General features: G+C 44.7%; 3 protein-coding genes and 1 pseudogene across 4 annotated transcripts; 3 read left to right on the top strand and 1 right to left on the bottom strand.

Annotated features, from left to right (window-relative positions):
• The first annotated feature begins 32,878 nt into the window (after nucleotides 1-32,878).
• On the top strand, nucleotides 32,879-34,722 carry LOC310856018 (chemerin-like receptor 1; annotated as a pseudogene). Its single transcript has 2 exons — nucleotides 32,879-33,532; nucleotides 34,520-34,722. The product of its transcript is annotated as a chemerin-like receptor 1 (transcript).
• Nucleotides 34,723-37,526: 2,804 nt separating this feature from the next.
• Nucleotides 37,527-44,857, top strand: LOC310875660 (uncharacterized protein). Its single transcript, XM_083788953.1, has 4 exons — nucleotides 37,527-37,683; nucleotides 39,574-39,702; nucleotides 41,323-41,523; nucleotides 43,612-44,857. Exons 2-4 carry the CDS (start codon nucleotides 39,606-39,608, stop codon nucleotides 44,682-44,684), a joined length of 1,371 nt encoding a protein of 456 aa, XP_083645079.1. The 5' UTR covers nucleotides 37,527-37,683; nucleotides 39,574-39,605; the 3' UTR covers nucleotides 44,685-44,857.
• Nucleotides 44,858-51,691: 6,834 nt separating this feature from the next.
• On the top strand, nucleotides 51,692-57,001 carry LOC310872574 (uncharacterized protein). Its single transcript, XM_083784559.1, has 4 exons — nucleotides 51,692-51,810; nucleotides 52,566-52,856; nucleotides 53,652-54,205; nucleotides 56,674-57,001. The coding sequence occupies exons 1-4, from the start codon at nucleotides 51,714-51,716 to the stop codon at nucleotides 56,989-56,991; spliced, it is 1,260 nt and encodes a 419-aa protein (XP_083640685.1). The 5' UTR covers nucleotides 51,692-51,713; the 3' UTR covers nucleotides 56,992-57,001.
• Nucleotides 57,002-63,160: 6,159 nt separating this feature from the next.
• On the bottom strand, nucleotides 63,161-68,539 carry LOC310856007 (brefeldin A-inhibited guanine nucleotide-exchange protein 2-like; the record flags this gene model as incomplete). The annotated part of the gene is made up of 1 exon (XM_083761222.1): nucleotides 63,161-68,539. One exon carries the CDS (start codon nucleotides 68,537-68,539, stop codon nucleotides 63,161-63,163), a length of 5,379 nt encoding a protein of 1,792 aa, XP_083617348.1.
• Nucleotides 68,540-72,089: the final 3,550 nt, after the last annotated feature.

Raw genomic sequence — 72,089 nt, 5'->3', positions numbered from 1 at the left:
AAACTATATTGGGTGATGTGTTTGTAATGGGGGGTAAGATTGTTGTGTAGTGGTAAAATTCAGTTTGAACTTGTGATGTAGTGGTTGGAGTGTATGTGGAAATGTGGTTATGAATGGGAGTAGTGTTGTAGTGGTAGAGGAGCCGATGGCCTGGATGGTAGGAGAAGAAGAGTTGGAGGAGAGAAGACATAGAGGAGGGGGTAATGTGTGGGCCCCGTCCAGGTCCGTCCCTGTCCCTGCGCTAGAGAGAGGCTGAGAAGGCTAGGATTGAGGTTAGGGTTAGAATTAGGGGTGAGAGGGGTAGGGGTGGGAGGCCGAGTGTTTGTGGAGAGTGACTGGGTGGGGGAGAGAGAGGCCAGGGCATTGCTCCTGATGGTACGCAAAAATCTCTTGCTGTAACCTCTCCTTCTGAGGACTGTGAAGAGTGTGTGTATATATGTGCAGGCCTGATTAAAATGTTCCCTATTGGATGAAATCCTGAAAAAACGAATGATTTGTGATTTGATGCCACAGTGTGCTTTGGGTGGTAACTGTGTTTATGGAGTAGTGCGTGTGTGTCTGTGTCCTTAAAATATATTTTTGTCAGTAGTCGTTTATGTGTATGATCTATTGTATGAAAAAATACGGTGGTGTCCAGGAAGTTAATCTCTGTTGGATGAATTATGTGTTTGATGGTTATGGAAGCATGGTGTGTGTTCAAAATCTGTAAAAATGCATCAAACTGTTGTAATGTGTGTGGCCAGAGCCCTATGATGTCATCTAAAAATCTGAAATACATGGTGGTAGGTTGTAGTGGACACTTTGCCAAGGCCTCTCTCTCCCACTCACTCATGTATATGTTGGCATAAGTGGGTGCAAATTTCTTGCCCATAGCCGTGCCCTCCATCTGTAAATAGTGTCATGTCGAACTGTTGGAGTAAAAAGACGGTATTTCGGACAATGGACCAATTATGGTCCGACACTGTCGGACCATAATTGCCCCGTCGGCTATTTTGGTGTCGGAAAAAAGGCCGCCTCCCCATTAAAAGCAGTGAGGCAGCCACAGTGGGCACATGTTTTAAGTTAAAGCACTTTATTCCCGAATCCCCATATTGTTCCTGATGAACAAAGTAAACATGCTCTCATACTTTATCTAAAGCTTCTGTGTTGCTTTAAATAATTATATTGTCAGTATTACATGCATGTTGTTGGAGCCAAAATGCTCTTTGTTTATTTTGTTTTGTTTATTTAAACTAATTAATGATGAAGTTAACGTTACAACATCGTTAACATTACGATGACGTCATGGCAATCAGTCAGTCAGAATGGTGGGTGGTTGTCATGGAAACCGTCATTACCTGTCACTGTGATGGCACTCGGGCGCGACAGGGGAAGACGACACAGTTTTCGACCGTGCGTGGTCGACAGGTTCAGTTGTTTGTTTGTTTAAAAGTTTACACAGTTTATTTACGTTTGAATACTATTGCTGAAAGAAAGTGGATATCAAATAAATGGATTGACATATCCGAAATTAACACAACTCTCTGGACATTGAATGAATCACTGCACGCGTCAAACTCGGTGTCAATGTATTTGTTTTGCACTGGCATAGTAATGGCATCTTCTTAATTAGCCTACCGTATTTGTTTTCTATGATCTCATCAGGGAATTTATGTTATTAATATATCTTGCTCAATAACATAGCTTTGTACTGATTGATAAGATCATAGACAAAATCTGACAGATTTTATTTATAATTTACTCAATGTTCATATCTTGCTCAGTACTGAGTGTTGCGACTGTAGGCTGTTCAAAAGCCGTGAGCCGAGGAGCTAAGCACGAGAGTATAAGAGACACTTGTATGACGCGCACGCAAAGGAATTCAGATCCACTCCAAGCTGTCAGTTTGACCATTTATTCTTCTCCGCAGCACAGGTAAGATACAACAGTTCCCAGCTAACTATTATATACTACCGGCATGGATGTTAAGATGCGTTGTTGCGGTCAACAGAAAATGTCGACTCCCAGCTCACCCCCTCTCCGTCCAAGTTCCTCAACTCTAGTGCCAGGTATTAAACGCTGTGTAGTTATTAGCGTGGCAGTGCCCAGCCCCAGTGTTCACGCCCACAACCACTACCAGTGCAGTGCCCAATCTGTCCATTAACGTGACATACTCAAAACGCATATAAATCACATTATGGCTCCTATACACTGAGTATAGATTTGTACTGATTGACTCAAGTATAGTTAGTATATCCTTGTATCCCCACCCCCCGCGAAATTTGTCTAGCACCCCTAAACAAAACCCATATTTTGCGCTCACACCGGAAGTGCCCTTTTCAAATGTCGGGCCCCTGCCCCTCCAAATCCCTGTGCACGTCCCTGCGATTGAGCTAATTAATGGCACAGTTCTTTCAGTATATGCATTGTACCACCCTGGGCAAGACCTAAGCTGAAAAGACTATCAGCGGAAGTTGTGGGATTTTAGCGGAAGTGAAATCGTTGATGCTTTACAAAACATTTGCTTTACATTCTCCGCGAATGAAACAAGTGTTGTGATTGGTCGGGAAAATATCGTATCCGGGGGAAATACATTTGACGGATGTTCCGGAGGATACAACCGCCGATAGCTTCTCTGCCTTAGGTCGCATTCATACCAGAGAGCTTTGCTGTGATTAAAACGAATCCTGCTGCGCATTGTCAGAAAGTGCGCTTCGTTTGGCAGGTGTGAAGGCTCATTCGAATCCTAATGCGCAGCAAATAACCGCATTTTACTCCGCCCAAAAACGTGGGTTTCGCTTCGCTTCGAATCGCACTTGACTACGATTCGGTGCAGGTGTGAATGCAATCCGCAGTAAATAAAGGAAATGAAGCAAACATAATGTGGCGGGTGAGGAGCTGAACACAGTTGGAGACGGTTAAGGCATATTTTACGCAGCGCAAAGATGTCCCGTTACTGTGGATAGACGTGGTCGAATAAGGAGACTGAAGCCCTGATCGAAATGAGGACGTGTAGGCTACATTAATCAATTGCTTAAGAAAACACATAAAAACACTGCAGTGTATTATAGCCTACATAATATTCTGTCTGTCTGTCTGTGCGTGCCGTAAACATGGAGTGCTGTCACTGTGTGGGACTGGGGAGTTATATCAGTGCGCTCATGCAGCGCTGTGCCTCCATGCCCAAAAGAACAGTGTGTGGCGGCTGCGTGCGTAGAGAGAGAGAGAGAGAGGGGGGGGGGGGTCCCAGGCGGCACGACACAGTGGACACACGCACGTTATGAGTGTAATTTTATCACCATAGATTTCACTGTGTAGGCTATAGTTTATGAACGGAACACATTGATAAAGGTCCCCCCTGCTGCGTTTCCAATTGCTGCGAATGACAGTGTTAAGGCAAGCCGCAGCCAATTAAATATGCAAGCATCCCCTTTCCCCGCCCATACGGTTCTGAGTCTACCGAAGTATTAGGTGAGAATGTGACCTTAGGTTGTGACCAGGCTTTTATTTTCGCAGATAAGTAAGCCTGGGCCTGAGGCTAGCAATGTACAGTCGGGGTGTGGGGGAGTACATTGTACAGTTGAGGTGTGGGGGCGCTCACACTGTACTTTGTCTGCTATGCCGTTTTGCCTGGTAGTCTGCTATGCCGTTTTGCGCGCAAAGCACACACGGCCGATCTTTCGCGTGCAGCAAGGGTCCCCTGACAATCCTTTGCTTAGAGCCCCCTGATTGCTAAATCCGGCCCTGAATGGACAGGTGGGCCTGTTGAGAACTCTAGTTTTCGCCGGCTGCCGGGTGCGGCTGCACTAATAACTTTGGGGCAGGCCCGTCTAGAGTTTGAATGGGTCAAAAGGGAGACATCCAAGAGGTGGATGGGGACGATCAACATTGACCTGTGGTCGCAAAAAGAAACATTTAAACAGTTGCTTGAAAGTGTCAATTCTGAATGTGCCGTGAAGTCAGCAGAAGGCCTGTTATAAAAGTGTCAATACTGCAATGTAGACATACTCTGTGACAAGTTAAAGTCTAGAATTGTACATTTATTTCAGTTAAAGTACAAAAGTAGTAGTATTAAAATGCACGTTAAGTACAAAAGTAGAAAGTAATCTATAGCCCCCTTTTTATCAAAATAACCAGTGGTTTGTTTGATTGATTGATTGAAATATTTATTAACACTTTGCAGAATTACAGTACATTTCAAGCACAACTCAATACAAAGACTGTTAACTGTGAGTGGACGACCCAATAAAGCATTACACTTGTTTACAAGAGGGTCCACCTTGTTCAATTCACTAAAACATTTAGAGATGTACTGTACAAATGTACACTTCTAAAAGGAATGGATCATACAGGATGTAAAAAGGGAAAAGAAACATACAGTGAGGGGAAAGGGGGGTGGGTTGGGGGGTGTAAAGTAGCTAAGTGCATATACTCAAGTACTGTACTGTACTATGACATGCAATCACAACTGATTGCATGTCACATGACAGTCAAATGACAGTATGATGATTGATTGGGTCAGATAAAGAGCTGACAGAAAGTGGCTATTGTCTTAGAACAATGCTAGACACTCAGCTGCTCAAATTCATTGATTGAACACGGCATTGAGCCACAGACCACCATTTGATGACATTTAGCCTCTCAGACGCAGCTAGCTGGGGACCTGCAGCCTGCTTAATTATGGTTAATTTTGTGTTTTTTATTTGTATTTATTTATTGACCTTTGTTTTATCAGGGAAACCATTGAGAGCATGCTCTCTTTTGCGAGCACGCCCTCACAGTACAATCACATATATGAAAAAGAAACGACAACAAATAACACGATTTTACATACGGTAAAATATAGTTGAGCATCATAATGCTAATCCATTGGGGCTGTTGCATCCTTGAGTAATGCCTTAAAATGACTATAGAGACTATACGGGTAGAGTTCAAGAGAGCCCTGGATTTCCTTCTATTTGTCTGGAGCGTAAACGATGAAAGCAGTCTCTCCGTGTTCACTGTTCATTCGTGGAATTGTAAATGGAATGTAAGCCTGTGAGCGTGTTAGATATCCTGTGGTTTTTGGTATTAAAAGCGAGGATAATAGTTTATTTCCAATATTAAATACATTTTCTAAAAGCTAACTACTTTTTCCACTCTTGAAACATACCTCACACTTTTTGTGACTTGAGAGCTACTTTCAAAATGACTCAACTAGAGCTCAACTAGATCTACCCACCCAAAAAATATGATCCAATTGCTGAAAATAGTTAAACAATGTCCCTGAGTGGCTTTGGAATAGTGGCCATGGCATTACATACAGTATAAGACTAATGCACTTGGAATTGGAAATACAGAGGGAACATTTTGAATTGGTAGGGTTTTCTTGCATATGACGTTGTAATGCTACTGATGTTTGTGATACAATACTTGAAAACAAAGTATTGCGTTGTGGGTTTGAGCTAACAGGCCCTGTCTTAATACAAATAGCAGATGATTTATTTATTTTTACATTTAAATAATATATTTTTAGGGCATGTCATGTTGATCTACCTGCACAGCCTTTGTGATCTACTGCTAGATCACCATCTACCTTTTGGGCACCCTGCTCTATAAGGTACTTTGTGAACAGATACAAACTGACCACTCATTTCAATCGCACAATTAACTAGATAAATTGTGCCATTGATCACGATTAAAATATTTAATCGTTGAACAGCACTACTTATATAATACGGCATATGTTATGTGAGTTCTCTCATACATATTTACTTACCTTCAGTGCATTCAAAGGCACACAACCAGACTCTCACCCATGTTTTCAACCAAAGCGTGGCCTAGCTTGTGTATGTCCACAAATTATATTATAGGATATAGTACTTTATTGTCAGTTTGCACTGAAATTTGTTTTGTGACCCAGTGGTCTTGTATACAACACATATACACACATTTGACAACACAGGACAAAAAAGAAAATACAATTGCATACATAGAAACATAAGGGCAAAGAGCAATGTCCACAGCTCAGTCTAGGCCAAAATCCTGATTAAGCCATTTTGACCTGAGATCAGATTCTTTAATGTTTTCTACATCCTGACAGTTTTCTGAAAAAGCTGTTTCTATGTCAGTCGTTCTTCGATTTTTCAAAAATAGCAGACCTACAAGCTCGTAGCGCGCCACCGAGTGGAGCGCTACGAGCTTGTAGGTCTGCTATTTTTCAATAGCTAAAGCATAACGTAATGCTAACACCAAAATGGGTTAAGCCTCAAAGTCGACTGATGGACAAAAGACCTCTTCAGTCTGACCTTATTGTATGCTGGAACACCATATCTCCTTCCTGAAGGCAGCAACCTATACTCAACCAAAACATGGCTAGTATTAGAGGTGATATTCCTTGCTAACCTTAGGATGCTGTTATCATACGTGGATGTATAGAGCCTCCTGTGTAGTTTTGTGTACCACGCTACTTGGCACACACACACACACACACACACACACACACACACACACACACACACACACACACACACACACACACACACACACACACGAACAGATGTATTTGAAATACATGTATTTTAAATACTTTTTGTTGTATTTCAAAATACTTTTTTGTATTTTAAAATACAGAAAATACATATTTTGCGAAGACATGTATTTCAAATACATGCCCATCTCTATACACACACACACACACACACACACATACACACACACACACACACAAACACACACACACACACACACACACACACACACACACACACACACACACACACACACACACACACACACACACACACACACACACACACCTTCTCTCACTGATTGGACAGGAGGGAGAACCAATGAAATGAAATGCTTCAGAAGTTTCTTCAGAAGGCCTTCCAATATAAAAGTCACAGCTCCTCACTCCCTGTTCATTGGAAGACGCTCCTCTCGTCTCACCTCACCTCGCCTCGTCTCACCTCACCTTGCGAGTCGCTTCGTCTCACCTCGCCATGCAGCAGTCAATAATTGATCCTGAAGCTCAACTGCTCTACGAAGAAGCTCTACTGATCCATCCGTCCCAGCCGTCCCAGTCATCCCATCCGTCCCAGCCGTCCCAGCGTGACCATACTTTTCGGTGGTGTGTGTTTGTGTTTGTGTCTGTGTTGGTGTGCGTGTGCGTGGGTGTGTCTTTGTACTATGTGTACCTACAGGCAGAGCAGGGCGAGTTAGACCAAGCGGACAAGGAGAAGGTGGACAAGCAGAAGGCGGACAAGGAGAAGACAGACAAGGAGAAGACAGACAAGGAGAATGTGGACAAGGAGAAGATAGACAAGGAGAAGGCAGACAAGGAGAAGGAGAAGGCAGACAAGGAGAAGGCAGACAAGGAGAAGACAGACAAGGAGAAGGCGGACATGGAGAAGGCAGACAAGGAGAAGACGGACAAGGAGAAGGTAGACATGGATAAGGCAGACAAGGAGAAGGTAGACAAGGAGAAGGCAGACAAGGAGAAGGCAGACAAGGAGAAGGCAGACAAGGAGAAGACGGACATGGAGAAGGCAGACATGGATAAGGCAGACAAGGAGAAGGTAGACAAGGAGAAGGCAGACAAGGAGAAGGCAGACAAGGAGAAGGCAGACAAGGCGGACAAGGAGAAGGCAGACAAGGAGAAGGCGGAGAAGGAGAAGGCAGACAAGGAGAAGGCGGACAAGGAGAAGGCAGACAAGGAGAAGGCGGACAAGGAGAAGGCAGACAAGGAGAAGGCAGACAAGGAGAAGGCAGACAAGGAGAAGGCAGACAAGGAGAAGGCGGAGAAGGAGAAGGCGGACAAGGAGAAGGCGGGCAAGGAGAAGGCAGACAAGGAGAAGGCGGACAAGGAGAAGGCGGAGAAGGAGAAGGTAGACAAGGAGAAGGCGGGCAAGGAGAAGATAGACAAGGAGAAGGCAGACATGGAGAAGGCGGGCAAGGAGAAGATAGACAAGGAGAAGGCGGAGAAGGAGAAGGCGGAGAAGGAGAAGGTAGACAAGGAGAAGGCGGAGAAGGAGAAGGCGGACAAGGAGAAGGCAGACAAGGAGAAGACAGACAAGGAGAAGACAGACATGGAGAAGGCAGACAAGGAGAAGGCGGAGAAGGAGAAGGTAGACAAGGAGAAGGCGGAGAAGAAGAAGGTGGACAAGGAGAAGGTGGACATGGAGAAGGCGGACAAGGAGAAGGCAGACAAGGAGAAGGCAGACAAGGAGAAGGCAGACAAGGAGAAGGCGGAGAAGGAGAAGGCAGACAAGGAGAAGGCAGACAAGGAGAAGGCAGACAAGGAGAAGGAGGACAAGGAGAAGGTGGACAAGGAGAAGGCAGACAAGGAGAAGGCGGAGAAGGCAGACAAGGAGAAGGCAGACAAGGAGAAGGCAGACAAGGAGAAGGAGGACAAGGAGAAGGCAGACAAGGAGAAGGCGGACAAGGAGAAGGCAGACAAGGAGAAGGCGGAGAAGGAGAAGGCAGACAAGGAGAAGGCAGACAAGGAGAAGGCAGACAAGGAGAAGGAGGACAAGGAGAAGGCAGACAAGGAGAAGGCAGACAAGGAGAAGGAGGACAAGGAGAAGGCAGACAAGGAGAAGGCAGACAAGGAGAAGGAGGACAAGGAGAAGGCAGACAAGGAGAAGGCAGACAAGGAGAAGGAGGACAAGGAGAAGGTGGACAAGGAGAAGGCAGACAAGGAGAAGGTGGACCAGGAGAAGGCAGACAAGGAGAAGGCGGACAAGGAGAAGGCAGACAAGGAGAAGGCGGAGAAGGCAAAGAAAGTCGCCTTCTCTGCTAGTCTTGGACATGATTTCACTGCCTCAAACAGCGGATGGAACGATGTGAAGTACCGCCGAGTCACATTGAACGATGGAGGCTGTTACAACGCATCGACAGGTATGCTGCTATACTGTACAGTACATTAATGACCTTTAATTGATTGACTTTAGCAGACATTGCTACAGCCATACATGACTGAGCTTAAATTAATAATCACCAATTCTCTTCCTTATAGGTGAATTCACAGTGCCCGTAGCAGGCGTGTACCTGGTCAGCAGCACTACTAAGATCATTTATGATCTCGGCATACAGACGGTGATGCGGCTCGTGAATCGACCCGCCAATAACTCTGGCGTCCCCCATCAGGAGGTCGAGATCACAGAGTCATGGACCTACAGCGACCTGTACAGGGGCAACGATGAAGGGATCGAGTATTTCACCGCTTCGATGACCGTCCCTGTGCAGCTGAACCGTGGGGATCGTGTTGTCGTCCAACTGCTCGCGGGTGGAAGAATGTTTGCCGACAACAGGCCGTTCAGTACCTTCAGTGTCGTGCTATAAAATGAAATAAAACTAAACTAAATTGAGCAGAGGATATTGTAGCCAATTTTTGACCATTTGTAAGCATTACTTTTCAACAAACAATGGAAGATTTGTTTTAGAGGTAGTACAAACTAATTGAAAGTCCTTGAATTGTCACTTTATAAATGTGCGGTTACCCTATATACACTCACACTGTATTTTGTTTTGTTTACCGTGATAAAACAATGTTGAACATTAAGCTAATTATCTGAGGACCTCCCAAAATAATGTGGGGTCCCCCATGTTGAGAACAACTGTCCTAAACTACAGGTAGGCCAAATGGCTAAAGTAAATTAATATGAAATGAATTCATACAAATAAAATAATTAATCACACTTAACAGAACAGTGCATTTATTGTGATTAAATTAATTAACCTGGACAGCCTTACTAATCATAGTTCAGATAGGAAACGCCTATATTGTAAAACACTCACATCAAAGTAGATTAACCATTCATTGCAACAAATGGAATACATTTAAACTTTCCGTTAAAGTCTCTGGGAGATATTCTCTGAATTTGAGCAAAACCCCCCCCATGGGTTTACAACAACAGGCACATATCAAGACAGTTAATGAGATTAACTTGAGTCATGCAAACATGAAACATAATTATACAACTCGAATGTGTTTTAACATCAATGCCATTAATCAGATTAGAGCTATGCAACGTTCAATTCTAGTTTACTTAAAGCCATGCTCACGAGAATTGCAGTTCAACATTCAGTTTACACATTTGAGCAATACATAAGCAATACATTTACGTTATTATTTAGCTTGAATCAGCAGACATATTTCCCAAGTATTTGAGCCTTTGCCAGACTTATGATCAAAAAGGTGGAGGCTGGGGTGGAGGAGGCCAGCTTGGCCAGCAGCAGCAGTGTCTGTGAGCGATGAAGCAGCTGTATGTAGCCGAGAGCCGTATTTAAAGGAACCGCTCTGTTGGAGTGTGAGCTCCAATTTTTATTCGGGGCTTGGTTAGAGCTTAATTTGACTTATATGTGTAAAATATGAATAGAGCTGGCAGAAGGCACTGGAAAGCTGCTATTGGGGTGTCAGTCCAAACTCAATGTCTGCCAAGGACTTAATTAACTTCTTTGTTATCAAAGGACATTGTGCTGCCCCTAATGCTGATATCAGCCATCCACGGGTCCTCACCAGAGCCCAATTCACCTAAGAACAGTCCTTCCACATCCTTTGCAAGTTCATGTACAGTTTTGTTCGATATCATCTGCACACTTTTCCAAAATGGCCACGTTTTCCACAGTTGTGGCAGTCTGCACTCTTAGCTGGGCACTGTGACACTGGGTGAGAGGGTGATCTTCCACATTTTCCACATTATTTTCAACTCTTGTTTGCACGGGTTTAACAGTTTTCCAATTTTTGTACTGCCCCTGTGTCTGATCTTTGTTTCTGAATGTGTTTTGTTTTCCCCTCTTAAAATGCATAGCATCCATGGCTGATTTGCTGGCACTTAGGTCTCTCAGATCAAACTGCTGCCTCTTAATTTCCTCAGATTGTCTGGCCATTGTGATGGCTTTTGCTAGAGTGAGATCCCTATCCAGTTGCATTCTCTCTGACAGGGATGAACCTCAAGAGCTCATCATGTAGATCACCATACTCACAGGGGCCCGTTCATATATGACGTTTTTCTTCGGGATAAAGAACTTGTCAAATCCGTCTTTGACTGTAGCATACCGCTGGCGCTGCTCGGCCGTCAGGACCATCCCGCATAGCACGTCGTCAGCCTCGTCCCCCATGCAGTACACCAGTGTATTCAGCTGGTTTGCCTCTGAGGAAGAGTCCAGGTTGCTCGCCTGTCTAAAACGTTCAAACCTCCTTATTTACAATTTACAATTTAGGCATTTAGCAGACGCTCTTAATCCAGAGCGACTTACATTAAGCAAGAACAAAGAAGCATGGGAATACATCACATAAAACATTTATCATGAAACATGCGTAAGCTAAGAAAGTAACAGTGGAATATCTATATAATGAAACTATACATGTAAACTATACATCTATACTACTATGCTATACATCTGTACTATGACTACATACAATGCAATTATAGTGCTGTCTACATAACATGCTATAAGTCTGTATCAAATGCTATCTAAGGTGCTATTTACACGAGGATGGTGTTCATAAAAAACGGCAAAATAAAGTACCGTTTAGCGCTGTCATTTAGACGAGAACGGTGTTCTCAGGAGGTGAAAACGCATCGAAGTGAAACCGCCTTCCAGAGTGGAAATCATTCAGAACACCGTTTCCTATGGTCTCCATATAAACAGGCAAAACGGTGAATCCGCAAAACTTATGACATCATGGCTCATGTTGGCTCACAGCGCATATGTTTATTACATTGATGCAGAGCCATATCATTATGATATAATGGAGTTCCTGAACAAGCCTCCCTCCTCGCCTACAAAGTGCTGCTCATCAGCGATGTTGAATGTAAAACCATGATGTAAATAAAAAGCCTTGTGATAGACGGCAGCCGCGGCAGCAGCGTTTATGTAGCCTAATGTATTATAAAATATATACCATCCCGTGGCGCGCCCAGAGCCGTGTTGCGCAGGCTTGCGTGAAGGTTTCTTCTTCTTGTACGTGGGTGACCTGTCTATTTGGCAGCCCGTTATCGCCACCTAGCGACAGTATAGCATAATAGCACATCATATCATAACGTGTGCGTTCTCGTGTAAAGGGTAAGAAAAAATGAGAACGCAACGGGACTTTGACGTGTTATATGGAGATGGTCGCCGTCTAAAAGAGGCCTAAGTCTACAGAAATGCTATCTAAGGGGGTGGGGTAAGTGCTATGGGCCATGATGGAGTCTGAAAAGGTGGGTTTTCAGACTACGGCGGAAGATTGGGAGTGATGCTGCAGTTCTGACTGCAATGGGAAGTGCATTCCACAGTTTTGGAGCCAGAAGGGAGAAGAGTTTGGGACGTGTGGAGCGAATTGTCCCTGTGTTTTTAGTGAGGGTACTTCCAGCTTCCCTGCGTTGGCTGATCTGAGTGTGCGGGAGGGTTTGTAGGGTTCGATCATACTTGCAAGATATGGGGGAGCCATACCTTTGGTTGCTTTGAATGCCAGCATCAGAGTTTTGTATTCTGTGCGGGCAGCGACCGGGAGCCAGTGGAGGGAGCGGAGCAGGGGGGAGACATGTGAGAATTTTGGCTGGTTGAAGACCAAGCGAGCATTTATCCACTTCTACTCTTGTGGCTTTGCGAAGTCGAAAGGCTCCGGTGGTTTGATGGTGAACGTCGCCATCGGAGGTGCTGCATTCACCGCCTGGGCTGCTGCTGCTGCTGCTGCCGGCGGCGCCGCTCCCCCGTCCACGTTCATGCCGGCTCGTGTGAGAGCCGGGTCAGTTGGTGCGGTAGGACGGTTTCACCTTTTCGTCACGTATTTCCGGCGACGTCATTCGATTCCACAGTGCCCGAAAGCCTCGCAGACAAAAAAATGTCCATTTCCGCCTAAGATTGACCGAGCTACAGACCCTTTTGTGTTTTTGCACGCTTTAAGTAGCGGAGACTGGGGGAGAGACAGGTCGGTCGGCGCGCCTTTTACTAATTCCCTCCCTGCACAGAGACTAATTCATTTCAAGTAACCAAACTTTTTTGTGAACAAGATATCACGAGATCACTTTGCTTGCCGATTGCGTCCGACTCGTTTCACCAAAATTCAAAAACACTCGGGGTAATGGGAGAGGACAAGTGTATCTTGTTCACAAAAAAGTTTGGTTACTTGAAATGAATTAATCTCTGTGTAGGGAGGGATTAGTAAAACGCGCATCAACCGACCCTGCTCTCCCCTACTGTTTTTTCTCTTGAATAAAGTCACTTTCTCTCGCCGCGCACCGTCACTCAAAGTAGCTCCACTTCTGATACCATGTCGTGTTCTTGTTTAGAGGCAAGGAATACTACAAGAGCTTGGGTAGATAGTTTACTGAACGATAGTTTGCAGGGCATCAATCAACGTGTGTTACAAGTAGTAGTACAGCTTGTTACAATAAAACCCCATCCGGGCACTTGAGTATGACGTCATCATTAATGTGTTTACCAGGTAATGACATTACACCACAGCATTAGGCATATCATTACTAGAAATGTGCTGTACACAATACTACACATTGGAAGAATTAAATTCAACTAGCACAACGGTTAAATTATTTGTATTTGCTCATTTCTTGATATTGACATTACAACTGGACTGGATGTTATGGCACAATTTGCTCAATCTGCTCAAGAGGCACTATAATTGCAACCCACACTCATGTTAAATGCTATATTCAAAAGGTGGGTTATCATTTAGCATCATATGAGCTTTACGAGATATTTTTTTCTCTTGCCGTTTAAGAAAAAATATTGTGGACAGGTAAAGGTTGGAGAACAACTGGTCTAATGCATTTAAAACGGGTGTTTTACTGTTTTCCCACTCCCCACATGGAAAGGAAATCCATATCTGCAAATATAGCCTATTATGCAGAATGTATGCTGCATATACGCCATATCCATGTTCATATACACTACAGTATGTGCATATACAGTATATGTATTATGGGAAATATATGTGACAGCTGTGGCATGTGGCTGCCACAGCTGTGGCATATGTGACATGTGGCATATAAAAATATGTTCATAATATTGGTTTAGAAAAGTACAATAAAGCAAATAAAATAAAGCATTTGAAAATAGACAATCTACAAGCTCACATGTGTCTCATCAAGCTTGTAGATTGTCGAAATGTATTTACTAAACAGAAGCAGAACTTGGTTCTGGAACTTCACAGGTCCCTGGTAGTTCTGGGATCTGGAAAGTTTTGGTTCTTGTTCCACCCCATAGTGGAAAAGAGGCCTTAGAACATTTTGTCGTTGGATAAGACTTTGTCCACAATTCCATGCTGTCATGATGTTGGTAACAGGCAAACGTTGATCAGAATAACAATTCTTCTACATGTTTTATTGTGTAAACTCTTTCTTAGATTAAGTAATGCAGATGTTTAACAATAATTTAACTCTTGGGGTCCATTTCAAATACAAAGCTCCTGACGACTGGAACAATCTTCCCAGTTCTTAGATTGATTAAATCCTTCAATATCTTTAAAGCCTCTATCCTTACTCATCTTCAAATACCCTGCTCCTGCTTCTGATATGCCTCAGATTGTTGTGTGTGTGTGTGTGTGTGTGTGTGTGTGTGTGTGTGTGTGTGTGTGTGTGTGTGTGTGTGTGTGTGTGTGTGTGTGTGTGTGTGTGTGTGTGTGTGTGTGTGTTTGTGTGTCTGTGTTTGTGTGTGTTTCCGTCTGTCCGTTATCAGCTAATCTCCGGCACCGTTAACACGGTCGATGCCAAATTTTGCACACACACTCCCTGGATGCCAACGATGAACCTCGGCCCAACATTTTCCAGAACGGCCTGTTACAGCGCCACCAGGAGGCCAACCTTTGTAAAACACATTTTTGTATATTATTACTCCTCCAGATTCTGTCCAAAAGTCCCACAAATCGTTACACACTATCTCTATAGTCATGTGTTCAAGCCGGATCTGTCCGATATTTCGTATTCCATCCTGATTGGCTAACATTGGCTTTCAAAGTTTGCAGGATTGGCTCGTTTTGAACCAAGCGTCAAATCATGAACGCATTGTGCAATTTATGTGAAATCTTTCACAGACTTTCCTACTAGGCTGAGGAATATATCCCACCCTTTTCAGATTGGCCTGTTATAGCGCCACCAATAGGTGGATTTTTGCATCCAATTGCCATCCAAGGCGTAAGAAGAAATACCACCCTTTTCACATTGGCCTATTATAGCGCCACCAGGAGGCCACAACCTGACCTGGTCTGGTGGAGACCTGGCACTTTAGCTAGTTATCTGTTTCTCACATACAAGCCTGTGAAGATACTGTAATTTAACAACTAAACTGCATGTGCACGTTTGTATTTGTGTATTTATTCATGTCGTTAATGCATGTTATCACATGCAGCATACAGTATTGTGGGGTCTCGCGAGCGACACCCCGCGATGGTAAGTGCGTTGCCAGGGCAACCAGACAAGCTGTCAGACAGAAGACGCCTCGGATCGTAAGACACGCCCTCGGCCGCCTAATAGGGGATGTCTACGTCCCGAACCTCCTCCTCCACCAGATTGAGCTGATGGACGGACCGCGCCCAAACCAGCAAGCGGCCACACCCGGCGTATAAAAGGAAGACTTAGTAGTCGGTCTGACAGCGGCTGGTTCACACACACAAGCGCTCACGGAGGCACGCACGCACAAACCGTCGGGGGGGCTTTCAGGATCGGGCCAGGGAATGTCCGCGGGACAGAGACCTCGGACGACACGGATGAATGAGTGAATTAGGAACGGGAGTTCCAGGAGTTCACAGTTATCGCGACGCAACAGGGGGGCAGCCCTGCCACAGCGAAGACAACTGGAACCCATACTAAAAGGTCGGAAGGAAACCTATTTAATTCCACACAGACTATTCTTCGAGGACTGCCTAGCAAGCAGGCTCTCGTTGTATTGAACGCCGGTGGGCTAAACGGCAGGTGCACGCTCGGAGCTGAACCCGCTATGGGAGAAGATACGCTACAGTAAAGGCTAAATACTGACGACGTCACGAAGCAAGGCTCCGCCGTCATATTATTATTATTCTTATCGTTTCTTCTTATAACGAGCCCTCCAGTGTGGAGTCGTGCCGTAAGAAGAAGACTGTATAATCTAAGTTGAAACTAACGGATGTTTCTCACCCTACTCCAGGCGATCGAAGGAATCCTGTGAAGCCAATAATACTGTACGCTTGTGAATGCTACCCAGAGACGGATGTCGAGCGTCTCATTGTGATCTAACTGTCATAATCAACCTTCTTGCTAATAAACAGCGTTTTGAAGTGCTGCAATACCCTGTTCTGCCTGTTCATTTCCCACCAAGACTCCACAGTATATTATGTAACAATCTATAGTCTGATTTTGGTTTCATTTCTGATCTATGCTCATCATCTTTATATGAGTATTGTAATGCATTAAGTGCCTTATTCTCTGGGTGATTAATCAGACCAGTGTGTGTCCAGTGGAAACCTCTTTTGTAATGCATGGATGTATTTGCTGTATTATGTTTCTCTACTGCATTTGGTGTCTGTTGGACCCTCTCGAAAATGAGATGATGGATCTCAATAAAGGTTCATATTTGGTTTCATGTTACGCTCTCAAGAGTAAAATATCTCCAAGGGTCCATTTGGTTACAGACTCTCCATAATTTAGGTGGGGACCACCTGGAACCCCCTCATAGACCACTGGTGGTCCCCGGACCACTGGTTGAGAACCACTGCTATAGATGCATGACGTAACTTTATTTTACAGATCCTCCCCATCGAGGAGCATCGTCCCAACTTGGTGAAATACCTGATTTAAATAATGACAACGTTCTTTAACTGCACCTTATTTTATTAGAGGAAATGAGACACAGAAAATAGCAGTAATTAAACACAATTAATAATCACAACACATTCAATACAACAGTCACATTAATCATAAACGATCCAATTATTTATAAACGATCCAATTAATCCAAGTCTTCAGAGTAATTAAAATCCTACTGACACACAGTGTAAATAAAGGAACGTATTAACTAATATTACTTAACAAAGTATTTGAGTGAATGTAGTGGGTGAGTTTCCATCAGTGTTACAGAGGATCGAGTATGTGAGTAAATGTACTCAGTGAGTTTCCATCAGTGTTACAGCGGATCGAGTATGTGAGTAAATGTACTCAGTGAGTTTCCATCAGTGTTACAGAGGATAGAGCAGGAAACCACTGAATGTGTTGTGGTTGGCTGAGGTATCAAAGAGCCTGAAGGAACGACCACTATGACCGGGTAACCTCATGTCTACTGTGTCTCCCTGCTGCATCTCCAGCACCGCTCCATTAGAGACGTATTCATAAAATGAATGACTATTGTATGCAGCGTTATTAATGAGTAGCTGATCATTTTTATACATGCGGATCATCACTGGCGCTGGTGCCTCTGAATAGGTAGCTGCAGTGAATCTGAAGTAATAAACACCTTTCGCTGGAGCGTGGAAAACACCTGGAGAACACACACACAGTCACACACACACGCACACACACACACACACACACACACACACACACACACACACACACACACGTATCCAAAAAGGTCAGATATTTTATAAGAATGTTTGAACATCTTAGTGTGTAATGACACACTAGAGTTAACCCTTCACATGCTGTTACTGATGTTTTCGCAGTTGAAGCTCATTAACATAATTAACATAATCACTAAATGTAAAGCTCATCAACATAATTATGTTAATCTCCACCTACCTGTAGATGTATTGTAGGCGTTGCCGATGTTAGTGAAGACGTTCTTATAAACCAGAGTGGTTGTAGAACTAAATGGTCCAACATATCCATCATCACCATGATCACCCAACCCAGCAGAGAAGGCCACCTTTGGTTGGTCTGTCAACACAAGGGATTATTCACATTATTTAAATGATTATAATTCATTAGATTATTAATTATATTATTTATATGATTATAAAACATTTATTAGATTATTAATTATATTATATATATAATTATAAAACATTTAATAGATTATTAATTATATTATTTATATGATTATAAAGTTGATGTCGGAGAGAAACCTCATATCTCAATATTTAAACTTTTTTTTAGTAAAAACAGCAGATCTACAAGCTCACAGCGTGTCACATTGAGACACGTTGTGAACTTGTAGATCTGTGATTTTCACTATTTTATAATGTTTTTAAAATCATAATAGAACTAGAACTGCACTCTGTCGAGTGCATACTTGCTTGTTGCACACTAGTACTACTACTACTAGTGCGCAAGCAGAGCGCGCAAGTACTTTCGACCGCTACAAACTGTCAAATCTCAGTTTCTCTGTGAAAGAACGTTTTAAATGTTGAATTATTAGGTTTAACTATTTGCTACCTACCTACTTTATGCATGTAACGTAATGACTACTTGTGCCTGATACGGCAGTGGTGCCAGATCACATACATGTATACATAACATAGGAGCATTACCTTTAATCCTCCCAACACTAAAACATATCGTCATTACGTCACCATCGAAAACCAATTACACTCTGGCATTGGGTCCTTTAATCCACATCTTTATTACGTCATCATTGAGAGCTAGTTATACATATACTATGTATGTGTAATTTGTAAGTTGATTAGCGGTATACTGTGGTTACTTTGCGCCGTATGCACCGTCCCAGCATTTCCGATGCGTATATGCACCGTACCGGCAAATGACGTAATGACTAGTTGTGCCTGATAAAACCAATGGTTTTCGATGGTGGTGACGTAATGACGATATGTTTAAGTATTAATATTAGATCAATATATTAGTATTATTAACAGTATTAAATATTAACAGTATTAAATCAGAACAGATGAATTATCAGTTATTCCTGATATGCTGATTCACACACACACACACACACACACCTTAGTGTGTACATAAAGAATGCATTGTCATGGTTTCATAACAAGCTCTACTAGGAATTCACCTGCAATCATCTTCTCCATGGTTGCCAGTTTGGAAGTTAGTGGCTTCACAGTCGACTCCATGGTTGCCAGTTTGGGCTCCATGGTTGCCAGTTTGGGCTCCATGGCTGCCAGTCTGTTATTTAGGACTGAAACCAGCAGAGATAAAGATTAAGATGAAAGAGATAAAGATCTCTTGAATTTACGACTGGAACAGATAAAGATCTCTGCACGATGGTGAAACATGGTCACTGGATTCATGCACTTAATCAGCATAGTATGATCTTTTGAATGGGTGCACAATGTGATGTCTACACTTCAGTAAAATATATATATATATCAATACATGTTCAATGCTCAATATAAAAATAATTATAACAATGCTAGTGACTAGATGTGTTGGTGGTACTGGAGTCTGGAAAATAATTCTCTGTTCAAGGTTTCTTAATTTTGTCCCCGAAGGAGACATTTGTCTTGGGCCCGGTCCACTGGAAGGTTTTATTTTAAGGCCAATACGTGTATTTTACATTAAAGGTGGAGTCATCAAAAAATCTAAAAGTTGCGCAGTTTACATCCAAAATAATGTGTATACATGATATATGTACAGTCGCTAGTCTGAAGCTAAATTATCTATATTTACATAACGTTAAGAAGTCCTATAGCTCTAGTCTGACACTAGTCCTATGGTCTATATTTACATACCATAAGAAGTAGCACTAGTCTGGCGCTAGTCCTATGGTCTATATTTACATACCAGAGTAACAAAGTGCATGTTTACTTTACCTGCCAGTTCAGTGTTCATCTTCTTCATCATCTCTCTGATCTCATTCAGGTCAGATGGGGTCTCCTCCAGGTCGGACTGGGTCTCCTCCTCGGGTAGAAAGACACCATCCTGTTGAACACAGTCATGTTGTATCATTTAGACATGATGTACTGTACTGTACTGTACTGTACTGTACTGTACTGTACTGTACTGTACTGTACTGTACTGTACTGTACTGTACTGTACTGTACTGTACTGTACAGCATGAGCTCTATTGAACAACATTATGTCTTGGAAGAGGTAATTAGTAAGACAAATAAATATATGAAAAATGCATTTAGACAGACAGACAGACAGACAGACAGACAGACAGACAGACAGACAGACAGACAGACAGACAGACAATATCAATGTTCAAGTGAGTGAATGACGTTAGGGGCATCCTGTGTTCTACAGTTAGATGACGTTAGAATGTTCTATAGTTATACAGTGACTGAATGACATTAGAATGCATCATGTGTTCTATAGTTATACAGTGACTGAATGACATTAGAATGCATCCTGTGTTCTATAGTTATACAGTGACTGAATGACATTAGAATGCATCATGTGTTCTATAGTTATACAGTGACTGAATGACATTAGAATGCATCATGTGTTCTATAGTTATACAGTGACTGAATGACATTAGAATGCATCATGTGTTCTATAGTTATACAGTGACTGAATGACATTAGAATGCATCATGTGTTCTATAGTTATACAGTGACTGAATGACATTAGAATGCATCCTGTGTTCTATAGTTATACAGTGACTGAATGACATTAGAATGCATCATGTGTTCTATAGTTATACAGTGACTGAATGACATTAGAATGCATCATGTGTTCTATAGTTATACAGTGACTGAATGACATTAGAATGCATCATGTGTTCTATAGTTATACAGTGACTGAATGACATTAGAATGCATCATGTGTTCTATAGTTATACCGTGACTGAATGACATTAGAATGCATCATGTGTTCTATAGTTATACAGTGACTGAATGACATTAGAATGCATCCTGTGTTCTATAGTTAGATGACATTAGAATACATCATGTGTTCTATAGTTAGATGACATTAGGGCATCCTGTGTTCTTTACCAGCTCCTGTTGCACTTTGTGGACGGCGTCATCAATCCCACTCTTATGCATCTCATACAGTCCTTTTGTCACAGCAGTGCATTCTGGGAACAACACAGACACAACATTGATTCAGAAGCTCAGAACAACACAGACACAACATTGATTCAGAAGCTCAGAACAACACAGACACAACATTGATTCAGAAGCTCAGAACAACACAGACACAACATTGATTCAGAAGCTCAGAACAACACAGACACAACATTGATTCAGAAGCTCAGAACAACACAGACACAACATTGATTCAGAAGCTCAGAACAACACAGACACAACATTGATTCAGAACCTCAGAACAACACAGACACAACATTGATTCAGAAGCTCAGAACAACACAGACACAACATTGATTCAGAAGCTCAGAACAACACAGACACAACATTGATTCAGAAGCTCAGAACAACACAGACACAACATTGATTCAGAAGCTCAGAACAACACAGACACAACATTGATTCAGAAGCTCAGAACAACACAGACACAACATTGATTCAGAAGCTCAGAACAACACAGACACAACATTGATTCAGAACCTCAGAACAACACAGACACAACATTGATTCAGAACCTCAGAACAACACAGACACAACATTGAGTCAGAACCTCAGAACAACACAGACACAACATTGAGTCAGAACCTCAGAACAACACAGACACAACATTGATTCAGAAGCTCAGAACAACACAGACACAACATTGATTCAGAAGCTCAGAACAACACAGACACAACATTGATTCAGAACCTCAGAACAACACAGACACAACATTGATTCAGAAGCTCAGAACAACACAGACACAACATTGAGTCAGAACCTCAGAACAACACAGACACAACATTGATTCAGAACCTCAGAACAACACAGACACAACATTGATTCAGAACCTCAGAACAACACAGACACAACATTGATTCAGAACCTCAGAACAACACAGACACAACATTGATTCAGAACCTCAGAACAACACAGACACAACATTGAGTCAGAACCTCAGAACAACACAGACACAACATTGAGTCAGAACCTCAGAACAACACAGACACAACATTGATTCAGAAGCTCAGAACAACACAGACACAACATTGATTCAGAAGCTCAGAACAAGCCCCATGGACTGCAGTGGATTGTTGAGGTAAAACTGAACTAGTGTCCACATATGGTATTGCAAGAGTAGCGCTACTGCTAATGCTTCAAGCCCCCAAAACGGAGAAGTGAAGCTGGAGTCGCCTGGTGGCCGACTCTGGAAGTTCAGCTTACAAAATCGGGGGTCGGAATAATGAATGAGCGAAAACGGTTTTGACCAATGGGCTCGATTGACGAGGTTGCGCACAGAGGTGACACTGCAGTGCATGAGAGACATAACTCTACGATGCAAATCGACACGGAGGAGCCAAACATGTAAGAAGGGCGGGAAAAGGGAGAGTATCTATGTTCCTCTGGGTCTATGTTCCCTGCTTATAAGCATAGACCTAACCCTAAGGTAAGTAGGGGAACATACTGTAGAACCAGGGGAACATAGAACTCAACTCAGTGAACATCACCAGTTATCTACAATAGGTCGGAGGTATAAAACCATTTAACTTATAGCAAGTGATTGCAGGACAGTGTTCTCACCTTTAAAAGTTGGTCTTTGGTCAGGTTCTTGGCTCCAGCACCTCTCCATGAGTTGTACCAGCTCCTCCAGCCCTGGGACCTCCATTCCGTTAACTTCCTCTAGGGACGGCCTTTTTCCACTGGAACCATCAAGCAGTTCGATGATCTGACCTTTGTCTGAGAGAGTGGAGAGGACCATAGAGTGGAGAGGACCATAGATAAATGACCATAGATGATTGCAGGGGATGAGAAGTAGAGAAGAAAATACTTTCGTAATACACAGATTGGGTGATTTTCAACTTGTGTTTCTAATTGTTGAATTAACATTAAGTCAAAGAATGGACTCTGTGAGGCTGAGATAGGTAGTTCTGACACAGCCATCTGATTGGTTGATATAGCCATCTACCCGTGCTTCAAACGAGCATGACAGCACACCTAATCAAAATATAAACACCAGCTGTGATCAGATGGAGTCTCACAGAACAGAGCTAAGTGGCTAGCTTAGCAGTTTGCATGACAAGTTTGTGGCTGTAGAGGCTGAATCCGCCATGAAAAATAATTGAATTTCCATCGAATATCTATATTCTATCGAAAAGATTGAGCTAGGGCTGAGTAAAGGGAATTACTCACGTAAAACGCTCCACAGCAGCATAGCGTAACTGAAATAAAAAGAGAGACTGATCAGCAAATAGTTTACAAATCAACGCATCACACATTAAACTATAGTTTACATATACACATATCACACATTAACTAATTTACATATACACAAATTAAACCACTGGGTTAAACAGTCCGTGGTGAGACAAAATCGGTTGAGTTTTGTGATCATTTTAATAGCGGAGAGATGGCCTGCTTTCGAAGGCTGTGACAAGTCCCGGAAAAGACACGCTGTGATTGACCAGCAGTCACTTGAGTGGCAGCGACGCAGCGTGCCTTCAGCACTTCCACTTGACTTCTGCCTTACAGTGCGATACGCGTCGCTCCAATGAACCGCAGCGCTCAAGGAGGCATCTTTTTATATCGTTTTATATAGCAGGTTTATGGTCTATGGTGATGAATGAATACCTGTAGACATCATAGGCACAGGTGGCTCCACATGACGGGGAGTTGGCCTCTGGAGGCATAAAGAACTTTGTCCCAAACCCTTTGAGAGGTTGGGTTGTTACAGTGTTGACAAACTTGGCAAGGCCAAAGTCAGTGATCTGGAGAAAAAGAGAGAGAGAGTGAGAGAGAGAGAGAGAGAGAGAGAGAGAGAGAGGGGGGGGGGGGGGTTATTGGCCTAGAGGAGATCAGTCACAATCTCTCATCAGTTTAATCTCAAAATGTTAGTGACGACAGATTTCACAAGATAAATAAACTAATGTACTACTACTACTAATACTGTACTACTACTTACTACTACTTAGTAGCCACAGAGCACCTCATCCTTTGAGGATTCATGGCCCAATTACTAACTGACGGGCACAACTTCCATGCATGGCCATCTTTAACGATGCCTTCCTGAAGAACTTCCTGAGCTGGTCCAGGGAAGTGTCCCACAGTGATACAGACAAATATCCTACTATACCACATACCTGTTTTTGTTTAGTGTTTTTTTGCTTCATACAATAACAGAAAGAATGGAGATTAGCATGAAGAGTGCTAGAAGAGGGACATGCTTGACTCATCATTGGTGGTAATAATCGCCCCAAAAAGGGACTCACCTTGACATTTAGGCTGGGGTCCAGCAGTATGTTGTCAGGCTTCAGGGAGAGACTCACCTTGACATTTAGGCTGGAGTCCAGCAGTATGTTGTCAGGCTTCAGGGAGAGACTCACCTTGACATTTAGGCTGGAGTCCAGCAGTATGTTGTCAGGCTTCAGGGAGAGACTCACCTTGACATTTAGGCTGGAGTCCAGCAGTATGTTGTCAGGCTTCAGGGAGAGACTCACCTTGACATTTAGGCTGGAGTCCAGCAGTATGTTGTCAGGCTTAATTCAGGGAGAGACTCACCTTGACATTTAGGCTGGGGTCCAGCAGTATGTTGTCAGGCTTCAGGGAGAGACTCACCTTGACATTTAGGCTGGAGTCCAGCAGTATGTTCTCAGGCTTCAGGGAGAGACTCACCTTGACATTAAAGGCTGGAGTCCAGCAGTATGTTGTCAGGCTTCAGGGAGAGACTCACCTTGACATTTAGGCTGGGGTCCAGAAGTATGTTGTCAGGCTTCAGGGAGAGACTCACCTTGACATTAAAGGCTGGAGTCCAGCAGTATGTTGTCAGGCTTCAGGGAGAGACTCACCTTGACATTTAGGCTGGGGTCCAGAAGTATGTTGTCAGGCTTCAGGGAGAGACTCACCTTGACATTTAGGCTGGAGTCCAGCAGTATGTTGTCAGGCTTCAGGGAGAGACTCACCTTGACATTTAGGCTGGGGTCCAGCAGTATGTTGTCAGGCTTCAGGGAGAGACTCACCTTGACATTTAGGCTGGGGTCCAGCAGTATGTTGTCAGGCTTCAGGGAGAGACTCACCTTGACATTTAGGCTGGAGTCCAGCAGTATGTTGTCAGGCTTCAGGGAGAGACTCACCTTGACATTTAGGCTGGAGTCCAGAAGTATGTTGTCAGGCTTCAGGGAGAGACTCACCTTGACATTTAGGCTGGAGTCCAGCAGTATGTTGTCAGGCTTCAGGGAGAGACTCACCTTGACATTTAGGCTGGAGTCCAGCAGTATGTTGTCAGGCTTCAGGGAGAGACTCACCTTGACATTTAGGCTGGGGTCCAGAAGTATGTTGTCAGGCTTCAGGTCCTTGTGGATCAGAGCAGGTGTGAGAGTGTGAAGGTAGTTCATGCCCAGAGCCACTTCGTGAGCCAGTCGAAAGACCAGAGGCCAGGGTGGCAGGTCATTTAGTTTTTTCTGGTGATGGTTGGAGGTGGTCAAAAAAAGAAATGTTTATTTCACAATCTCAGAGACACAAATAAATAAATCTTCAAATGATGTATGTCTGCAGCTAATCTGAAAGGGATGATGATCAGCATTGCCTGCGACAACTTTTAAGCATTCTTAAAACACAATATTAATTTTCTTTGTCAGTGTCCCAGGGGAGATTCATTTACGTCCCAAATACATATGTTTAGGTCCCAAATACATGTTTAGGTCCCAGAGACGTCGGGATTCCCTTAGTCTGGAGCCCTGGTGTGTGTCTTGGATCTGCTGCAGGTACCAAGTAATCCCTGATATAGGCCTACTTTGATATTCTGTGATATTCTGTGCAAAGGGCATAACCCAAACATTGCACATATTTTGTACGGGAATGGACTAGTTATTATTATTATTATTATGTATAAATTAATAAACGATAAATAGGTAAAAAGCTTACCAGCAAGGATAAGAGGGATCCTCTCTCCATCAGCTCCATGACCAGACCCACACTTGCGTTGACCGTTGTGGGTCTACATCCCCTGAAGACTCCCATGGTCCTGATAACATAGGGGCACTGTGCACATAGCATAGAGCCAGCCTCACGGACTAAATCGTCATTCGAACGCCTGAAGATGACACATGATGACATACATGACACTAGGGTTGATCTGAAGATGACACATGATGACATACATGACACTAGGGTTGATCTGAAGATGACACAAGACAACCGTCCATTGAAATACGGTCTACTCAGTCTTTATAACATGTTTGGGGTCATTGTTTTTAACGTCTTCTCAGTTAATTCATCTCCATGGCCTTTCCACAGCAGCATAAGTGTGGAAATGGAAACGGGGACAAAGGAATATTTTGTGCCTGTTTTTCGTGGCAGGCGAAGGCCAAAGGAAAGGAAAGGTACTATGTTTACCCAGGGTAACTGGACTAAGCTCAAGAACTTGTTTACAGCCAGGCCCTGCTCATAGAACATTTCATGGTAGAGGTTCAATGCCTTGTCCAAGGGCACTTCAGATGGAAGGAGTTTGTACTCTACATTAAGTGGGTGAGCACCATCAGAGCAAATTGAGCTTTGTTGAGCAACTGTCTCTTATGAATGAATATCAACAATCATGGTTACGATGGTTACCAGGCAAGATGGCGGCGCGTCGACACGACGCAAGGCTCAGCTTCTGACCAGATTCTGGAATACAGTGATCACCTTACTACTACTTTTAATTCTGAGTGCACAATACTATCTTACAGCCGACAGGAGCTCCTGGATATAGGACTACTTTGCACAGACGTTACATTGGACAGCCTACTATACTGCTGGAGATCGTGAAGACACCGCGGGGCAGTCCTTCAGTTCTCCCGACCGGCAGCAGCCGGAGGTGGCGTAGAGACCGTAAACAAAGGAGGGGTAAGCGGAGTGGGATACAAGCAAGGTTAAAGTTATACCCCCATCGGCTACCGCTACCTACCATCCTCCTCGCCAATGTTCGGTCCCTGGCGAACAAAATGGACGAGCTGCGGCTCCGAATCACCTCACAGAAAAGGATCATGGATTGATTTTCACGGAAACATGGCTCAGTGACAGTATCCCCAGCAGCGTGATAGGGCTAGAAGGACGTTACATCTTCAGAGCTGTTGTACAGCACTTTGTGACTTTGTCCAGAAAAGTGCTATATAAATAAAGTTATTATTATATTATTATTATTACTTAGTTACTTTCCACCACTTGCTTTTCCACTTACCCGTCATCAAGACCCAATATCTTCACAGCAACGTCCCATCCCCACAGACGATGCCCCACCTTCCAGACTTGAGCAAATCCACCTGCACCAATCACCTTCCAGGACGGCTCCAAACTGCTCTCATCCATGACTTGTAGATTGACTGCTTTGGAGCTGGACCGTGCCATTATTCACTGAAGAGAGGGAGAGGGGATATGTAATGGCTGCATTAAGGCTCTGGGACCGCTCTGGTCCATAGCCCTAATGCTTCATTCTGCCCTGCATTAAGGCTCTGGGACTGTTCCTACTATAAATGCGTGTACGTGTGTGTGTGTGTGTGTGTGTGTGTGTGTGTGTGTGTGTGTGTGTGTGTGTGTGTGTGTGTGTGTACGATTGTAATGCACGTAACTCGAGAACCGTTTTCCCCACCGACTTCTAATTCGACTTGCGCGTTCCACACCCCCGCAGGGAGTGCAGTGCCCGGTATCGAGTCGGTCGGACCCACGGTTCTCCAGAACCACCACAAAAGGCTCTGCTCAGGCTTTGCCAGTGGGCATAATCAAGCCTAAATCCCCTCACCTCACACCTGTGCAATTTCCATCTCTATGGAGAATGTTATTCTTCATAGAGAAATTACTTCCGCTAACCAGGGGATGAGTGAATGACGTCAGGACTTCCTTTGTCTATAGACAATATACAAGCCGACACTGCATGGATCTGAACTTATAGATCGGATATTTCCGACAAACATGTTGGGTTTAAAGGAGGAAAAGAGCAGACTTGGTACAGAACCAAATATCAAATTAGCTAACTTTTTTATGAATATAAATCATATACTTTTGAGTAATTATGTAATTTTAAAAAGCAAGTGCTCCAGTCCTCCAAAAATAACTATGCTAATTTATTAATTACAAAATGTTCGTTTTTTTCAAAGCTAACCTATGAGCACTAAAACTAAGACAAAATATTCTGATAAGTTTGTCAACAAGTAAAAACTAGACTAACATGTTAGGGAGGGACTCGTGGAGAACAGTATAACTTAAATAAAAACGTCTGGGTTTCCGAGGCTAAGTAGAACTAAAATACTTTTTTTTTTGGTTGCACTCTGAAAATACCAGATCTACAAGTGTAAAATCAGTAATTGTGGCAAAAGCAACTGTAGATTTAGTTGACTAAAACCTTATATTAATAGTAGCCTAAAAGTAAAACTAAAACATTTCACATGACTAACATTATGACTCAAACTAAAATGTATTAAAAAGACCATGACTAAAACGACATACATTTGCTGTGAAAATAAACCGTGGTTGAATTCAGTTGAATTCCATTAAATTGCACAGCGTGATCAACAGCACTTACCTGTCACAAGTCCTGATGAATCCACAACGCTTCTGATGTCTGAGATGACTTAATGTCTCAGTCCGTCACAGTGTCAGCTATAAATGACTAAATGTAAGTGTTGAATGTGTCAGAGTCTCAGTCAGTCACAGTGTCAGGTATAAATGACTAAATGTAAGTGTTGAATGTGTGTTGTTCTTTGACGATGAGCGGTTTCTTTATAAGGCCAGTTGAAGCTCCTCCCACAGTGTGGAAGTCTCAACATGGCAACAACAAAGCCAATCACTCCGGCCTTTGATCATGAGTTGAGTTTTGAGCTGCAGATCTTTGCTTCAGTATACTTGAATTGGAATCATGACTAAATATGTGTTTATTTTATTTAATTTCAAATGCATTTATCATATACTTCTGTTAACTTTATTAACTTGAATACAAATACATTCAACATAAAACCCACCTTTTCAGACTCCCATCATGGCCCGTAGCACTTACCCTACCCCCTTAGATAACACTTTGTAGACTTAGATAGCATCTGATTGACTTATAGCGTAGACAGCACTAGAATTGCATTGTATGTAGTCACAGCACATTATAGTATATGTAGTATAGTATAGTATAGTATAGTATAGTATAGTATAGTATAGTATAGTATAGTATAGTATAGTGTATAGCTCCACTTTTACGTTCTTAGCTTACGCATGTTTCATGATAACTACTTTATATGTATGCAATGTAAATACATCTAAAATCTAAATCTACAGTTGATTTAGTCTACTGAAATGTATTTTGTTGGGCCTTGATGCCGTCGTAATGACTTGCTGAAAATAGCCGATCTACAAACGTGCAATGCATTGTGAGCTTGTAGATCTGCTATTTGTGAACACTGAAAACTGTGAATGAACACTGTGTGGCTGTGTGTGTGCGTGCGTGCGTGCGTGCGTGCGTGCGTGCGTGCGTGCGTGCGTGCTCTTAAAAGTAAAAGTAAAGGCACTCATTGTGCAGTATGTCCACAAATCTTTAGAAAATAGCCGATCTACAAGCTCACAATGTGCGGCGATACATTGTGAGCTTGTAGATTGGCCATTTGAAAATGGCTGAAATTAAGTGGTAATAATAATCCAAATCTACATAATAATATAATAATAATAATAATAATAATGATGCATGGCGTGTTAAAACAAAGCATACTTATATTAATTGTTTTGTTATTTGTTATTTGTAGTGTGAAGATCCAGAATGCTTCACACCTTTTTAACAGCAAATCATAATCACCACCTCTTTGTGGCGGATCAACTTTTTCAATGCCGCAGAAACGTAATGAAGAAATGTCATGCTTGTGATCATTAAAATGTACCGCTACTGGGCAGTCTATCATTTCTCCGTATAGAGCGTCGCAGTCCCGCCCCCTACCAGGGCCCAGGAAATGATTCTCCGTTAATTTTCCTCATAGACATTTCAGAAAGTATTTATTTAAAGACGTTTACGCCGCGGACAAAGCCAACTCTTGTCATGAACAAATCATGACAAACACAATTTTTTGGGCCGAACAAATAATTAGAAAGAAGAAGAAAAACGGCAGGTTACAACACTTTTTTTTGTTGTTTTTCTTCTTTGTAATTATTTGTTTGGTCCAAAATATTGTGTTTGTTGTCATGAGTAGTCACGACTCGAGTTGGCTTTGTCCGCGGCGTAACCGTCTTTAAATAAATACCATTTGAAATGTCTATGGGAAAAATGCATTGGTAATCATTTCCTGGGCCTGGCGTCGTCATGAAAGGGGGCGGGACTGCGACGCTCTATAGAGCTTTTATGCTTGCGTATCCTTCGTTTTAATTTGGTCTGAAAGGCCCAAACGTACACATAAATGTGCGTTTTGCAAAAGATCCATATACGTGTAGCCTAGGCCTAAAACTAAACTGAAAATGTGCTGCCAAAAACAACACTGGTCTGTTGATTGATTAGGTCAGATAACGAGCTACTACTGTCTTATAGGACAGTGCTATAGACATCACTGAGCGAACATAGGAAGTTAAGTAGATTACATAATAGGCCTACACAATAATCATGTGAGTCCTCTCCTCACGAAAGGTTAGTTCCTTAGAACACAGACATACTAAAAAATACTTAACATATACTTTTATAAGGGAATTCAATGTTTACTTCTCAGAAAGCACTTTTATAGTCATTCAAATCTTTACAATTATATTGCAAAACAAAGCTTGCTCCTGCGTTTCTCTCTCTCTCTCTCTGTCTCTCTCTCTCACATGCACACACACACACAGTGTGTGTGTGCATGTGTATCTGCATTTTTTTCCAATAGCTAAATAACAACATAATGCTTTAAAAAAAACACCAGACGGGGCAAAACTGTGTACATTGTGGGAGGATTGGCACACCGATGAAATGACACAAGGATAGTCAGGGGAAAACACAATGGATACTGTATTAAGTAACAGGAAAGTGTGTCTATTGAGCGGACCATTATTCACATTGAAATATGATCATGAGATCCTTAACTTAGATGAACTAGAGAGATGGCGAGGTGTATTTCCCGACATGCTGTATCTAAACATCGCAAACACAATAGACGTATAAACGTATGTAAGCAGTGATCAATGGCGACAAGACACATGATCCTGGTGAAGGTGAGGCGCGTGTGAGTAGATAGCATTTCTGTAGACTTAGATAGCATTTGATACAGACTTATACCATGTTATGTAGACAGCACTATAATTGCATTGTATGTAGTCATAGCACGTCATAGTACATATGTATAGCATAGTATAGTATGTATAGTTTCATTATATAGATATTCCACTGTTACTTTCTAGCTTACGCATGTTTTATGATAGATGCTTTTTATGTGATGTATTCCCATTGTTTTTTGTTCTTGCTTAATGTAAGTCGCTCTGGATTAAGAGCGTCTGCTAAATGCCTAAATTGTGTGTGTGTGTGTGTGTGTGTGTGTGTGTGTGTGTGTGTGTGTGTGTGTGTGTGTGTGTGTGTGTGTGTGTGTGTGCGTGTGTGTGTGTGTGTGTGTGTGTGTGTGTGTGTGTGTGTGTGTGTGTGTGTGTGTGTGTGTGTGTGTGTGCGTGTGTCTCACACACACACACACACACACACACAATTTAGGCATTTAGCAGACACTCTTAATCCAGAGCGACTTACATTAAGTAACATTAAAGCAACTTTATACATGTACGACGTGTGTGTGTGTGTGTGTGTGTGTGTGTGTGTGTGTGTGTGTGTGTGTGTGTGTGTGTGTGTGTGTGTGTGTGTGTGCGTGTGTCTCACACACACACACACACACCCTCACACACACACACACACACACACACACACACACACACACACACACACACACACACACACACACACACACACACACACACACGTCGTACATGTATAAAGTTGCCTCATCACTGTTAACTGGCCACACTTCAATAAAGACCCCTCTCTGGCCTGACGTCTCTTCAACACTGTACTAAGCTCTGGAAACTATGCTTTTATTTTATTGTCTTTATTATCACATGTAAATGTAATGATTGATATTGAGTTTGAGCTGTTTAAAGCCATTAAGGCCGATTATTCAAAAAGCTTTCTGCCAAAATAAATTTTTGTCAGCAAATAGGTGATGAATTTGTGGGTCCTTCTCCATGCTTTCCCAGGTTAAAGGCTATGTGAACGTAGGCTATGATAACGTACTGTAGAGTGTTTCCAGGTCTGATCATCTCTACAGTCTACACATCTGTGGACTTCAAAACATACAGTAGGCTACTTACTGTATGTTTTATTTTATTTTATATATATGTTTTTATCCCACGATTTTGTAACCCATTTTTCACCCCTGTGTCAATCATCTAATGTGATCCTGGGCTCTACACACCCTCCGCCAACCTGGGGAGAGCAACGGACTTAACTCATGCTTCCTTCATGCTTGAGTGTCCAAGTTGCTCCTTTACACCTTACAGGGGGGAGTTTCCCTGGTTGGACGTAGCGCGTGGAAGGAACACGTTATTTCAACCAGTTCTACTGTATGTTTTTTTAGTATGTTTTATATTTGAGTAGGCTACATTACACTCAAACAATAGGTGAACTCCACAACGACAAAGTGAACATGGCTAATATACTCGACTTAGAGTGCAGAATTATGAGGGACAATATAATTATACACAGACTCCCAGTCCCAGAAATGAAAAAATTAAACTGACCATAAACCAGAAGAACTTGTAAAGACATTTATGTTGGATTAATCTGAGTTCCCAGAAGTTTTATTCACTGTGGTTCGTGCACACAAAAATGATAAATGTAATAATAATAATAATAATGAAGATGCATGGCATGTTAAAACAAAGCATACTTATATTAATGGTTTTGTTATTTGTTGTTGTTGTTTGTTGTGTTTTTTAGGACGGTGGAGAATTTGACCACACCTGTTTATCACAATGACGAATAAAGGATATGATATGTCTAAAACGTTCAAATCCATCGACATCATGTCCGTGGTCATCTTCAGCCTGGTCTTGGTGCTCGGCGTGTTGGGGAACGGTGTGGTCATCTGGGCGACGGGCTTCAGGATGAAGAAAACCATCACCACCGGTTGGTACCTCAACCTCGCTGTGGCTGACTTCCTTGTTACAGCGATCTTGCCCCTCCAAATCACACATAGAGCTCTGGAGTCTGGACTACCACTGGCCTTTTGGCTGGTTCATGTGCAAAATGGACAATATGGTTTTCCACGTGAACATGTATGCCAGCATCTTCACCCTGGTGGTCATCAGTGTGGACAGATGTGCATGTGTGGTGTGTCCAGTGTGGTTCCGGAACCACCGCACCGCCAGAAAGGCATCCTGCGTGAGTCTGGGAGTCTGGGTGCTGGCCTTGGCTCTGAGCACCCCTCACTTCATCTTTAAGGACACACGACCCTCCTTTGGTGATAGATTCTGGTGCTACGACAACTATGCACACGTCGCTGACTTCGATAGGCGTACACCCGGAGAGATGCAGTTGCATGCATTCCGATCTAGGGCCATGGATGGTCATCACTCGCTTTCTCGTGGGATTCGTGGTCCCTTTCTCCGCCATCGTCTCCCGCTATTCTGTCATCATCTACCGGATCAGGAATATTCCATTGCTGGCCAGCCAATCAAGTCGCTCCTTAACCCATTCTGACCGGGCACCCATTTTGGTGTCAGCATCATGTCATGCTTTAGCTATTGAAAAATAGCAGATCTACAAGCTCATATCGCGCCACCGAGTGGCGCGATACGAGCTTGTAGGTCTGCTATTTTTTTTTAAACGAAGACACTTTTAGAATCTGATCTCAGGTCAGAATGGGTTAATAATGAAACTGTCAGGATGTAATAGACATTTTTAGAATCTGATCTCAGGTCAGAATGGGTTAAAAATCATAGCTACTGTTATCGCCGTGTTTTTCCTGTGCTGGATCCCCTATCACATCATATGGCTGATTGATGCTGTGAATTACCCATTGTTCAGTGACACGATGCGTCTCCTGCTCGGGTTCGGGAGACCCTAGCCCTGGAACATGACTGCCATGATGATTATCATGACAGTCATGCAGTAACTTTGCCCTGTTTTTTGCGCTCGCTGCATTTACAAGATTTCCGTATATATAAACATTCAGATTTCAAATATAAAGTACTCACAAAGTGTCCCACGGGTGTTAGTTAGTAGCAGCGCCAGCGATTAGAATTGCTGCGTCCCGCGTTGTTTAATAAAAAGCATTTTTGTCCGAGCTCCCCGGCTACTTTTTTCAAACGGGGTTCGTTTGGGAAATCCACAGTTGCACACCGGGAGCGCACTCGCCTATTAGTCTGTATTGACAGGGCGGTCAGCGTACCTATATCGAACACACCGAGTGCCACCCTCCTCCCGACCGATAGGGGCGCGTAGTTGAAAGCCAATGGCAAAATAACACCTCGGAAACAACGCGGGATGCAGAAATTCTAATCGCTGGCGCTGCTACTAACTAACACCCGTGGGACACTTTGTGAGTACTTTATATTTGAAATGCGAATGTTTATATATTTTAATTATTTGTAAATGTAGCGTTCGCAAAAACCAGGGTGAAGTTACGTCATGACTCTCGTATGAATACGAGAGTCATGTTCCAGGGCAAGGGAGACCCATATCCCACGCCCTGGCGCTCCTCAACAGCTGCCTGAACTCGCTGCTGTACGTGTTCGGTCAGGGTTTCAAGGACGTGTTCCGCAGCACGTCCATAATAAGGGTTCTGGAGGAAGCCTTCGCTGAAGAGACGCACATCGACAGCACATCCACAGCACATCCACAGACCCAGCCGTCGCCTGCCCAATGATCGCCCCCCGTCTGAGATAAAGGGTAGCACCGGTCCGCCCGGAACCCAAGACCCGAGCCCCTAATCGAGAACCAGGCCGCACCGAACTCTCAGAGACTTGAATTCATGGATTTTTTTTTTTTTTTTTTAGCTCATTCCTATGAGCCAATAATTTGACAAATAGCAGCAGTTGAGACTTATTAGCTTAAAAAATAAAAAAATAACAAACTATCCTGGAATTCAAGTCTCCATGGGGTGAGTAGCCTAATTGGTAGAAACAAGGTCATTTTAGGGGTGAACTAATGGGGTGACTAATTTCTTCTCAGTATCCTTATTCAATCTTATCCTAATCCAATTATGTTCTCAAAGTGAAACCATGATGAAAGGTAACAGTTTATTTTCTTATGTGTACATCATATATGGAGCTTTATGCAAAAGATTACCATAACACCAACTTCTCTACACTGTAAACCAGTGAATGTGTCAATAACAACAATGGTATATTATACCATTGTTGTTATTGTTATTGTCATTGTTATTAACTACGGTTGTTGTTGGTATATATGTATATGTGATATGAATGTGTGTAGATGAGTGTATACACCTATAGGACAACATAATATATACGATTTATATAGCGCTTTTCTGGATACCCAAAGTCGCTTTACAGAAAGAAGTACAGACATATTTATTAGAAAACTATTTAAAAGGTTTAAAAGGTTAAATACTAGAAATAAAAATCAAAAGAGGGACAAACAAGAAGGGGGTGTGTGCGTGTGTGTGTGTGTGTGTGTGGGGGGGGGGGGGGGGGGTTATGTAGGGAAAGCCAGTTTGAAAAGGTGGGTTTTGAGTGTGCTTTTGAACATTTCGAAGGTGGGGGCAGCTCTGATGTGGGTTGGGAGTGAGTTCCAGAGAGAAGGGGCAGCCACTGCGAAGGCCCTGTCTGTCTCCCCATGTCCGTTTGTTGGATTTGTGGGGTTCCAGTTGGTTGGCAGTGCTTGACCTGAGGGAGCGGGAGGGGACATGGCGGTTGATGAGTTCAGAGAGGTAGAGGGGGGCCTGGTTGTTGGATGTATGCACTGTGTAGGCTAGGCAGATAGATCTGCTACACGTGCACAGATGGACTCCAGGGGTAGGGCCAGACAAGCCTATGGCTTCTCCCTAGCCCCTATTCGGATCGGACAGGACATGAGCTACGGACACTCAAAGAGAAAAGAAGGGGAAAAAACGATAAAAATGAAAAAAAGATGGAAGGTATGTGTTACAGTGTTAGTGACAAAACAAACATTAACCGCTGTCCATTGTCAATGGGATTTTTAATGTCTGTTAAGGAAAAACTAATATTAAACCTGTATATCAAAAAGAGTGAGCGTCCCTCAATGGCGTACTACATATCCAGGTTGTATGAGAATGAATGTTTGCATGTATTTGAGGAGAGACGGGCCGTGTATCAGAGTGTGTATCAGATAAAAGAAGCAGCGCTTTGTGGGTCCTTTAAATATATATATATATATATATATATTGACTGGAAAAGACTCGCTCACCGTATAGAAAAAGAAGTAAAACTCCTTAGACTGAGACTTAGAAAAATATATTTTCTTTTATTTTATCATGCTGTGCTCATGGTGCTCTGTGCTCATGGTGCAATTAAAAAGCATAAAAACCTTTAAATATAGAAAATTGTAAAGAGGTGCTCTTTGGAGAGGGTTTTGTACTTTCAGGTCAAAAGTTATTTTAAGGTTCAATCCCTTTGTAAATATCACAGTGGGATGACAATAAAGGTTTGTGAACTTAAAGAAGGCACACAGCAACGCTGTTAAGTTCAACAAGTAGAAAATAATTTATTCCATCAAAAAAGTATACGGCTTTACAAAAACGCTGTTGACCAACGTGTTTCGGCCTGAGGCTTCATCAGGGTCCACTTTGACAGGTGTACTGTATGTTAAGGCGTACAGTGTACCTTGGTGGGTTTGAGTGCATCGATATCGCGTACATTTAGGGCTCCAACTACATTATTTCCTTAGAGATTATTCCATTGATTACTTTTTTTTGTTTAATTCAACGAGCTTTATTTCAATTATTTGATTAAGCATTTAAGTTCTATGTTATACTTTGTCACACAACGTTGTCATGCATGATTTAAAATAAAAGTTCAGTTGTGACCATACATATTCAGTTTTCACTATTTTGATTTTTATTGGTTTGACCCAAAATGGGGATGAATGTATTAATTAAATCAATTAGTCTAATTCATTACTGCATCAAATAATTGAGTTTTTATTTATAAAATTGATTAACGACGTCAGCCCTGTTATACTAAGTTGCACAACAGTGTTTGAGTTTGTAGATCTGCTAGTTTCAATATTTCGGGATCTTTCATTATTTGGGAAGATTTTGCCTATAATTGCATCTCTAAAATAGGGATTGATTCAACAATGGGTTAATTTATCACCTTAATGATTAACAATTATTTTCCTTCATAATTTAAATGTATTAGTTGGATTAACCGTTGCACTCCTAGATGGATGTTCCCTTCTCTACATGTTCTTCTCTTCTAGAACAATGTGGACCCTGTTGTAAACAAGTGTAATGCTTAATTGGGTCGTCCACTCACAGTTAACAGTCTTTGTATTGAGTTTGTGCTTGAAATGTACTGTAATTCTACAAACTGTTAATACATATTTCAATCAATCAATCAATCTAGAAACAGACAGTACCCGAGACCAACAGTAGGGGGAAGCAATACTACACCAACTGGCGTCTACTCAAACTGGTCAGGAGAAGAACTCAGTTACCCACAATGCAGTTGTGAAAACAACATGGCGTTGTGTTGTCTTGACTGTTGACACTTTAACATACAGAGACAAATAATACGTGTGGTTTCAACATACAAAGAAAAGTAAAACGTGTGGTTTCAAAACAGTGTGGTCCTTAAGCAGCAGGAGGACGTTTGTTAGCAGCTCAACCACTGAAACGCAGCAGGTAAGATGAACTGATTCACGTTGTTTCATCTCTTTGTCTTTATTGACTCATCTTTTAAGATGAGTTTGTGTTATATCTGCTTGCTTGTTGTAAATGTGTTCATAAACAACCAGTAGTTATTATTGTGTAGGCTACGGTGCTGTTTGCCTAAATGTAGACCTTCGATCGTAAATGTATTTTCCATCTACGAGAGTCTATCTCGTCTTTCGTCCTAACCCCCTGCCCTTGAATGGCTCTGAACATGTACATATCATGCAAGATCTAAGGTGCAATACTGCTGCCCCACTTGTTCGGTTTATATGCGCCTAGCATTTAAAACCAGGAGATAAAAAGGTGTTTTAATCCATTCTGTCGCGGACTCTGTCATCCATCTTGGATCTTTCCTCTATTGCAAATGCGCAACAGCGCCCCTGGCGGTCAAGGTTGCGTAGACAGTTGCACTCCTTTGGAGAGACTTTGCTTGATTGATTGAAATATTGATTAACAGTTTGTAGAATTTACAGTACATTTCAAGCACAAACTCAATACAAAGACTGTTAACTGTGAGTGGACGACCCAATTAAGCATTACACTTGTTTACAACAGGGTCCACATTGTTCAATTCATCAAAACATTTAGAGACATACAAATAGACACTTCTATGTAGTTAAAGAACAGAACAGGAATTCATCATATAAACATAGACATAGACACATAGACGATGAAAGTTTCCGAGACAGTGGATTAAAACCCTTTTTTTATTGAAAACTACGGACCCACGGGTTCTAAACGGACAAGTGGGGCAGCAGGGTAAAAGCACCTTAATAGATGTTGCATTTTTACATGTTCAGACTTCAGAGCCATTCAAGGCCAGGGGTTTTGGGTTGTGTGTGTGTGTGTGTGTGTGTGTGTGTGTGTGTGTGTGTGTGTGTGTGTGTGTGTGTGTGTGTGTGTGTGTGTGTGTGTGTGTGTGTGTGTGTGTGTGTGTGTGTGTGTGTGTGTGTGTGTGTGTGTGTGTGTGTGTGTGTGTGTGTGTGTGTGTGTGTGTGATGACTTGGTCATATTGTTGTAACACCGTTGTAACAAATCTTACACAGTATTGTGGTGTTAGCCTGGGTTCCAGCCTGATTCGCTGCGCTCCGCAGTAGCCTGGAGGAACCCAGGCTATTTTATGACTCTTGAAACCAAAGTGTTTCCAATAGATGAATTGGTTGTAGTTTTCTTGTTGACCAAAGGGCGGCTCTCTATCCTTGGTCTAGATCTTGGCTAGATCTGAACAAAAGATCGGTGTTTATAACAAAGTACAAGACAAAACAATAAAGAGCATCAATGTCAAATGGAAATGGAATGTTTCAAAATATACGTTTTAAACATATTTGTTGGAATCCTGAATTAAAATAGTTATACTTTATTTAGTTTAAGTTAAGCATGACAGAGATTAAAATAGGGTGCATTTTGCATCCCAAAACGCAGTTTATAGTTAAGGGATGCAATAAAACAACGACCTCTGCATCCACGGGATGCACTACTGTAGGCTACTACTGTACTGTTTTTTATTCTAGTTTATTTTGCTAGCTTTAGTTATAATAATCATTTCTTCTTCTGTTTTCTACATGAATATAACCACATTATAAGTATAACCATATACAATGAAATGGGAGGTAAATGCTGCAATTTGTAAAAATATGACTCCTTGTGGGACACATCAAATGTCCCTGGAACTCATTTCTAAAAGACCATCCCTGCATCCCGGGACTCATTACATTGAAAACCTATTTACATCACTTGCATGATTTATTTCCCTAATACATGAATCCCGTAGGCTAATCTCCAGATTCACATGTTGGAGAGTTGTGCTAACACCGCTAGGTCTCCAGTTATTAAAGTCCTTCCTTATTCACTTTATTTCAGAGCGGTGTGTGGAGTCCAGACTGCAGGTGAAGATGAACTCTCCAGACTCAGCCAGGGACGTTTCTATTAAACAGGAACCTGAAGACATTTCTATTAAACAGGAGGAACCCGAAGACCACTCGCACCTCAGTAAGTTTCATGTGCTCTTCCTTTCTTTGATATTTTCTGTTCTGTAGGGCTCAATGTCTTGTTTTCACTATGCAACAACAATGGTAAAATATATCATGACACCTATAATATCCCGATTTGAAAAACCATTGGAATATCTCTCACATTTCATTTTGAAAGATATTCTATTTAATGTTTAGGACTTTCAAACGAGGAAGGGTATGGCCTGGTCAGCCTGCAATGACATGCATAAGATCTGGTCATCCCAGCTTAGTAAGATGTGTAAGTAAAAATATTTAGGACGACCGTTGAGCCGATTCTACTCTATGGCTCTGAGACATGGACACTTTCAAAGAAATTAGAGAAACGGTTGGATGGCACTTACACCCACCCGCCTTCTAATGAGAGCGCAAAATCTGTCTTGGAAGAGCCACCCATCGACTAATCTAATATACGGCAACCATCCCCGTGTTTCTTCATTAGTCCGATCCAGAAGAACACGGTTTGCCGGCCACTGCTACAGAGTTGACAATGAGGTTATATCTTCCCTTCTTCTCTGGAGTCCTGCCTCAAAGCAGACCAGAGGTAGAAAACTGTCGTTCCCTGATGTCATCGCTATAGGGACACATGCATCAGTAAGCAGGAACTGGGGATGGCAATGAAGGACCGGAAAGTCTGGCGTGGCATTGTGAAATCCATGATCTCGGCCGTGGTCGAAAAATGATGATTATGATTTAATGTTTATTTTCTTATTACATATCCAAAAGCAACATTGTATTTTGCACAACACAGATCTTTATGGTGTGTCTCTGTAGGAGACGAGACGAGGTGTCTAGAAATGGCTCTGTGAGATAACACAGATCTTTGTAAGTATAGTGGGTTTAGGGAACCCCTTTTGGGGTTCTTGTTGCCATGTACAGTACTAGTATATAGCATAATATTTTTTGTAATATTTGAGGGCCCTCTTATATTCAGCCATTGGCAATGAATTTACATCAGACGTGTCTGACGTAAATGATGGTGATGTACGATGATAAGAGCGCCCCTCACTTCACACAGGTGTGACTTTTAAATATTTTCAGTAGTCAGTATTTAGAGGGCGTTTTCAAACACAAAAAAGTATTTACAGTCTGCACTTTCTCAGTCGTAGTAGTTTACAAAACATTACTATTATGTTTGACACATTTCTATGAAAGAAATACTTGCTTGGCCGACTGGCAGCGTGCACACGTTTTTAACTCAAATCTTTGCTTCTGGGGGGTCCCTGGAATGACATATTTTCAGATGGGGGTCTGTGGGCAAATACAGATATTTTTGGGGGTCCTTGACATGATAATGTTTGAGAACGACTGACATAGAAACATGAAACATGTTTTTCAGAAAACTGTCAGGATTTTGAATACATTTTGTAGAATCGAAATCCATAACTCATTTTGGGGTAAAGTAAATAATATATAATCTCAGATTATCTAACATGAATCTTGCTAAATCATTCAGAACTGTAATAACCTGTAGTTAGTAACTTTAGTCAATCATATCTTGGTAGGTAATAGCACATTACATGGAACATGGAAGAAAAACGGATGGATTTACATTGTAGGAATCCAGTGTTGACTATGATGATATTCTTCCTGCTCCTAGACATCCTGCACGTGGTGGTGTGCAAAGAGGAGGATTCTCCAGGCCAGGAGAGGAGCCCCAGTCTGCTCCAGGAGGAACCAGAGCCGCCGCCACACATCAAAGAGGAAGACATCTCTTCCCACTGCTCTGAAGTTGAAGTTGAACTTGAATCTGACTCTGAAGTGACTGAAGACAGTGATGATTGGGGGGAGACCAGTGGAGGTCAGTCACCTGGGGGTTAAAAACAGTGACGGGAACTACATGTGTGGCGGGAAACTCGGGTGTTGACAAAACGACAAAAAAAGAGAGACTATCAACCAAAATTAGTTTGCAGTTGCAGTTAAGGCCTTTTCATAGTCTGGTTTTTCGGTGGTGAGATGACCACCGCTTCGGTGGTGAGATGACCACCGCTCTGGTGGTGAGGTGACCACCGCTCTGGTGGTGAGGTGACCACCACTCCGGTGGTGAGATGACCACCGCTCCGGTGGTGAGGTGACCACCGCTCCGGTGGTGAGATGACCACCGCTCTGGTGGTGAGGTGACCACCTCTCTGGTGGTGAGGTGACCACCTCTCTGGTGGTGAGGTGACCACCGCTCTGGTGGTGAGTAAAAACAGAGAGAAGGGCGGTGGTGGTGGTTTTCTCTTCACCGCGGCTTGTGACGTCATGTTGTAGTTTGGTGGTCACCTCACCACCGAAAATCCATACTATGAATAACGCTTTATTGTGCATAGCCAAAATGCAATTATAATATTATTATTAAAGTTGTCCTTTTTAGGAAAAGTGGAACGTAGAAGTGACTTTAGGTTGAGTCCCTGTCTACATAGGAAGGATAGTGTAGATCTCAACGGGCCTGAAACTTAAGAGAACTACAGTACGGACAAAAGACAAGCGGTTATACAGCTGCCATTAATAGGGCTGTTGATTGCCAGGTCAAGTCAGGGGTCAGGCTCAACGCACATTTTTAACCTGCTCACTCGCACATTTAAAACGGTCTAGTTAAAAACTAGAAGAAATGCGTGAGAACCACTCACATAGAAACATTTTCTTTTTTCAGAAAACTGTCATGATTTAGAAGACATTTGTAGAATCGTTCCCAGGTCAAAATGGGTTAATTAAACGCATCCTCCGAGAGATCGGTCTGATCTCCAAGCAAGTTGGAGCGACGAGCGAGCAACACACTAAATCGTGGATTTATTTTGGCCGGTCAATTTGAGATGAAAAGGTTACTAGTAGGCCTGTATGTATGTATGACGATCAACATTATTAGAGCGTGGTCTAACTGTTCACACGGGTGTGAAGGGAGTTATCGTCGTAGATCATCATGACATAAACTAGATGCTATGCCTATTTGCTCAGACACTATGACGTCGTCTGCCATTATCCCATTTAGGCCTGACGTCGAAAAAAAAAAAAACGTTCGCGCTGAAAGAATATATACCTATTCAAAGATTTGTGCCGCATTTTTCAGGTTTTTCAAAAATAGCAGACCTACAAGTTCATAGTTCATAGTAGATCTGCTATTTTTTTAATAGCTAAAGTATAACAGAATGCTTGAAACACCAAAAGGGGTTCCCGCCAAAAATGGCTTATTATCCACTATATCAGGGGTGGGAAAGGAACACTATATTTCCACACTCACTCCAGAGGGCCACGCTGCATATTACTGTTGTAGCAAATATAGCAGGTCAAAACGCGTCGCAATGCGACACGTAATCCTGAAAAGTTAAAAATGTATTATATTTCAAATGCCTTTAATTATAGTTGTGTGTTATAGTTGTTATATGTGTGTGGGTGTGTGTGTGTGTTTCTGTCTGTTTGTATTATCTATTGAATGGACAATTGGGAATTGAATGTTTGTGTAAGACAAAAATAGACACTAAGCAGATTTGCTCCGACACTGACGTAAAATTCTCCATTCATTGTCAATGGGAATGTTATGTTTGTGTAGGACAAAAATAGACAGTGAGTCGATTTGATCTGGATTAGTGGATGGAAATAGCTGGAAATCACAGCATTGTTTTCAGCCTAATTATTCAGAAAGCCACAGACCACAGAAAATCCATTGAATGTTGCATATTTGTCCTCTCAATTAAACAAATAAAGTAAAGTAAAAGTTCAAAGTTTTTGCGTGAAATTGAAGGTCAGAAAACAAAAATGTATGTCGCCAAACGTTTAACCTTTAACCCAAACACAGGCCTTGGTGATGGATGCTTTCCGAAAATGTCTGTACTCACACCATTTTTATCCTGCCTCTCCCCTTCGCTCACCCTCTCTCACCCCCATCTCTCTCTCTCTCTCTGGCTCTCAGGAGTGACGTCCCAGTCGTCCCAGACTCAGTTCTTCTCCTGTACCGAGTGTTCATACTCCTTCACGTCTCAGGTCTTCCTCCATAGACACATCAGGGCTAGACACAACGACCACTACTGCCAAATGCTGAGGAATGGACAGATTACCTCATCGATTACCTCCGTAACCAGCCAGAAACGAGGAGACGCCGACGAACCACCGAGACCGTACCGCCATCCACAGTTTGCCGACACTTTGACTGAACTAGAAGAAGCCCAGACACATCGCCAGCTGACGTTCACAGCTAACAAAACGCACTTCTGTGAACACTGTGACAAGTGTTTCTACAGGTCATCTGACCTGAAGAAGCACCAGCGTGTCCACACCGGAGAAAAACCTTTCCACTGCGAACACTGTCACAAGAGCTTCAAGCAGAACGATCACCTGAAGACGCACCAACGTGTTCACACCGGGGAAAAGCGGTTCCAGTGTGAACAATGTGACAAGAGTTTCAGCCAGGCATCCGACCTGAAAAAACACCAGCGCGTCCACACCGGAGAAAAACCCTTCAACTGCAAACACTGCGACAAGAGTTTCCGAGAGTCGGGTTCCCTGAATAAACACCAGCGTGTCCACACCGGAGAAAAGCCTTTCCAGTGTACACAGTGCAGCAAGAGTTTCACCTATTCGTCCTCTCTGAAGAAACACCAGCGCCTACATGTCGGCGACGAACCTCGCTTCCACTGTGAACACTGCGACAAGAGTTTCCGAGAGCCGGGTTCTCTGGATACGCACCAGCGCGTCCACACTGGAGAAAAACCTTTCCAGTGTGACCAGTGTAGCAAGAGTTTTACCCATTCGTCCTCTCTGAAGAAACACCAGCGCGTACACGTTGGAGATGAACCGTGTTTCTACTGTAATCATTGTGACAAGAGTTTTACCGCAGAATCCTCTCTGAAAACACACCAGCGTATCCACACTGGGGAAAAACCTTTCCACTGTGAACACTGTGACAAGAGTTTCAATGTTTCAAGTAATCTGAAGGCACACCTTCGTGTCCACAGTTCTCAGAGGACAAAGAAATGTACACTGTAAACGGGTGGGACAAAAGTACCAAAGACTCGGGTCACATGATCAGACAGTAGACACTAGTGATGTTAAGAGTTAATCGATTAATTGCTGTTGAGAAATTAGTCAATTACAGTTAACAATCGGCAGTAATCGAAAATTCTGCGTCAATTCACCGAAGCCTCCATTCTCCATCTTTTTCTTTTCTTCTTACAAATCCTGACACCAATTTATTTTCAGTGTTAACCTTAACAATCCATCAATCTTGACTATTATTTTAGCTAGAGGATGCCATTGCAGTCATATCTATTGTAAATTATTCTGGTGCTATTCATACAGTAGAACTGTTTTTATTTATGTATATTTATTTCCTAGAATTTGTACTGATTTGAAATGAATCAATTCATGTTTCAATCAATTCATGTAATGTGAACGTATGTAACCTTTTCTGTGTTTTTATTACATGCCAATGGCTTTGCCCTAGCCTCGGCAACTTCACAGGCGTATGCATAGGCTCAACTTAGATAGCATTTTATGTAGACATACCACTCTATAGTGTACTACACGCATTCATAATCCAATGATATAGATATTCCACTGTTAGATCAAAGATCTATGTCTATGATGACTATTATTCTTGTATTTGATGTATTACCATGTTTCTGTTCTTGCTTACTGTAAATCGCTCTGGATTAAGAGGGTCTGCTAAATGCTTAAATTGTAAATGGGAGGCACTATTAATTCATTGTACTCATTAAATCACAGCTGACAGAGGTGGGGAACCTTGCATGTATTATGACTAACACCCGGACTGGATCCTCAATTTGACAATTTAGTTAAAACACACACGGCGTGCGCGCTCTGCTCTGCTCGAGCACTAGTCAAGCAGAGCTGTAACAATCTGCATGGAGTTTTAAATACATTGGGGGTTTTTTTTTCCAATGAGTCACATTTCTTTCTCAACCTTTTTCATGTGAAGAATTATAGTTCCAGGGACCCACCTCAGAAGCAAAGATTTGAGTTAAAAACATTTGTTGTGAAAGAATATATTCAGATTTGTGCCACATTTTCACGATTTTTCAAAAAAGAATCTACGAATGCCGCGCTACGAGCTTTTTTTCAATGAGTTGCTGCTCAAAAATCAGCAATTTTAGGCATGTGTGCAACAAACATGCCAACTGTTTTAAAGTATTGTACAGTAACAACTAAAGTCTGTAATGTTTATGTTGTTTATGTTACTAAAAAACTATCTAAAATAAAGGGATTTAAGATCATTACAGCTGGGCTGTTCCCTGAGTCCAGTGCATTCTGTCGCACGGAGCCGCCATTGGACTGGCCCCATGAAGTCAACAGAAATGTAAGTTAACTCTCCAATTTTTACCATTATAGGCCTACTGCAACAAACTACTATAAAAAAACTGGTATCATTTTCAAAGGTAATTTAAGAGGCAACATTTGTGAAAATGGCCAATCTACAAGCTCAATGTGACATTGGCATTGTTGAGCTTTTAGATCGGCTATTTTCACTATTTATCTGTGGAACCCAAACAATCTAATTGTAATGGCTCAACTCCCTTTACATTCTCATTATGGGGGAGTCCCACTGTTTGGTGCTCCATATCACAGTCTTTTGTGCCAATGCTGGCACCGGTGCCAAAGGTTGCCTACCTACCCCATATAATAATAATAATAGATAATATAATAATACTATAATATAATAATAGAGTCCTGATGGACTCTGGTCAATTTAATAGCCTATAGGTATAGGTGGTTTAGGTGAGTTTTCTTTTTTTTTTGGGGGGGGGGGGGGGTTACATCAGGATTCCAGTGGTGGAAAGTAAGTAGCCTACATATTTATTTAAGTACTGTTCTTAATTAACAAAGAAGCAGAAAGCGCCGTTTTGTTTTGTTTGTAGGCCTATATTCAATTTCAAATATATAAAACGTACGTACGGTCCCTTGCCAGTGGAGGGCAGCATTTTACACTTCGCAGTGTGTACAGCCTGCCGGAACCAGAAGGAGAGGCGACGGTGTTATTATTATGAGAGAAAGATAAATGAAAATCATCATATGGTGTGTGAGCTCCGACTGACTGATGTTACTTTACAATACAATGACATTATAAACACTGTTGTTGAGGACGGTTAGCAGCCCTGCCCAACCAACCTTAAACACGGCAGGTAAGATGAACTGATTCATGTTGTGTTTTATACAAACATCTAACATCTTTAGCCCACGATTTAGAGACTCGTAGCGGTACTCCCCCTCCGATTCTGACGATATCACTCTCTGTAGATTCAGGGTCGGATCATTCATTCACTCCTTTATTTTTAGTGCCGACAAAAAGTCGGTTCGGGAAGGGTCCCCGAACAGACTTTAGTGTTCGGCTCTATTAAAGTCAATTCATACTTCATAGTCGTACTCCCTCCACGGCCGAAGCTTGTAAATATTGGCGGTCCTTGACATGAAAGTGGCCGGGAATCAAGCTGCGCTCAGCGGATACACATCTGACTGGCCCTCGCTGTGGAGGTGTGTCCTCCAGCCAGCTGTGCTGTGCTGTTCAGTGTGGCATGCATACTATCATCCGACAGAGCATTGCTCCGATGTGCGCTGCGGGTCGGGAGAGGGTTTGATTGATTGATTGAAATATTTATTAACAGTTTGTAGAATTTACAGTACATTTTAAGCACAAACTCAATACAAAGACTGTCAACTGTGAGTGGACGACCCAATTAAGCATTACACTTGTTTACAACAGGGTCCACATTGTTCAATTCATCAAATATTGTTGCGGTTAGGTTTAGGTGTCTGCCCCGGGGGAGGTTAGGGTTAGGGTGAGGGAGGAGGAGGTAGGTTGTCGTTCGGACCAATGCTCCGTCGGATGAAAGTACTGCACTCGTGGTAGCCCCCCATGTCTAACCAATGCTTAGCCCTGTAAACATGACCCTCGTATTCATACGAGGGTCATGACGTAACTTCACCCTGGTCTTTGCAGACGCTACATTTACAAATAATTAAAATATATAAACATTCGCATTTCAAATATAAAGTACTCACAAAGTTTCCCACGGGTGTTAGTTAGTAGCAGCGCGAGCGATTAGAATTTCTGCATCCCGCGTTGTTTAATAAAAAGCATTTTTATCCGAGGTGTTATTTTGCCATTGGCTTTCAACTACGCGCCCCTATCGGTCGGGAGGATGGTGGCACTCGGTGTGTTCGATATAGGTACGCTGACCGCCCTGCCAATACAGACTAATAGGCGAGTGCGCTCTCGGTGTGCAACTGTGGATTTCCCAAACGAACCCCGTTTGAAAAAAGTAGCCGGAGAGCTCGGACAAAAATGCATTTTATTAAAGAACGCGGGACGCAGCAATTCTAATCGCTCGCGCTGCTACTAACTAACACCCGTGGGAAACTTTGTGAGTACTTTATATTTGAAATCTGAATGTTTAAATATACGGAAATCTTGTAAATGCAGCGGCTGCAAAAAACAGGGCAAAGTTACTGCATGACTGTCATGATAATTATCATGGCAGTCATGTTCCAGGGCTAACCAATGCTATGTCTAACAAAAGTATGCCTCCCAATGGTACTGAAGTTTCTGACTTTTTGACGACACAGACCATGGGGTCCTGTTCCAGCAGTACCATGCCACCTGGTACGCGGACATACATAAAACATAAACAACGTGGATAACGCTTGTCTGCGCTCTTTGACGACTTCGTGTGAGGGCTTCTGAATCTGTGAAGTATAAGTACCTATACATGCCGCTGCGAATATCTCCTGTGGCGCGGAAGCCGTTAAGTATTTTTAATCTTTGTTTGACCGATTTGGTCGCTTTGATTCTTCTCTTCCTTCCTTGTTTATTAACACCTCATTGTACCGCCTATCTGGCTAGCTAGTGGCGCTATAGCTATGACAGAGCAGATCAGAGGCAGGGACGTAGCCGTACAAGCCAACCGCACACCGGGAGTCGGTACAATAAACGGTAAACAAACAAGAAGAATCAAAGCGACCAAATCGGTCAAACATAGATTAAAAATACTTAACGGCTTCCGCGCCACAGGAGATATTCGCAGCGGGATGTATAGGTACTTATAGTTCACAAATTCAGAATAACTCAAACAAAAAAAGGCCGTCAAACGCCGCAGATACGATCTTAGCGAGCATATTTATGTCCGTGTTCCAAAATTCCCATACGAAAATATAGTTATGAACAGGGACCCTACATAAAACTCATCAAAATTTCAGAAAAGCTTTATGGAGGGTTCCGAGAGGGGCTACACTCGTGGTAGAGTGGTGTGTTGTGTTGTCCGTTGTGGTGTGTTGTCTGTTGTGTTGTGTTAATTGTCTTGTCTGTTGTGGTGTGTTGTCTGTTGTGTTGTGTTAATTGTCTTGTCTGTTGTGTGGTGTCACTGGTGTGTTTGTTGTGTTGTCTTTGTCTGTTGTGGTATCATGTGGTACTCAGTTACACAGACGGGTTGTGTCAGTGTGTGCATGGTTTCAAATGCGGCCTGTTAATAACGTGATGCGTTGTGGGGAACAGAGGTATCTTGTGTTTTTGAGTGGTGCTAGACACTCCTGTAGACAGCTATGTATGTCCCTGTGTCTGTCCGTCCGAGTACGGAAATAGCGTTTGTTGACCACCATGTGTCACTGTTGCGCAGCCTAACACACACACACACACACACACACACACACAAACACACACTCCAATGTGGGAGTCACATGGTTTGAAGACACAACCTTGTTGCATGGGGAGGGCAGAAGACAGCCAAACCATGTGACTCCCATTGGTAATGCATTGAGGCGGCCATGACACACAGAACACACAGGACACAACTTGTGTCTTAGGTGTGAGTGAGGCCTTAAGGCCTATTCATAGTCTGGATTTCCGGTGGTGAGCTGACCACCGCGACCACCGCTGACCACCGCAAAATAACGTTGAGCGGTGGTGAGTAAAAACAGAGAGAAGGGCTGGAGGCGGTGGTTTGCTCTTCACCGCGGCTCGTGACGTCATGTTGTAGTTCGGTGGTCACCTAACCACCGAAAATCCAGACTATGGATGAGCCTTTACTCTTACAACAACACTGCAGCCAGACCGCACGGCCAGCGAGAGGCAGCCAGCTACTGCCCGCTCTGCGGAGCTCACCTTCCGGACACAAGCATTTGGAAATTGGCTTGTGTGTGTGTGTGTGTGTGTGTGTGTCTCTTCCAAGCTCCCGGTGTTTCCGCTTGGCTTCGACGCCGACGAGTCGAACCCCCTTTTGAACGTAACGTCAAAGGGGTTGTGTCAAACGCGTTCTGTGCTCATCAGTGTATCAAAGACAGCCATCACTTTGATAGCTGTCGGCTTGAGAGCTGCAGCGGATTCTGCTTCTACCCCAGTATGCCTTTGACGTTCTAAGAGGGATCAATTAAGAGCTCCAGGCGAGCTCCCTGCAATGAGTGTGATGTTTATTTCCTTCTCTATCCTCTGCAATCCTAGGAAAAATGAAAGACAGACTACCTCTGTTGTGTATAGTACTGAAAGAAATGGTCTGTTACTATGTTCTTAATATTTGCCTCGCATTCTAGGATATGCTAACACAGCTGAACCCGGATTCAGGATCTTTGGAGCCCGATCTGCTGTATATTATATATTCTGTTCACAGAAGTTCTGGACTGAGTAGCCTACCACACTGGAGTTAGTAGTTAGCTCTGGCTTGTTCTTTATTTCCATGCCTTTGCCTTACTAATCCACCCAAAATCTACCACTGTCTGTCATGCAATTTGACTCGTATTCCCCTTTGAACTTCAATCAAAGGGGTTTGCATCAAACACATTCTGTGCTCATTATAGCTTCGCTTGGAACCTCAGTCTATGCTCTTAGCTCGAAGAAGAGGATAGGTGTCCATCGGTAGAACTTCAGCCGTCCAAAAACGGTGGCGAAGTATGGAGTCAAATTAGTGTCATTACGTGAAATTGAAAGGTTTCCGAATCTGTAATGTGACTCCATAGAGAAGACCCTTTTTGCAGTATCGTTTCCAAAAAGTAAAGGTATTTCTGGCGAGCTACAGATGATAAACTTAGGAGAGGCACGTACATTTTTAGACGGCAGTGAATCAACTGCTTAAATTGGGCTTAAAGGTATATTCAGTGATTTCACTCAAAAAACCTTAGGTTTCGTTTTTGGCTGCGGGACCCAGCCTTTCGTCCAATCAGGATAGAGAGTCAAAAACGAAACCTAAGGTTTTTTGACCCCCAGGGGTTAACTGGGGACAGGGAGGAACTCCTTATATGGTCAGCACACTCTATAGTAGGGAGGATTATCACAACAAAACAAAAAAATAAGTGATATTTGAATTAAGTGAAATCACTGAATATACCTTTAAATTGCTTATTGTCAGCCTGTGGCCATGAGTCAACCCCCGTCTATTACCGATTCCGTAAGATTGCATTGGGAAAACATGGCTGACTTCATAAGCTATGTACGGTAAGTGGGTGTTTGCGCTCCTCATGCATTGAAGGAAGCATGAGATCAGTCCGTTGCTCTCCCCAGGTTGGCAGAGGGAGTGTGCCGCCCAGGATTACGTAGACAATTGACACTGGGTGGAAAAAAAAGGGTTACAAAAACCGAGGGATACAAATTAAAAATAAAAATGATAATAATAATATATTTTGTCTCTATCAGACCATTATTTTGTGCTTGACTGTACCCCTGTGTGACCATAAACATTTGATGCTGTGTCAAAAATATTTGAAAACTGCACAAAAAAAAGGGTATTTATTAAATATAGTAGACTATATAATTTAAATGTTCAGATTGGTTAACAGACTTGTTTGCACAGCAGGAGTCGACACCTTTCATACATTTTTCCTTAACTTAAGTTAAGCATGAGTTCTTTACCATAATATCAGGATTCACGTTTTGGAGAGTCGTGCTAAGGCCATTTTGTCTTTACCTTCTACGAATAGTATTATATTGTTATTCTTGACACCACTAGGTCTCCAGTTATTAAAGTCCTTATTCACTACATTTCAGAGCGGTGTGTGGAGTCCAGACTGCAGGTGAAGATGAACTCTCCAGACTCAGCCAGGGACGTTTCTATTAAACAGGAACCTGAAGACAATTCTATTAAACAGGAGGAACCTGAAGACCACTCGCACCTCGGTAAGTTTCATGTGCTCTTCCTTTCTTTAATGTTCTGTAAGGCTGCCACAATGTCTTATTCTCACTATACAATAATAATGGCAAAATATAGCTGCACTGAGAAAACTGTTTTGCCTTTCTTCGTCCTTTTTCCTCAAACTTGACTACGGTAGCGGTGGTCTCAAAAACATAAGGGAAACTTTGACAGGAAAAGACTCGCTCATCATATATAAAAATAAGTCAAACTCCTTAGACTGAGACTTATTTTATCATGCTCTATGGTGCTCTGTGCTCATGGTGCAATTAAAAAGCAAACGTTTCGGTCCTCAGACCTTCGTCAGTGCTATATGGTTTTCACAGACAAATAACTTACTCTTAAAGAGCTCCAAAACAATACAGCTCAGGTGCTGAGAATTACTAATTGGTGGCATCACCAGATTGTGGGCGTGGACAATACAGAAAGGATATACAAAATCACAGTTATATAGGAAACAAATATTGCATACATCACATGTTGACAGACTTATACAATCACTTTTAGAATATAACTTTTTCCTTATAGCACTGGAGGGAGAGATCTTCATTCAAGCCACCTGGATTGACAGACTTTAAATAAAAAATCCATCTAGATTCAGTTTGGAGGAGTTTAGTGTCTAAATCACCCCCTCTTCTAGATTTCTTAATTTGATCAATGACTGTGTATGACAGATCAGAAAATATAGCTGCAAGCAGCAATAACGGGACCAATTGCAATCATGTTATTCTTCTCCTCCTAGACATCCTGCACGTGGTTGTGTGTAAAGAGGAGGATTCTATTGAACGGGAGAGGAGCCCCAGTCTGCTCCAGGAGGAACCAGAGCCTCCACACATTAAAGAGGAACAGGAAGAGCTACTTCAAAGACCAGAGGAGCCCGATGGATCAATTTTGACATTAGTGAAAAGTGAACATGATGATGATGATGATGATGAAGATGTCTCTTCACACTTTTCTGAAGTCGAAGTTAAACTTGAATCTGACACTGAAGTCACTGAAGACAGTGATGATTGGGAGGAGGAGACTAGTGGAGGTTAGTCATTGAAAATCACACTCATGTGAAGTGAGGGGCACCTCATTTCTTTAAACGAACATTGTACTCTAAACAAACATTAAATGTCCATACACTTGGCTGCCACATGACGTCACGTGGGGGTCTGGTTTTTTACGTCATTAAAAGTCCATAGACTTGACTGGCATATGACGTAATTTCCGAAAGTCAGACATTGGAGGAGCTAGCGCCCCTCGAATACTACATGCGTGGGTAAAACTGTGAGTTGGCATAATGACTAAATTGGAGGGAGAATATAAAGATGAATAATTAAATAAAGTGATTAACGGAGATGATGGAGGCTTTTCAATTGTTTCAATGGAGCGTTGCAGTCCCGCCCCCTTGAGAGACCCGGAAAAGATATCCCGTTAATTTTCCTCATAGACTTTTCAGAAAGTATTTATTTAAAGACGTTTATGACGCGGACAAAGCCAACTCGTGACAAATCATGACAACAAAAATCTTCGGGCCAAACAAAGAATTAGAAAGTAGAAAAAAACGGCACTTTTTTGTTGTTTTTCTTCTTTGTAATTATTTTTTTGGTCCAAAATATTGTGTGTGTTGGCATGATTTGTCACGACAAGAGTTGGCTTCGTACGACGCTTAAAAGGTCTTTTAAATAAATACGTTTTGAAACGTCTATGTGAAAAATGCATTGGGATTCATTTCCTGGGCCTGGCGTCGTCATGAAAGGGGGCGGGACTGCGTGACACTCTATACTGACCGTTTATAACCCCCCCCCCCCCCTCTCTCTATCCCTCTCTCTCTCTGTCTCAGGAGTGATGTCCCAGTCCTCCCAGACTCAGTTCTTCTCCTGCTCCGAGTGTTCATACTCCTTCACGTCTCAGGACTTCTTATATAAACACATCAAGAGGAGCCACAACGACCTCTACTGCCAAATGTTGAGGAGCAACGGACAGCAGGTCACCACCTCGGCAGCCGCCAGTCAGCAAATCATTGACTCCGTAACCAGCCGGCAACGAAAAGCAGACACGGACCAACCGACATCATCCTCCGCTCACGAAGAGCAGTCCACCAAGGCTTCAGCCGAACTGGGGGAAGCACCGCCGCCGCCGACAACAACGTTACCCGGCAGGAAACCCCACATCTGCAAGTTCTGCGAGAAGGGCTTCGGCAAGTCGGACAGCCTGACGAGACACCAGCGCGTCCACACCGGAGAAAAACCCTTCCGCTGCGAGCGCTGCGACAAGGGCTTCAGTCAGGCGGCGCAGCTCAAGACGCACCGCCAGCGCTTCCACAACACGGGAGAGAGGAAGCCGTTCCGGTGCGAACGCTGTGACAAGGGCTTCAGTGTGCTGAGTCATCTGAAGGTAGGGGCCGCACTGCGACCAAGGGCTTCAGCGTGCTGAGTCATCTGAAGGTAGGGGGGCCGCACTGCGACAAGAGCTTCAGTGTGCTGAGTCATCTGAAGGTAAGGGCCGCACTGCGACCAAGAGCTTCAGCGTGCTGAGTCATCTGAAGGTAGGGGGAGCACTGCGACGAGGGCTTCAGCGTGCTGAGTCATCTGAAGGTAGGGGGAGCACTGCGACGAGGGCTTCAGCGTGCTGAGTCATCTGAAGGTAGGGGGAGCACTGCGATCAGGGCTTCAGCGTGCTGAGTCATCTGAAGGTAGGGGGAGCACTGCGACGAGGGCTTCAGCGTGCTGAGTCATCTGAAGGTAGGGGGAGCACTGCGACGAGGGCTTCAGCGTGCTGAGTCATCTGAAGGTAGGGGAGCGCACTGCGACAAGAGCTTCAGTGTGCTGAGTCATCTGAAGGTAGGGGAGCACTGCGACAAGAGCTTCAGTGTGCTGAGTCATCTGAAGGTAGGGGAGCACTGCGACGAGGGCTTCAGTGTGCTGAGTCATCTGAAGGTAGGGAGCGCACTGCGACAAGAGCTTCAGTGTGCTGAGCATAGAGTTATATATCTATAGAGAAGACACCCGAGTTCTCCTCCCATCCACTTGCATTAAGTTGCTCAAAAGCGCATGAGGCGGATTCACTCCTCCTTCCTGGTAGGAACAGAGTGCATTCTGGGACGGATTGGCCCCAAACACATGAACGCGCTGCCGTTGACTATCATTGTGCCGTTTGTGCGCGTTCACGTATGAAACATTCGTTCACGTGTCATGGCCCCAATCACATGAACGTGCGCAATGATAGTCAACGGAGCAGCGCTGGCTCGAGCTGCACTACCAAATCCGGCCACTATGTCCATTTCGCCTCAGGGTTTCCTCTGGGTGCCTTCTCTAGAAATATATACTCTAAGGGGCTGAGTCATCTGAAGGTAGGGGCCGCACTGCGACAAGAGCTTCAGTGTGCTGAGTCATCTGAAGGTAGGGGAGCACTGCGACAAAGGGCTTCAGCGTGCTGAGTCATCTGAAGGTAGGGGAGCACTGCGACAACAAGAGCTTCAGCGTGCTGAGTCATCTGAAGGTAAGGGAGCGCACTGCGACAAGGGCTTCAGTGTGCTGAGTCATCTGAAGGTAGGGGAGCACTGCGACAAAGGGCTTCAGCGTGCTGAGTCATCTGAAGGTAGGGGAGCACTGCGACAAAGGGCTTCAGCGTGCTGAGTCATCTGAAGGTAGGGGAGCACTGCGACAACAAGAGCTTCAGCGTGCTGAGTCATCTGAAGGTAAGGGAGCGCACTGCGACAAGGGCTTCAGTGTGCTGAGTCATCTGAAGGTAGGGGCCGCACTGCGACAAGGGCTTCAGTGTGCTGAGTCATCTGAAGGTAGGGGCCGCACTGCGACAAGGGCTTCAGTGTGCTGAGTCATCTGAAGGTAGGGCGATATGGTGATGAATATCGTATCGTGATAAAAAAAACTCTCCACGATATGCCTTTTCAGAGATATTGTATATATAGTGATACAGTGAATGCTGCATTCTATTATTTGCAGTTCTATACCATAACACTAAGGTATACACGTCTTTTCTAATCAAACTGTGGGGAGTTAGGTCCTTTTCAAATATATCAAACAAGATTGCTGTTATTAAATTCTTATATATTTTTTTGGCCTTTCCTTCTTCAGCAAGACAGCAATGTTCTGTCTTCATTTCTGACTTAACCTAGCATCTCGTTTGGAATATAAAGGCTTCTAGAAAGACTTTAGATGGCACAGCGTGAGGTAAGAACGGAAGATTATGCCTCCCGGTTTTGGGGGGTAATGGAAGATGGGGCTTTTCGCACTCTAGCTCCATTATTATGAAAGATTCACCGGCAAAAGAATTGTTTTCCCCCGCCAAAAAAACGTATTTGTCGGGAAGCAACGTTGGCAAAATACGTATCCTACGTTTATTCAGTTGTATAAATGTGTTTAATCCGATCTAGTGGAAAGGCTACTCACATTAGCTTCGGATGGCTATCTGTTGTTAGCTTAGACAGTGGCTGTGCCATCTTTGATTGTGCATGCGCGCACATGCGTGCGCACGTGCACAATTGCGTGCAATCATGTGCACGCTTTCAGTCGCTTTAGTCTCCAAATTCCCCTTCCAGGCGGCATTTCTGGTCAAAACAACGCTTATTGCGCGGAGCCTGGCGGTCGTAGTAATGGCGCCGGCCTGTACTGATCATGCTCCAGGCAGACAATATCATCCGGCCGAGAGTCAACACACGCCATTAAGCTGACACAACAACCGGTAGCGGTGTTTTGCATCTTCAAAATAAGGGTTGACCGGCGCGATATCCTGGCATGTCAAATATTTATCCTGGCGGGGAAACGGTTAAGTAAGTTGAACAATAACCCCTAAAAAAATATCCTGATATTATATTATGTTATCGACCCACCCCTTATCCGAAGGACCACCAGCGCGTGCACACCGGTGAGAAACCCTTCCACTGCAAATACTGCGACGAGAGCTTCGCCTGGTCGGCCACGCTGAAGAGACACCAGCAGTACGTCCACACGGGCGCCGACAACCCCGACCCCTTCCGGTGCGAGAGCTGCGAGAAGAGCTTCACGACGGCCTCCTCTCTGAAGAGACACCGCGCCGTCCACGCCGGAGAAGGGCTCTACCGCTGCGAGGACTGTGACAGGACCTTCAGTAAGTTGGGTTCTCTGAAAACGCACCGGCGCATCCATTTCTTCCAGGGAAAGAAACGCTCCACCGTGGATTAGCTCCCACTGGGGGAGGATCACACTGGACGGTCGGGTATTATTCTGGTATAGGAGGGAGGTGGTTGGGATGTAAGATATTATGGATGTTGTTAACAGTTTAACAGTGATGCACAGGACGGAGATTGATTAACAGGACGGAGATTAATGATATCAAAACCGAACGCATCGATCCACAGCCTGGGAGCGCCTGTTGCGCAATCCTCGATGTCGCACGACAGTGGGATGTCATCGAAAGTCCCCCCCCCCCCTGTTTAGCCAACGTGACCGAAAATCTTAATCTTAACCCATTCTGACCTGAGATCAGATTCATACGAGGTTTCCACTGGACACACACTGGTCTGATTAATAACTTGCGATCTAAATCATCCCGTCTAATTCCAAGAAAAGATTATGTGTTAGAAGCCCCCCCCCCCCCCCCCCAAATTGCTGGGCACATTTATTTACTGGATTAATAACCCTGGACAATTAAGGTGTTAAAACACCATTGCACATAAAAACGACTCCAGACACATGAAAAACTGGTAAAAATACAACATTTGTAGCACTCCTATAATGTTGGAGTACTTGGGGACTTACCAAAGTTGTATTGCTGTGTACCGTATGTACCTCCTTGGTCAAGGGCACTGGCCAGGAGTATGTACTTTTATACCTCCTTGGTCAAGGGCACTGGCCAGGAGTATGTACTTTTATACCTCCTTGGTCAAGGGCACTGGCCAGGAGTATGTACTTGTATGTACTTGTCTTGTATCAGGTCCACAAATTACTGTGCTAACAACAATGACAATAGTAATAATAGAAATAAAAACCGAGGTGATGTTTACAAAAATAAATGACGTTACTGTTTTTTTCCCTCTCTTGTCCTTGTATGTCGTTGCCGTGGGATAAGATTTTGTCCAGGGACCACTGCTTTAACCTGTATATCAGTGGTGCTCAAACTTGTGCTCAAACCCCAGAAACAAAGACCTGAATTAAAATGTTTTGCTTTAAAAGATAGCCTATATTATTATTATTATTATTATTATTATTATTATATATTTTCAAATATTCGCACCAACTTCAATGATTTCTCAAAAAAAAGCAGATCCACAAACTTGTATATCTGCTACCTTTGAATAGAATAGAAAGTATGAAATAATTAATCTGTTCATCTCTATAGTCGCTCTACCTCGTTCTTTACTCCGGTAAGTCAACAATAGAATGCCGGATTCCTTTTTTTAATTTTTTTATCCCACGATTTTCTAACCCATTTTTCACCCCTGTGTCAATCATGTAATGTGATCCTGGGCTCTACACACCCTCCACCAACCTGGGGAGAGCAGCGGACTGACCTCATGCTTCCTTCTATGCATGATTAGTCCAAGCTGCTCCTTTTCACCTGACAGGGGGGAGTTTCCCTGGTTGGACGTAGCGCATGGAAGGAACATGTTATTCCGACCAGTTCCTTTCCCCTCCATCAGGCGCCCCCGGCTGGCCAGGGGGAGGTAGTTTAGAGACCAGGATTACTGCATGTTCTTTTGTGAGGGTACCTACCCTAGGGGACACGGGGAGAACATGTGAGGGTACCTACCCTAGGGGACACGGGGAGAACATGTGAGGGTACCTACCCTAGGGGACACGGGGAGAACATGTGAGGGTACCTACCCTAAGGGACACGGGGAGAACATGTGAGGGTACCTACCCTAGGGGACACAGGGAGAACATGTGAGGGTACCTACCCTAGGGGACATGGGGAGAACATGTGAGGGTACCTACCCTAAGGGACACGGGGAGAACATGTGAGGGTACCTACCCTAGGGGACACGGGGAGAACATGTGAGGGTACCTACCCTAGGGGACACGGGGAGAACATGTGAGGGTACCTACCCTAGGGGACACGGGGAGAACATGTGAGGGTACCTACCCTAAGGGACACGGGGAGAACATGTGAGGGTACCTACCCTAGGGGACACGGGGAGAACATGTGAGGGTACCTACCCTAGGGGACACGGGGAGAACATGTGAGGGTACCTACCCTAGGGGACACGGGGAGAACATGTGAGGGTACCTACCCTAGGGGACACGGGGAGAACATGTGAGGGTACCTACCCTAGGGGACACGGGGAGAACATGTGAGGGTACCTACCGTAGGGGACACGGGGAGAACATGTGAGGGTACCTACCCTAGGGGACACGGGGAGAACATGTGAGGGTACCTACCCTAGGGGACACGGGGAGAACATGTGAGGGTACCTACCCTAGGGGACACGGGGAGAACATGTGAGGGTACCTACCCTAGGGGACACGGGTAGAACATGTGAGGGTACCTACCCTAGGGGACACGGGGAGAACATGTGAGGGTACCTACCCTAGGGGACACGGGTAGAACATGTGAGGGTACCTACCCTAGGGGACACGGGTAGAACATGTGAGGGTACCTACCCTAGGGGACACGGGGAGAACATGTGAGGGTACCTACCCTAAGGGACACGGGGAGAACATGTGAGGGTACCTACCCTAAGGGACACGGGGAGAACATGTGAGGGTACCTACCCTAGGGGACACGGGTAGAACATGTGAGGGTACCTACCCTAGGGGACACGGGGAGAACATGCAAACACAGAAAGGCCCTTTCGCCAACCCTGCATCGGGTATGAGCACTGATGACGGAGGAGGGAACACGCCGCCAGCGCCCACAGCGTCCACAGCGGGAATCGAACCCAGGACCTTCTAGCTGTGAGGCGACAGCACTACCAACTGTGCCAAGGGTGTCGCTCATTTGTCGAGGTCCCGACGCAAATGCAATCTAGTTGATTGCTGTGATATCAATCAGACGGCAAATGATCATTGAGTAACGTTGGCTCTGACTCGCACATTATGTGAAAATCTGGCGGTCTAATCTAATCTATGGTGTCTCTCTCTCGCTCGCTCCTTGTAATGACGGCAGGAAGATGCAGCAGCCTCTGTGCGTAATGTGACTATATCGTAATTATCGTTAGATTGGAAGACCATACAGTCTTGGCTGACAACGCCAATTGAAAGTAGAGTTCCCAAGCATTATGGTGAAGAAATTAGCGAGATATGCCTTAGTAAAATGTCAGTGGTATTGGCTACCAAAATGTATTTGTGTGCGCTCCGCGACGGGCACACCTAGATAGATTTAGATTGCCAGTGGTAACACTATAAATCATATAGGCCTACTTCTGATGATACATAACCTAACCTTATCAAAGCACAGTCATTATTGGCCTACTTCTGATGATACATAACCTAACCTTATCAAAGCACAGTCATTATTGGTCTACTTCTGATGATACATAACCTAACCTTATCAAAGCACAGTCATTATTGGCCTACTTCTGATGATACATAACCTAACCTTATCAAAGCACAGTCATTATTGGTCTACTTCTGATGATACATAACCTAACCTTATCGAAGCACAGTCATTATTGGCCTACTTCTGATGATACATAACCTAACCTTATCAAAGCATTTAGTGTAAGACTTGTAGTGCTCAGATGCCCTCTAGGCCGCACACAGAAGCCTGTGAACAAAGACATTCCGTGCATAGATGTGCCACACAATGGTAGTATAGGCCTCAGGTCTACCATTCTGAAATTAAAATTTATAATATTTGGACTGCTGGACAGCTGACAGTAGGCTCTCTTTACTCTTAAATGTTTTATACATATTTATTTATATATATTTTTGTATACCGGTATATATATTTCGTAAACAAACATTATTAACCCATTTTGACCTTGACTACAAATGTCAGTTTTCTGAAAGAACCCTTGTTTCTATGTCAGTCGTTCTCAAACATTTTCATGTCGAGGACCCCCAAGATTATATGTAATTGGCCGCCGACCCCCATCTGAAAATATGTTGTTCCAGGGACCCCCCAGAAGCAAAGGTTTGAGCTCTGAAAGAATATACCTATATTCAAAGATTTGCGCCACATTTTCACGATTTTTCAAAAATAGCAGACCTACAAGCTTGTAGCGTGGCACTCTGTTCCGCGCTATGAGCTTGTAGATCTGCTAGGGACTCTCGGGCCACGGCCCCCCTGTTAGGAACTCATATTGTCCCCACTGAAGCACGTCATGCTTCATCACAAATATTCCCGAGATTAGATTTAGTTTGTTAATTTAAAAGGACCCCCATTAGGCTGACTCCTGAAATGGGAGCTAGTCTTCCTTGGGGTCTAAGACAAAAATAAACATTACATTATCTACATATTAGTATATTACACACTTTTAAAACAATCTAAGAAAGCATTTCACAAATAATTTATCACACAAAAGACGGAAATAAAACAATTTAAATAAAGTAGACAAAATGAGGTTCGCCAACAATAAATGATAGTTTGATCCAAATGGACCCGTATGGGTCTGTAACTCAGAGAGTGTACAAATGGAACCTCAGAGTTAAATTAATATTGATTTTACAATATAAATTGGGGGTTCCAGAGATAGAAATGCCATTAAATGGGGGTCTGTAGACTAATGCATGTCAAACTGGGGGGGTCCTTGAAATTAAACGGGTTGAGAATCACTGCTAGAGCCGTAAAAATCTTCTCTTATGGAATCTTCTCTTATGGGGGGGTCTCTGGCATATGTTTCGAATTGGGGGTCCGTCGGCTAATGAGTGTAATTTCGGGGGTCCTTCGGGGGCATGAAAGAAGTTTGAGAACCACCGCAATAAATTGTGTCATTATATAAAGAAATAACATCCTCGCATGTTGTCAGTGTGTCATTTGATAAAACAATTTGAGAACTATACCGCTATACTCTCCTACATAAAGAAAACGACATGCCGCTGCTTCGTGCTTGCACCTTATGGCCTAATCTATTTTTGTAACACAGTTCCTATATTAGGGACCTTAGGCCGATTCTAAAAAATGTCTTCCAAATCCTAACGGTTTCTATGTCCGTGGTGCTCAACCTTTTTGGTCAAGGAACCCCAAAAGTTATATGTATTTGGCTGCAGACCCCCATCTGAAAATATGTTGTTCCACGGACCTCCCAGAGGCAAAGATTTGAGTTAGAAACGTTCACTCTGAAAGAATATACATTGAAAGATTTGCGCCACATTTTCACAATAAAAAAAAGAATAGCAGACCTACAAGCTTGTGTAGCACTTGTGGCACTTGGTGCCGTGCTATACGAGCTTGTAGATCTGCTATTTTTCAATGGCTAAAGTATAACATAATGCTTAGAACACCAAAAGGGGTTCCCGCCCAGAATGGGTTAAAAGGGGAGTTTGATTGGGAGGGGGGAAATCGTCATGATCCAGGGTGCGTAGATGAAGGCGATTTCTTTCCCTCTCCCAGCGGTGGAGTAGGGAAGAAATTAGATGGAAACAAGGACGGGAGCCAAAGAAACAAGAAGTACTTGAAAACAAAAAAGGAACAAAAAGTATGCCTAATTTTAAGGCCACGTGGCTTTTTGGTGGTGTTCTTTTTTTTTTTTATAAGGCACAAAGGCCAGGGCAGGAAGTGCCATCAAAAAACTATTGAAATAATTAATTAAATTTAAGGGGTAAAGATGCCGTATTTACAAATCCGATCCATGCTTAAGAATTAAGAATTCAGTTAAGAATTAAGAATTCAGAATCTCAACAAAAGACACTGGTGTCTACATGACAAGAGACACTGGTATCTAAACTAGAGTTCTCATCGGGCCCGAAAATTAAGGCCCGGCCCTAACTGGGCCCTAACTGATCAGGCCCTAGGCCCGGCCCGGCCCATTAGCATAGATTTTAGGCCCGACCCGGCCCTAAAACGTTGTGTTGGGTCGGGCCTGGTCGGGTTTGTGCAGAATTTCAGAACTCTACACAGAGTAAAAGTGAAAAGCCAGTCAGCACCATCAGATAAATACACAAACAGACAGAACAGAACTATTATTTTTATTATTCTAAACAAATTCAATATATATATATTATTTCATGGAGCCCCAGGCCCGGCCCGGCCCTACTGATTAGCATACATTTTAGGCCCGGCCCGGCCCTAAAATGTCGGGTCGGGTCGGGCCTGGTCGGGTTCGGGCAGAGTTTGAGAACTCTAATCTAAACGTATTGACAATAGAAACAGGTGAAAGTGGTACAGTCTCTGATCAGAGACAGTGCTACATACACTTTACAGGTGGTCTGTCTGGACCTCCATTCTCCCCCTCTGGGAAATGGTTCCAGTTCAGGCCAGGGCAGAGTCTCCCCTACTCTTTTCCATCCGTTCCACACAGACGCTCACGCCCTTCTCCTCTGCGGTTGCTCCAGGGTGAGAGCCACCGGGAGCGCTCACGCCCTTCTCCTCTGCGGTTGCTCCAGGGTGAGAGCCACCGGGAGCGCTGCTGATGTGGAAGACAGAGCCCACGCGCAGGAAGAAGCGCTGCAGCGCGGCCCGCAGCTCCGGGCTCAGGTCAAAGTGCATGATGCGACACAGACGGCCGTAGCAGCGGGACATGAGGGGCTTGAACTTGCCGTCGGGCAGTCGCTGTGTCCCGATGAGCAGCAGCATGAGCAGGCCGCTCCAGGCCTTCCTGTGGCTTTCCGAGGTCAGGCTCGCGAAGTGGGAGAGAGCGTCGCCGCACAGCCGCAGCAGGCGCGTCTCGGCTTCGGGCCACGAGGCCTGATGCCGGGCGTCAGAGTACACACGGAATAGTATCCTCAGACTGCAGTCCAGACTGCCGGTCTCCTGCTCCTGCAGAAGGTTGGGTTTGGACTCTCGTTCAAGTGCCGCTCTGTGCTCACTGTTGGAGCTCAAGTCTTTGGCGAAGTTGTGTGACTCCGTCAGACAGTCGAGCAGCTTGAAGAGGTGCTGGGAGGACAGGTGTCTGTACATGCCCCGGTCGGAACCTGGCTCCACCACTCCCTCGACCTCGGCCTCTTCTAGATCGTTGTCTGCACCCTCCTTCTTGCCGGTATCTAAGAATACAATGTTGTCTATGGTCTGGATCAGCTCCCGCTGTACCACAGACTTTATCAGCAGACCTGCAAACAGCTTCTGGTCTGCGATGGCCTTGCCCTTCCAGCTAGACATCACCCGAGTGTCCAGATCAACGTCTGTATGGTTTCCTTCGTCACATTCCTCTACCTGTCCGGCTGGTCTCCGCGTCGGCAGGACATGAGGGCTGGTGTACTGGACGATCTCCAGCATGCAGGAGCAGGCAACGTCCCACACCTCCGGGCTGAACTTCTTCCCATTGAGAATCACCAGCTTTCCCAGAAGGCTAGTAACTGAGTGCGCCAGCTGCTCGTTGCCTTGCCTGACACAGCGCTGTAGCTGTGTGCAGATGTCGGTTAGGAGAACCTCGCTGAGAGGCTCGTAGAACTGGGTGAACACGTCACAGATGGTGCCGTGCACCTGCTCCTCCATCGTCTTTGCCTGCTGCTCGGACAGATTCATGTTGTCGAGCATTCGGAAGACGATGCGGAAGAGGTCGCGCCACCACCGCTTCTCAAACGTGTGTCCGTCGCTCTTCATGACCTCGTGCATGACCGCCAGGCCGGTGGTACCGACATCCAGCCTGCAGCCGTTGACGATGTGGGAGAGCTCAAACAGGATGGGGAACCAGCCTCGAACCCACACCCGGTCACCGGGGGCCACGGTCATGTCGTCACTTGTGTATTCCCCCAGAGCCTGTGGTCTCTCGGAGACACATTTAGCACAGTGGCCTATGAGCTTGATAGCCTCCATGCTGGCGGAGTCGGGGAAAGCAGCGTTGCACACAAACTCCGACAGACATTTCACCGCATCCTGGAACGAGTTGGCAGCCGCCTCAAAGTGCTGCTGGAAGGCGTTGGTGACCACGAGGCCCGTGGTCTGGAAGGCCAGCTCCACTATGGCCTCGTTATGGTCAGATGCCGCCTGGTGTAACACAGAGAAGACGTTCTTCCAGCCTGATCGGATGTTGGCCGCCTGGGAATTCACGATCTGGCCGACACACCTGATCAGCATATCCCTGGTTTTGGGAGATGTGTTCTCCTTCATGATGTGTTCAAATGGCTTAAGGAAGTCCTTCTGGAAACGGAAGTTGGCCAGCTCTCCTTTCTCCAGAAACTTAATGGACAGTTGTGTAAGAGAGACCACCGCAAAGATGGCTATGTCCTCATTAGGGTTACAGCCTACCTTGCTAAAGTGGTCTCCTATGATCTGCCAGATTCTGGACCACTGCAGTCTGATGCGGTCCATGTTGTAGTAGGAAATCTCTACTATCTTTTGCATGCTGAACATCCTGGATCGGTGGGCCGATGCCAGTTCATCCATGGAGACCATGCACAGCAGCCGCACAAAGTTGACAATTGTATTTCCATCTAGCCGTGTGGAGCCAGTGAAGATCCTGTCTACTGCAACGACTATACTCTGAGAGCTAGTCTCGCCCACAGACTCCTGGATGTGAGCAATCTGTTTCCTGTCCTGGCTTCCCGCCACATGTCCCAGACCCAGGGACATGAAATCAACGCCGCCCTCCAATCCTCCCTGAGTCTTCACCCTTGTGCCAATCAACTGGGCAAGCTCCAACTGGCTGATGCACCTCAAGATCTCGTGCCAGGAGTTTCCCAGGTAGTTGCCGTCCGTGTGGGCCACGGTAAGGAGGGTCCTGATGGTGTTGATGTTCTTCTGTTTCATCTCCGTGATGCTGGAGCTGGCCGTCAGCAAGCTGAACCTGGCCAGGGCCTGAACGTATGCTTCGCGCTCCAACTGCATGCTCAAGATGCAAGCAATTCTGATGGCACAGCGGATACCTTCCAGACAAAAGGATGTCACCTCTAGGTCATCGCAGTCTTGAAGGCCCACACTGAACGCTGCCAGCAAGGGAGTCCATGCCAGCTTAAACATGTTCCGGACATGCTCCATGTACGTAGCACTGAAGGGACACTGTTCCTGGCTCACGGCCTCCATCAGAGCTTTGGCCGTCTTGGACAACTGTGTGATGGAGTACTCCTTGGTCTCCTTCACAGCGATATTCTTGCCGGCAATCTCATCGTATATAGAAGACAGGTAGTCCTCTGGCAGGTTCTTGCTGTCATCGATGCCGTGGTTCATCTTGATGTACTGCTCCTTGGTCATGTTGTTCTTCACCTGAGGACTGTGCAGGTCTGTGGTCAGCATGATAATGGAGTACGCCAGGACATAAGCGGCATCTGCGCTTGCGAACTGAGTCTGTCCCTGGTTGCACTCCAGGTATCGAGCAGCAAACCGCTCCATGAGCCTGTCCATCTTCTGGGCCTCTCCAGGCAGCCCAAATCCCTCCAAGAAGGCTCTGAGTGCAGAGACAAAGTCTTGACCACAGAAGTCCAGCTGGTTCACATAGCAGTACATGACCTCCTTGTTTATCTTGACGTTCTCCGCTCGGAACTCACCCACCTGGCTTGTATCCAGTCTCTTCTCCTTGCGGAGGAACTGTGCGATGTCCTCGGCTGTTCTTCCCAGCATGCCCTTGTCCTGCAGGTAATGGACGCCTCTCGTCGGCTTCTTGTTGAACAGTTCAATACCGTGCTCCATGATATCCTGCTCTTGTACCTCAGACTGCTCTGGGTGCTCATCCTGCGAGTCCAACATATTGGTAGACACGGTGGAGTCCAAAGTGCTGCTGGCAATGTCCCTGTGGTTCTCAAGGGGCTCTAGCACTGTATCCTCTGCATCCCCTGCATGCTCCTGGCCAAGGTTAGGCTGCAGGCTGGGTTCAACGTACATGTCCTTGCTCCACTCTACCATGCATGTGAGGATTGAGACCAGGCACTCCAGGCCCTTCTTACGCAAACTCAGATCCTGTAGAGCACTGATTCCCAGCTCCTGTCCACTCCTGCCCTGAGCGATCTTAGAGAGGTTGTTTACCAGTCGCTCAAAGATGTTCGTGGCGTTTGGGTCACAGTCGTAGTTCACGTAAATATACCCAACACATTGGACATCTGCACAGATGTGTCGGAGGGTCTGAATGACCGTCGACTTGTGCTCAAAGGTGCTGGAGGACGTCTCCAGGATGGTCAGAAAGATCTCCCTGAAAAACTCCTCGATCTGCATCTTGAGGTGAACGTTGAAGTGCGACAGCAGCGTCACAAAGATGGCGAGCGAGAGATGGAACACCTCGGGCACCGAGGAGACGCCGTTCTTGGACAGCGGAACGCACAGGTACTGCCGGACGGCACTGACGAACATCTCGTGGGTGCGGAACACCGGGCCGGCCCCCTGGAGCACGGAGAGCAGCAGCTCCATCGACACCACCTTGGAGCGCAGCTCGTGAGAATTGGGCACGTCTGACAGCGGCGTCATGGAGAGCTTGCAGAAGGTGCGCAGCACCAGGAAGGCGTCCTTCTGGAGCACGTGGGAGAAACGTGCGTCCGAGAGGCCTCCGTGCAGGGGCTCCGTGTCCGGCATGTCTGCGGAGGACACAAACGCACAGTCTTCTGTGATGCCGGCGTCGATCTGCTGGCCCTGGGAGAGAATAACCTCAGTGTGCTCGGGGAAGGGATGGGGTGCGTGGTTACCGCCTGGTCCAGTCTGTATCTGTGATGATAGTGACGTCTCTGCTGCCTGCTCTGCCTCGGTATCTGTCGGATCCGTTGCGTCGCTCTCCGAACTCTGCGATCCTTCTTCTGCCGTCGTCCACGTCGCAGTGGTGGCTATCTCTACCACGCCTTCGATTTCAAATGCTGTGTCTGAAGTCGGCGCGGCCTGATCTTCCCCATCCGCTCCGTCAACCCGTGCCATATCGCTCGCGATTTCCACATTGATGCAAGGTGCGTCTGGCAAGGCCTCGTCCTGCAGGGTCGATGCTGGAGGTGTCGGCGAGTGGTCAGCTGTGGTAGTCGTGGTGGAGTCGGTGAGGTCTGGAGTGGCGGCGGCTGCAGGAGAAGGCGCGCTGTTGATCTCCTCGTCTGGGGTCTGGTAAGAACGGGGCGAGGTAGACGACCTCTGGCCTCCTGGGACCGGGGATGGGTTCTTCTTCTGCTGCTGGTCCTGGGCCTCCAGGGCCTCCGCAGCCTGGCTCTCCATGCGCGCGAAGACGACGCTGACCATCTGCGCGAGCGCGCCCCTGGCCGTGGTCTGGTTGATGAGGTTGCGGCTCGCCACGTAGACGGTGTAGCACGTCCGGACCGCCAGCACCATGGTGCCCTCGTGGACCTGCGTGTGGGGGGAGGTGACCACCGTCAGCAGGGCTTTGATGACCTGCAGCTGGACGCCCTCGTCCGTCTCGGGACCCCGGAAGCAGTCGCAGATGGTCTCCACCAGGCGGTCGATCAGCCGCCGCCTCTTGCCTCCCGGGGGCGTCGTCGTCCCGCCGCCGCCATCCGGGGAGTTCCCCGTGAGGTGGCCGTACGCGATCTGCTTCTGCAGGCAGTCCAGAGCCGTGCTGACGATCCGCGGGCACTCGGACCGGCAGGCCAGCATGAAGGCCAGCACGTATTTGTCGCCGGCCGCCACGGCGGCGGTGGCGTCTTTTCTCTTCTCGAGCTCCGCCTTCATCTCGTCCCGCGCCTCCTGGCAGGCCTTGTGCAGCTGGCTGTGCTGGCTCTTTGCCAGCTCCTTCTTGTCCGACAGGATCTCGTCCAGCGCCCGGGACGGAAACATGCTCGTTTTGTCCGTCGCGTTACTGCCCGCGATGTCCGGGTCGACGAGTCAGAAAAGGGTCGACATCGCACAGGTTTTGCAAAATGCGGGGAAATAAAGTTTCCTTGGTTGTTAAGCGCGGGGACTGGCACAGAGTGTCCTCACGTAGACCAAAGTACTGTATAATAGAGGCATAGACATCAGAGTAACATATCCTTCACACTTTATATAGGCTGGCCACAGCTATGGTCTGATGATCACATACTTTGCCTGCCCAGTGTCCAGTATAGAGCTGGCCTGTTCTGACTTCATTATGACTTCATTATGACTCCATATTTTGTTTTCTTCATATTTTTTATATATTAGCGCCCCTCACTTCACACGGGATTGATTTTTCTACCTATATTTAGATCATTTGGACCGCAAATAAGAATATAAGCCTGTATTTGGAGAGGGGAAGAAAAGTTAAGAAGAACTATATAGGTCTATAATTTGTCCATGGAACCTATTCAGTAAGCAGCTACTACTAATGGTGTTTTAGGCCTATGCAATCTTTGTGCTTTGGAGAACGGTGGGGTGCAGTTTCTTGGCCTCCCCACACAGGAGCGATGTTTCACACACTTTCACAGTCTAAGAAGGGAGGCATACCATGGTCCAACGGAGCATTGGTTCGAAGGAGCATTGGTCCGAGGTGCGCTAGGGGTCGGGAGAGGGTTGGGGTTGGGGTTAGGTTTAGGTGTGCTGCCCCGGGGGAGGTTAGGGATGGGGTGAGGGTTTGAGGTAGGTTGTCGTTCGGACCAATGCTCCGTCGGACCAATGCTCCGTTTGGGCCAAACACATGAACCCGTCTCGCAAGATGACCTTGATTGTTTATAGATTTTTAAATCTATAATTGCGGCTAGCTGTTAGCATAAACCCCCAGTTTGAAAATCCTCCTTTCAACTGATTTGCACTGTGATTATATTTGCAATCCCATAGTTGGAATGGTGGGGCGTTGCTATAGGAACCGGGTCAATGTTAAAAGCTTCCGTAGGCCTCAACCAGGTCCATTATATAGACGGAGTATATAATACATCGGGGTACGTACATATATGGACCTGGGATATGACGCTACCTAGCGTCGACGTCTGACTCTCAGGTCAAAATGGGTTAAATGTATGAAAAACAACAAAACAAACAAACAAAAACACCAAGAGTTGAAATGTGGAGATACAGTAGGTCTCTGCGCGACAGCAACACTAATGCTTTCTCAACAGGAAGCTCTTGGAACATCGTGGCCTGTTGTTGCCTTACTGTATGTTCCTTCTTACTGTATGTTCCGTCTCAGGGAAGGAACTTGTTTGTGCTTTAGGTCAGAACTATTGTGACTATTCTAGTGACATACCCTGCAGTTGTTGTTTGATTGATTGATTGATTTGATAAGTATTTATTAACAGTTTGCAGAATTACAGTACATTTCAAGCACAACTCAATACAAAAACTGTGAGTGGACGACCCAATAAAGAAAGCACTACACTTGTTTACAAGAGGGTCCACCTTATTGTTCAATTCATCATAACATTTAGAGACGTACAAATATACACTGATGGAAATCATCATAAAGGAGGTAAAAGGAAAACGTTTGAACGGTTGAAAAGGGGTGTGTGGGGGGATTCAGATTTTACGGGGGCCAGTTTCGAATTGCAGCCGTCCGTATAGGTGCCCTTTGAGAGCAGTTTTGAAGGAGTCAAGGGATTCGGTGTCAACGTTTGCTGCTCAGTCACTGCACTAGGACATTGTTCAATGTCATAGAGTATAATGATGACACAGTAGAATCTGTGTTTCTTTAACTGGGAGAGTACGGTACAAATGGTAAATGGTGCATTTATTTAGCGCCTTTATCCAAGGCACTTTACATAGATTCACCACCCATTCATACAAAGATGACAGAGGAAACCTGCACATCGGGAGCAATTAGGGGTCCAGAGTCTTGCTCAAGGAGGACACTTCGACACTGGCCCGGGTTCGAACTGGAAACCTTGTGTATCCGGTCAGTCTATACCGACCTCTCTACCCCCGAGCCACTGCCACACAAATGGAACCCATTTGCACACCCTCTGATTTAAACTGACCTCAAATTCACTAGTTAAAGGGAAAAAAAACAGGTTTCATGATTTATTGACAGTAAAGAAATGGAGGGATGAATGAAGGAGTTCGGGGGTCGCCGACCCTGGGGTCTTTGGGGAGGAGGTCGTATGGCGTTCGTCGTATGGCGTTCGACTTACGGTGCGCATGGACAATCACCCCCCAGCAGGAACCTGAGGAGGAGAGAGAGTTTTGTTTTAATCGTTTGTTCCACTGTCTCTGTCCTGTGTCCTAGTGACATGCTACACTACAGCCCCCCCACTCTCTGTCCTGTGTCCTAGTGACATGCTACACTACAGCCCCCCCTCTCTCTGTCCTGTGTCCTAGTGACATGCTACACTACAGCCCCCACTGTCTGTCCTGTGTCCTAGTGACACCATGCTACACTACAGCCCCCACTGTCTGTCCTGTGTCCTAGTGACATGCTACACTACAGCCCCCACTGTCTGTCCTGTGTCCTAGTGGCATGCTACACTACAGCCCCCACTGTCTGTCCTGTGTCCTAGTGGCATGCTACACTACAGCCCCCACTGTCTCTGTCCTGTGTCCTAGTGACATGCTACACTACAGCCCCCACTGTCTGTCCTGTGTCCTAGTGGCATGCTACACTACAGCCCCCACTGTCTCTGTCCTGTGTCCTAGTGACATGCTACACTACAGCCCCCCCACTGTCTCTGTCCTGTGTCCTAGTGACATGCTACACTACAGCCCCCCCACTCTCTGTCCTGTGTCCTAGTAGCATGCTACACTACAGCCCCCCCCCCCCCCCCCCCCCACTGTCTCTGTCCTGTGTCCTAGTAGCATGCTACACTACAGCCCCCCCCCCCCACTGTCTCTGTCCTGTGTCCTAGTAGCATGCTACACTACAGCCCCCCCCCCCCCCCCCACTGTCTCTGTCCTGTGTCCTAGTGGCACTGTCTCTGTCCTGTGTCCTAGTGACATGCTACACTACAGTCCCCACTGTCTGTCCTGTGTCCTAGTGACATGCTACACTACAGCCCCCACTGTCTCTGTCCTGTGTCCTAGTGACATGCTACACTACAGTCCCCCCACTGTCTCTGTCCTGTGTCCTAGTGGCATGCTACACTACAGCCCCCCCACTGTCTCTGTCCTGTGTCCTAGTGACATGCTACACTACAGCCCCCACTGTCTCTGTCCTGTGTCCTAGTGACATGCTACACTACAGCCCCCCCACTGTCTCTGTCCTGTGTCCTAGTGGCACTGTCTCTGTCCTGTGTCCTAGTGGCATGCTACACTACAGTCCCCACTGTCTGTCCTGTGTCCTAGTAGCATGCTACACTACAGTCCCCACTGTCTGTCCTGTGTCCTAGTAGCATGCTACACTACAGTCCCCACTGTCTGTCCTGTGTCCTAGTGGCATGCTACACTACAGCCCCCACTGTCTGTCCTGTGTCCTAGTGACATGCTACACTACAGCCCCCACTGT

Source organism: Protomyctophum parallelum (assembly GCF_964188405.1).
Source record: "Protomyctophum parallelum genome assembly, chromosome: 1".
In the NCBI taxonomy this organism is placed as follows: Eukaryota; Metazoa; Chordata; class Actinopteri; order Myctophiformes; family Myctophidae; genus Protomyctophum; species Protomyctophum parallelum.
The sequence above is the reverse complement of the archived record's forward strand: the minus strand, read 5'-3'. Positions and strand labels throughout refer to the sequence as shown.

Bases quoted from the DNA above. Each gene is read 5' to 3' on its own strand.
- LOC310875660 (XM_083788953.1), top strand. From the start codon at position 39,606: ATGAACTCTCCAGACTCAGCCAGGGACGTTTCTATTAAACAGGAACCT. The intron at 39,703-41,322 runs GTAAGTTTCATG...TCCTGCTCCTAG, and splicing joins CGAAGACCACTCGCACCTCA to ACATCCTGCACGTGGTGGTG. The intron at 41,524-43,611 runs GTCAGTCACCTG...TCTGGCTCTCAG, and splicing joins TTGGGGGGAGACCAGTGGAG to GAGTGACGTCCCAGTCGTCC.
- LOC310872574 (XM_083784559.1), top strand. From the start codon at position 51,714: ATGAACTCTCCAGACTCAGCCAGGGACGTTTCTATTAAACAGGAACCT. The intron at 51,811-52,565 runs GTAAGTTTCATG...TTCTCCTCCTAG, and splicing joins TGAAGACCACTCGCACCTCG to ACATCCTGCACGTGGTTGTG. The intron at 54,206-56,673 runs GTAGGGGCCGCA...CCTTATCCGAAG, and splicing joins GTGTGCTGAGTCATCTGAAG to GACCACCAGCGCGTGCACAC.